Below are 60,948 nucleotides of genomic sequence, written 5' to 3' on the forward strand. Positions count from 1 at the left end.
AATTTCAGATATATGTATACCCAGTTTCCTTTTACACCCCAAATTTGTCATAAAACTTGTAGGTTTTCACTTAAAGAATAGAAGAATCATATTGTTAATTACTTCCCTCTTTAACAGTGGAGAACAGTACTCCCATCTCATGGAATATTTTAGCAGTTAAAACCAAAAACAGATTAATATCATGACCAACACAGGAAAATGAATAATCTTTTCATAAAGATCAACCAATTAACAGTCCTTCAGTGCAATCTGAATAGATGAAATCAAGGCAAAGTTTTCAAGAAATAAATCTCCATCTAAAGAAGAGAATAACTAATAGAAGAACATGGACAATAAGTGCATAGGAGAAATTACTGTAGCTGATATCACTACTTGCTGCAACAATAGTTAATGAGGGAGAGCTGCCAGTGGTAGCAGCAGGTGATTGAAGGTGGTTGTCTCTACGTAACACCGAAAATGTTGGTCATAACTTTTCTTCCCTCTTGGGAAATTTTATCCTATTTTCATGAAGAATAAAGAAACTGAGCCTTAACAGTTTCCAATTTCTCTGCACAGGTGGTGTACAAACCAATTTTCACCAAAACCAATACATGGCTCTCTCTAGTTCCCTTCTGCTCCAATACAGCACTGTGCCATGATGCAGCAGCTGTACTTGCCCAGCTTGGACATGTCCACCTAAAAATCCTATTCCAACCAATATGCAAACTTGCCTACTTTTCCAGATTTTGGAAGAGATGGAAATAAAAAAAATAAAAAAAAAACGCCAAGCCAAAATCAAGTCAGTAGCAAATAAGGAGTTGTTGCAACCTCCTGCAGTTTTTTTAGCTTCTTTCCATGGCTATTATTGGGAAATCAGAAGATGTGATGGTGGGGTAGGTTGGCATGTGAGAGTGGGTATGTCGATGTGAGCAAGAGAGACAAAAAGTATGATACAGACTAGGAGACGGTGAATGTTAGTAAAAGAAATGACATCAGAAGAAGATCCCTCATGTGGATATTTTACTTATACCCAGGCTGCTATTGAGTTTAATGTCATGTCAAAATAAACTTGAACAAAGTAAACCTAAATTTCAATTGCACAATGCAAGCCCAAAGATTTGTAGCCAATTTGATTCAATAAAAGAAGCCCCCATGATTTTAAAGAACTAAATTACGGTAAAAGTATTAAAAATGACTAAATTTCTGTAAATTATGCTACAAATAGCACTATCTCAAAACGGTGAATCAAAATGCGATGGTATGTAGGAAATACCATTCCCAGAAGAAACAAAAATGTTAGTTTGTATGATACTGACAACCTTGGTCAAATCATCAAGCAAGTAGGATTTCAAAACTTGAAGAAATTTATGTTTCACTTCCAATCATGCCACATTCTGCTAAAGAGTTATGTTTACGAATTTTCTTTTCATTTCATTGTTAATTCTTATTGTTTTTAGTATCCTATTACATTTCAATTTCACCTTTTTCTTAACACAACAACGAACGGCATTCTTTCAGGTGTTTCTATTCTTTTTGCATGGCAGAGCCTCTATTAATAAGGCCTTAAGAATATCAGTAAAGTTTGGTTACCTCAATGTACTTCATCAGAAACATACATTCTGTAATAATAGTTTAACTCTCTGCATATTGGGTGTAACATTTAAGACAACACAACAGAATGGACTAGCATAAACAACATGATCACTCACTGAATACTTGTTGGAACCAATCTGTCTCTCAAACACCCTGAAGTAGTATAGTAGATAAAGTCCAAACATCAGTTCTGGAGTGGATGAAAAGGCAAAAACTGATACAATTAACTTCCATATGCTAAGTTTTCTGAAAATATCCTGTCATAAAATTGAAATGATCCAATAAGAGTTATACACAATAAATTGAAAAGCACATGGCATCTTTGAATAAATAAATGCAAGATCATTAAACTGATTAGCCATTTACAACCTAGAAATACAAACAATATTTTATTATCACTTAATTTTTGTATCTTTTGCCGTTTGACAGTAGAGTTCAGGCCAAATCTCCTCACAATTCCTCCCCTCCCCCTCGCCACCTTATTCCCATTTCTGAGAAAATGACCATTGCTTTACCATCTGACTTTATTCTCTCACAACAATCCATAAAATTACTTTCCACGAGACAAACTAAGCTTTTGACAACAGGAAGCATACTTCCTGAATTTGTTTTATTCAGCATATAAACACTTAAACTGTGAAGAGGGACATAAAAGAAGGAATAGCCCCTTTGGTTTCACTTATCTAAAATACAATGTGCCAATGTCTGTACACTCAACAAATAACAAATTGACAGCAGTCACAATACTTGTTTAAATGTCTCAAAACAACAAAAGTTGCATCAACAACTTTGACATCAATTCTTATTCCTAAAGAGGGACACAAAGATGATTTACAGTAGCAAAATTACTTGATTTTGAGCCAACTTATGATGGCAACGTAGGAAGAGGAACAACTCATTCATAATTCAATATAATCCATACCCTTGTTTTCTTGTAAGGTGAATTTCATGTATCTTGGAATTTTGCATTACAACAATATCTCAACAACCTAATATCTTTACCGTAAGATTACTAGAAACTAATTATAAATCTATGAAACATCTAATAATGTGCAGCAACCAATCAATTTAGAAATCATTATGTTAACACGTCTCAGCAATGCCATCCCTCAAGCAAGGGATGATAAAAACAAAATGAAACAAAAAAAGGCAGGATCTGAGATTAATCAGTATGACTATTATAAAAAAAAAAAAATGAAACAGATTTGTAATTCAATATTTAGAAAAGCAATGGCCAGTCCTTGTAAATTAAAAGAAACAGAAACATAAGAGCTTATACTGAAATTTAAATGGTAAATAAAAAATACAAGATAGAAAACCCTACAATATCAATTCAGAAAATAAAACAATAATAAAAATGCTACAACATGAATTCACATTGAAAAGTAAACTTAAAGACGTAATACAAGTCATACCATCTGGGGATCCTATATAAAACATTTGAATTAAGAAACGAAGGAAAACATAGAAACAAACAATCGACCCAGATTCAAAGCTACAACTCTTAAACGTAAAAGGCAAAACAAGAATTACCTGATAGGACAAACCAAGCTTGAAAGAACGGCCTTGGATCCCAAAGAATACGGTGAAGAGAGCACAAGCAATTAAAAAGATTCTAGTCACTGGAGCATTATCTGCAACCACAAACCAAAAAAGAAATAATAATCATGATCATCATATTTTCAAGGAAAATGAGAAGGTCATGGTAAAAGCCTAAGAAAATAAGAAGAAGAAGGACTTGTACGCACTGAAACCGGAGGGGCCGCCGTTCATCTTTCAAAAGTTGGTAGGAAGGAGGAAGCAACGACCTCTGCTTTCGAATTTCACCTCCTTTATATAAAAATTTCAATAAGCTTATAATTTGGAATTTTTTCCCCTTTTGTCTTTGGCTTGGGACGGAATTACAGAGAGTAGAGTCAAGTCGTCTCCCCCCCTCGCTCTCACCAAAAACGAAAAAACAGTCCCCTCTCCGTCTATTCCTTTTCTAGCTTCCCCTTTCTCTCCTTTTAATTTTTAGGACGGCAATGATCATTTTTTCATTCAATATTTATTAAAAAATTTTAATTTAAGATTCAACACTTTCTTTATATCAAATTAAAATGTAAGTTTCATTTTTCATTGAAACAAAATTAATTAAAAATAATAATGATTATCCTTATTGAAACTTATTTATTAAGAGTTATCCTTGACCTACAATTTTAAAACTATTAATATAGTTACTAATTGTTTTTTCATCGATTTTCTGTATTGAGAAAATTACAGAAATAAAAGATCGGCTTTTAAAATTAAAAATTTGATTAATTTTAGATCCCAATATATGTCTTCTTTTATTCTTCGTGGTTCTCTTTGTTGATTAATTTTGCAACATTTCTTCCTTGTCTTGTTTCTCATTCGAACTTTTCATTAAGGGAGTCCAATTAAATTTTTTAAAGAAAATTATTTATATTTTGCTTTGGTAAAAGTCTTTTATTCATTAAACTAAAAAAAAAATCTCACCACAAGAGTTACTTTTTATTTTTATTTTATGCTAAACACTTACATAAGTCTTTGAATTATATCAAAAAAAAGTTAATTAAACCTCTATCTTTTTATTACATTTAATTAAGTCTCTAAATTTTTATTTTACATCAAATAAGTCCCTTTTCACTACGTTAATTTTTATTAATTAACGATACACATGACACTTTTATGTCACATAGTAAGTTAACAGATCTTTTTTATAATATCACTACCTTGTGGCATGTTGACTTGTTATTTTAATAATGTCACTGTCACGTGATAGGTTAACGTAAACATTAAATGTTGTTGATTAAGCTTTGTGTGCTTACTTTTTTGTCTAACACATATCAAAAAATGATTGACTTAAAGATTTAAAGCAAAAAATAGAAAAAAAAAACTTAATTACTTTTTTCCATAATGTAATAGAAGATAGACATTTTATGCTTAACAAAATGAATCATTTTAAAGCAAAACTTACTAAATCATGTTAAACCAAAAAAGAAAAAATCTTTGCTTGATTGTGTATTTTTATTGGCCTAAATATGAGTTAAAAGTTAGATTTTTTAGTGAAATTAGTGAGATTTCTATGATGGATAGCTTTCAATTTAATTAATTCAAGGGTTAAAGAGAATTTTTATGTTTTTAAACTGAGCTAATTAATAATTGATGGCTTCAGTTCTGCTATATTCATTTTGAGAGCTGAATATAGTAAATAGGAATGGTTGTGGAAATTTTGCAATTCTTTATATTGGAAGTACTGTAAACGAGTTCAAAGTATGCGAGCTTGAAATGCTAGAACAAACAAAGACCCTTAGGCTGATGTTCATGGATACAAGTAAATGATAATTAGTTACTGACTAACTCTTATATCTCATAATGAATGGCATTATATACCTATGTTTGCTGGAAACGCCTAGGATAAAAATAAAAATATGTATCATGTGTAGCTCTTCGATTCCAACCTGCAAGATTCTTTGTATTTGCTTCTCATATGTTGTCTTAAATATTGATTGGGTTAGTGGTTTAAAGTTATTTTTATTGTGGAAAAAAAGGTGTAACACACGTAAATAGTGCAATGATCAAATCTAGAATGTTATGCACTATGCAATTTGTAACAAGAAAGGGTGTCTTATGGACTTTCAATGTCTTTCTCTATTCAATATGCCGCTCTCTTGTTCCCTTGTTGCAATATTGTTGTAATAAAATCGATTGTGAATATGCTAAATATAAAATTTGAGTAAAACAAGGTCGACTAAAACCAAACTACTTTTTATTATTTTTTGGTTTGCAGGTTAAAGTACAAGCAATTTTATCAATTCTCCTTGCAACATTTTCTATTTTTGGTGTTGCGACGAGTGGGAGGTCTATCATTGTCAAGATCCTGTGACAATGATAAAATCAATGTTGACTTTGATTTATGGATGATTTACTTCCTATTTTTACTTTAGTGTGTTTCTGAGGGGTGTACTTAGCTATTTTAGTCTCTTAATTACTTATTCAAAGAATCACTAGCCCAATTTGTCTCTTTTGGATTTTGTGTTTTGAGTTACTTGTAGAACCCTGAGGTATAATATGTATTTCAGTTTGGACACTAAAGTTTTATTTCGTTAATTCTTGAAGTGAAACCTAAATTGCATTGCCAACTCTATTTATGTGAACAAACTTTGCCTCCAATACCATCTCATTCACCATTTTGCATTTAGACATCATTTCTGTAGCTCCTGAAATGCTATGCTCTTTGCAGAAGATGGACACATTCACTCATTTTATAAAATTTTGCATTCCAATCTTTTTCTTCTATTTTTCTTGAAATTTTGTAGCTATCTGGACAACACTTCTTGAAAGAAAGACTAAAGGAAAGAAAATATCCCTCTTTAATAGTTTATGAGTATATAGATTGATTTATAAAAGGAAGATTGAATGCTTTTTATTATTATTCAATTTTTCTCTCAGCACACGTTAAGGCAATCTTACTAAAAACCTAGTTCAGCCTCTTGACTGCCTTTGCATGGAGGCAGACATAGTTGGTGACCCTTCACCAAATTCTAGGGGAGGTTTTCCCTTATTTGTTAATCGTGTGGGTTCTAAAGGATCCGATTTGGATTGAAAACTGAAGATCCTAGAAGTCAACTTGTGGATACCCTACCTCAAAACCAGAATGTACTACCTGGTGCTTTTCCTCGTTTGTCTTACCGTCATACTCTATTTAATGAAAATCATGAACATGATACGAATGGGGAAGCCCTTGATGATGATGAAGTGGAGGTTGAAGTGCTTAAGTCTGATGAGGAAGATACTGATCGGAATATCGGTGGCCTATATATTCGATTAACAAAGGAAGAGAAGCTACGCATTTGGAAACCTTGGAAAAATACCCTAATAGTTTAACTATTGGGTAGGAACAGTAGTTACACCTATCTTTTTGTACTAAGGTAAAATAGATGTGGGCTTTACTTGGTGATTTCCAAGCGGTTGATCTTGATAACGGATTTTATTGTTTTCGTTTTGACAATAAATCTGATTATTTTCTTGTGCTAACGGATGGACCTTGGATCATAGCAGATCACTATCTCATTCTTCGAAGATGGTGTCTAAGATTTAGATCAGATGAAGCCTTAGTTGAATCGGTAGCAGCAAGGGTTTGTTTGCTTGGGATGCCACGTGAGTACTATGATAAGGAGATATTGGCTAGGATAAGCAATAAGATTGGAAAAACAATCAAGATTGACCGAACTACCTCTTCCCAATTGAGAGGGAATTTTGCTAGACTATGTATGGAAATTGATCTTAGGAAACCATTTATACCAAAAATCTTCATTGGAGGCAGGTGGCAAAAAATTGAATATGAAGGACTGAAAATGTTATGCTTTCATTGTGGGAAATTTGGGCGTAGTGAAGAGGGATGTGTCATGAAGCAGAAAGAAAAATAGGGATTATCTGAAAAGCAAGTGTTGAAATTGTCAGAGTCTCATAAAGTTGTTCAAAAGGATTATGAAACAACCATGTTTGGTCCCTAGATGGTTGTGCAGAAGAATAACAAAAGACCTATAATGCAAAAGGCCAAAGCAGCCATACAAGTGGAAAAATTGCAACCTATTTCCAACTTGGGTTCTCGATTTGTTGTGTTGGACAATGAAGATATGGAGTAGGATGGAGATGCGATGATACCTGAGTCTATAGAGAATGCTACTACAATGCCAGAAATGGGTAGAACAATAAGAGCATGACTACAACTTATACAAAAGAGCAACTCAAGGAAAACTTGTAATCTTCCGCAAGTGTGTCGAATAGAGATCTTACGTTTTCATCAAAGGTTAAAGGCAAAAAGCAAGTCCCTGAAGAGCCTAAAATAGCTTTCTCTAGTGGCGCTATTAAGTCTACTCGACAATCAAATCCCGAAATAGTTGAAAGTATGGTGTAAGGACCCCCATCATCACCACCATTACAAATTCAATACTAAAAAATAGCCATGTCCTTGGAAAATGGTGGACATAAAAATGAACAAGGTGTTGGAGTTAATGGTGCAGCTCGTGAAAAGTTAATAGAACCAATGGAAAATGATAACCCTTTTATGCAAGGAACAGATGATATCTCTAGCTCCATGGAGCTTGAAAGTAATGAAACCATTGTTATGCAGGTCTCCTTGACCTAATTCTTTATTTGATCTTTATTTGTTATTCTCTTATACATGTTAAATATTCTGAGCTGGAATGTTAGAGGCGCAGCCTCTCACAGGTGCTGTAGAAATATTAAAAGCCTAGTTAAATTGCATAAAATTCATATATTTATTCTCTTCGAGCCTTAAATATCAGGGATGGGAGTTGATAAAATGTGTTGCAAATATGGCTTCCAAAATTATTTCAAAGTAAAAGCAAATGGCTACTCAGGAGGCATTTGGGTGTTTTGGAATGCTGAGGTGATTGAAGTTGAGGTCCTAGCTTACTCATCTTAATTAACCCACTTGCTTGTAAACCCATCTAAAGAGCAATGGTTACTCACGGAAATCTATGGCAGTCCATTAGTGAAGGAGCGAAAACATTTATGGGATTCTCTAAAACTGGCAAGCAATGATCAGGATATGCCTTGGATGGTTATAGGAGATTTTAATCAAATAATCTCTCCAAACGAAAAACAGGGAAGAAATAGCGTAAATTTAACTTAGTGCAACCAATTACTCAATTGCATGAGTTACTGTAATTTATATGATTTTGAAGCTTCTGGGTTCAAGTTCACATGGTGGAATAAAAGAAAAGGTTTAGATTATACCCGAGTCCGTTTAGATAGAGTCTTTGTCAATGATAGATGGCATGTTATGTTTCCTAATGTTGTTGCTATTAATCTACCCCGGACACATTCCGACCACCACCCAGTTCTAGTACGGTGCTCTTCTCCATCAATGCTACCTGATTTGAATAAATGTAGATTTAAGGAGGCGCGGACGTCTCATCCAAGCTTTGGTATTTTTTGGGGTCGCATTGGACATTTGAAAATAATGATATAAGTACCTCATTGGAATGATTGGCTTATAACTTAAAAACATGGAGCAAAACCCATTTTGGAGACATTCTCAGAACAAAGAGGAGACTTATAGCAAGGCTTACAGGAATTCAAAAGTAGTTAGATAAGGGACCAAATGATTACCTCCAAAATCTTGAATTCTCTCTTATTGAAGAATACAATCCAGTTCTCTATCCAGAAGAAGTAATATAGCAACAACGAGGAAAGATAGACTGGATTAAATATAGTGATGGAAATACCAAGTTTTATCATGTCATGGTGAAGAGTAAACAGAAGAGGAAACATATCTCTACCCTCAAAGGGGAAGATAATACCTGGTGCACGAAACCATCGAAAATTGAAAATCTAGTAGTTAGCTTTTTCATGAATTTATACACAGATGATGGGATTCATGGAACTTTTTTGACAGATCCAAAATGGAGATTGGATATTTCCAAATCATCAACACTGGCCATGCCTCTTACGAGTGAAGAAATTAAACAAGCTTTTTTTGTAATGAATCTAAAAAAAAGTTCGGGATATGATGGGTTTCCTGTAAGCTTCTTTCAAAAAAATTAGAAGACTATTGGTAATGACCTTATTAAATTTGCACAAGATGCTTACCTGAAAGGTTCCTTCCCACCATCATTGAACCACACACTTATTACTCTTATCCCTAAAGTGGAAAGACTAGAGAATGTGAGCTAATTTTGCCCTATAAGCCTATGTTCAATTCGATTGAAATTGCTCAGCAAAATTCTTGTAGATCGCTTACGACCAATATTGACGGAGCTAATGAGAAATACCCAAAGCAGCTTTATACCGAGGCTACAAGCATCTGATAATATCATTGTAGTGCAAAAGGCCATTCATACAATGCGGATTATGAAAAGAAAGAAAGGAGCTTTGGTGATCAAAATCGACCTAGAAAAAGCTTATCATAGAGTCAAGTGGTCATTTCTTCAAGAAGTTCTTCTAGAGATAGGCCTTCCCTTGAACTGGATATCGTTAATTATGAATATTGTCCAGAACCCCACATTTTCTGTTTTATGGAATGGTAAGCAATCAGAAAGATTTGTGCCATCGAGAGGCATCAAACAAGGTGATCCACTATCTCCTTATCTTTTTGTACTATGTTTGGAGAAATTGTCACAGTTAATTAATGAAGAAGTTACACTAGGGAACTGATAGCCTCTCTTACTGACAAAAAGTGGACTGGCTCTTTCTCATGTATGTTTTGCAAGTGACATTATGTTGTTTGGAAGAACTACTCAGACCCAAGTACAAGTTATGATGCGGGTTATTCAAAAGTTTTGTTCAGCATTAGGACAAAAAGTAAGTCTTGAGAAATCTAGAATGCTTGTCTCCTCAAATGTTCACTCATTCAAAGCTAAAACATTAAGTCGTGTGGCTTGCATTAGCCTTACAAAAGATTTCAACAAATAGTTAGGAACCTCGATGCTTCATGGTGGGGTTACAAAAGCCACTTACTCTGATTTATGCAGCAAAGTGGGGAGGAAGCTTGAACAGTGGAGTAATAAATTCCTTTCAATGGCGGGGAGAGTCTCCTTAGTGCAAGTAGTTACTAGTACAATGGCTTCGTACATTATGCAAACCACATTACTCCCAAACAACGTGGCCATGGAAATCGACAAGTTAAACAGGAATTTCATCTGGGGTCAAGTAGGTGGAGAGAGGAAGATCCATGCGATAAATTGGCACACACTTTGTTTACCCAAAAAACTTAGAGGTTTACAGATTAAAGAGGCTAGAAAATTTAATTTGGCTTTACTTGCCAAGCTTGGTTGGTAATTGTGGCAAGGAAATAACTCTTTATGGGTTGAAATCTTACAGAAGAAATATCTAAGGCATCACGACTTTTTTTCAGTCCAAGCTAAATCATCTGATTCCCACACTTGGCGTAGTATATTAAAAAGCAGGGAAGTTCTTGCAAGGGGTTTGGGAAAGGTAGTAAATAATGGTCTCCATACAAAATTCTGGTTGGACTCTTGGTTGCCTTGTGGCCCGTTAATTAACTTTGTTGTCAGAGACTTGTCCTTAGCTAAAATAGAATTACCAATAGCATGTTTCTGTGATGAATATGGAAATTGGGACTTAGATTCTCTTACAAATATTTTACCAATGCAGGTTCTTCAAAAGCTTGCTTCGTATTCCATTGATCCCAATAATACCGAAAATGACAAATGTTTTTGGATTTTGACAAGTAGTGGAGAATTCTCTGTTAAATTTGCCTATGAAAGTCAATCTGTAACAAATTTTCCTGAGAAGAATAAATGGAGACAGGTGTGGCATTTAATGAGTTGCAAGAAGGTCAAAATGTTTATATGGCGTGTTTTGCATCAATCTCTTCCAACAGCAACATGGTTGATGTCAAGGAACCTATGCACTTCGAGTGTTTACAGTAGATGCAATAATGATATAAAAAATCTCATACATGCCCTGCGAGATTGCCCCACATCTAGAGACACATGGTTAGCAATTAAACCAAATTTGACTTTAGGGGTTTTTTTTGTGTTAAACTTGCAGACATGGATCCAATTCAATATGACTAGCAATGTCCTCCATGATGCTCTGCCTTTGAGTGGTATCTTTATTCATACACTTTGGATGTTCTGGCACTAGAGAAACTTAAGTATATTTGAAACAAACTTTCAGTGGTCGACTAATGCATCACAAAAAGTCTGGCTGAAAGCCAAGGAAGCTTGGGATATCCTGCATTACTATGAGCTAAACATGAGTTACGGAATCCTTGCAATATGGGTTAAACCAAATCTTTCTTATGTGAAGCTGAATGTGGATGGTAGTGCAAAAGGGCAACTAGGGAATGTTGTTGCTAGAGGTTTAGTCAATGATGAAAAGGGAAACTAGCTATTAGGTTTTTCTTTCAATATAGGTACTTCCTTCTCCCTTGGAGCAGAACTTTGGGCAATTTTAAAGGGCCTTGAACTATGTTGGAACAAAGGCTTTAGGAAGGTCTTGGTAGAAACAGATTCTAAACTTGCTATTAAGAGGATAAACCAATTAGGCTCTCATCTGGACCCATATTCAAACATTGTGGAGACAATACAGGATCTTCTCTAGTGTGATTGGTCTTGTTCACTCACTCACGTATTCCGTGAAGCCAATAGTTGCGCAGACTAGATGGCAACCAACCATAATAATCTTCCAATAGGACTATATATATTTGAGACTCCTCATTCTGATATGTCTTCTCTTTTGTTAGTTGATAAATTAAGTCTTGAGAATGGATGGCCTAGACTCTTGTAATTTTTTTTATATAAATTAGATTTCTCCTTTTAAAAAAATATTTTTTATTGAAGAATATACCTCTTTGAAGCCGTAGTATGACCTCATGAAATAGGTTCAAGCCGAAACTAGTTATTAAGGATATAAGTGAAGTCTTAGTAATGCAAGTTGTTTTTTTCTATTGAGCCAGACCATACTCCATATTTCACTGAAATAGATTAAAGCAAAATCTAGCAACAACATATATTGCTTGATGAAAATGATTGGTCTCACTAACATATATATTCACTCTTGAAGGGGTTTGCTAATGTTTGAATGAACCTTGATTTACTTATATTTTCTTCAAATTTATTAATGGTTCTAAAATGCTCAAATCTTTAATAGGACATAATGTCATCTTGTGAAAATTCTATTTTTTGTCCTAAATATTGGGTATTCTCATCGAGATCATCCTCCTACTACCATTTAAATTTTGTGGCAGCTTATAATTAAGTTATTATTGTCCTACAGGAATGTGTTAACAATGACTTGTGAAAGAAAGCATAGCCATTAAACATTAAAATGTAAAGTTTGGTGAAATTAGAATTCTATCAACAAAATAATAAGAAAACGTAAAACAAGAATGAAATTGAAACAAAAGGTCACCCACATGCTCTGACTTTTTGCAAAAACCATTAATACTATTTTGAGCATTTAATTATTGTGTTAAGAATTAATATCATTAGCCGTGGCATATTGTTCATCGAGGTAACAACTCTTGAGGAATATCTCAAGATTAATCTATGATGACTGCCACTTTTAATCTTTAATCTTATATTTTATAAAATTATTGTTGGAGCAATGATCATGTTTCCATTTCACGTGATCTTTCTTAACCTTTTGGCTACTAGTAGGTCATGTCTTCTTCAATTTTAGATAATTTTATAGTAATTTGTAGAACAAGGAGTTGTGGTTTAGCACCAAAATTGCACTAAATCGTAAGTCTATAAGCAAACCTATTTTCAAGAGTTCAAATCATTAGTCGATAAACTTGATTAATTTTTTATTGTTGTAGGGTGAATTTCATCCATATTCATCCATATCATTTCAAAAAGGAAACCATCCATAAGAAAGCACAATTTTGTATTAAAAAAAAAACAACAACAACATATTCTTGTTCTGCATTTGGAAAGTGTGTTTTGACTGCCTTGAGTTCCAATGCATGAAGTTTCACGTCTTTTCCCCATCTTGGTCACCATGACATCCCTTTGCTCTTGAAGTTTTTTAGATGTCCATGGCTTTATTTCCTTTCCACCTCAATCTATGACTTCTGTGAACATGATCATATGTGGATGCATAAGTTACTCCAATTTTCTACTTTGTTGAGAGTGTTTGTTGATGATGTCTTCTATGTATACAATAACATATACATATATATATATATATATACATATATATTAATGATACTTACATTCCACACTTGTTCACCAATGCATGGATTGGTATAATTACCAATCCCCTTAAACGTTTTCCTCTTTTCCCTAGTATATGGTTTCTGTGTAATAATATCCTCAATTGACACATTTTCTTTCCCTTTTCTTGATGGGCTAGTGTCATGACCCAAACCCAAAGGCCATGACCGGTGCAAGGGTATCAACAAGAGTGACCTTTTTAACGCATGCAAGCCTTAAAGCAAATAAACCAATTACCCCAATTTACATCATTGGACTCATCACCATGGAATCGTGTACAAAACATGCATAATTATATTTATCAAATATCTAAATATATCAGTTTGCACAACCCCTTGCTCAAAGTGTAGAAGCAAATCATTTCAAAGTTCAAAGTATAAGCTATCTTGGGGCAAATTTAAAGTATAAGCCATCCAATGGTGAATTCAAATATAACATTTATTACAAGATATAAACATTGTCATAACCCATGATAGTTAAAACACAAAAGACTAGACTAGCGGAGTACAACATAAAGCAAAGGGGATGACACCTAATAGATGTCATAACGATTACCTACCAAAACTGATTGTAAAAGTAGCTCATTCCAAAAGACAGCAAGCCAAACAATCTACTAATATGAAATAACAAATGCATCTTACCTGTGTGATTTATAAATAAATCCGTGAGCAGATACGAGGAAAGGAACAAGCTAAATAGAAAAATGTTTATGAAATACACTTTCAAATAAATGCAAGTAGCTATTCCCAAATAAGTCAACGTCCGTTTTATCAAGCATACTCAAATATCCGAAGAGTTTCAAAAGTTCGTTTTCCAAGTGTAATCAAATATTCAAAGATTCCAAAGGTTACTTCCCAAGTGAAATCAAATATCCAAAGATTTTCAAATAAAAACAAGAGTCTGAAAATAACTTGTAAACTTTAGCGACAAAATTAATTATTTATAAATCGATCCAGATAATTCAAATAAAAATGAGTGTTAATCAATTTAGAAATATTTGAAGTGGAAAAACTAAATATTCAAAGTTTAGTTTTGAAGCATATTTATTTGTATTTTTAAAAGTCCTTTAAAAACTGTTTAGGTTTCAAAATAGGTTGGACATATCGATACATTGCTCAACTATATCAATAAAGTATCTAATCTATCGATATTGTTAGTCTTGAGTTACATCATGTTTTGATTTGACAAAAATTGCATGATATCTTAAGTTTAATGTTAAGCATTTGAAATTGTCTCAATTATATTTTTCATCCCCTGAAGTCACAAAATTGTTTGAAAAGCCATGCATATTAGAAATATCACAAAATCTTTCAAACAATAAATATTTAGCTAAGTAAACAAAGAACATATATGCCTTGAATTATTATTTGATTATAGGAACAAGACAAGGAAGAAATAGCTAAAAAGAAGCACCAAAAAATCAAGGAATCCTTAATACACAAGTCAAGAGTTGACCCTAGAAAAGCTTAAGTTAATTCAAAGGCAGAAATAGTGGAAAACTTGAAGAATACAAAGTCATAGTCGACGGTGAAGCAGAAAGCTCGAAATATTAAAGACTCACACAAACATAGTTGACCTTGGCTCTTCTATAGTTGACCTTGGCAAGCCTAATGTGTGAAAAAGATGGAAATTAAAGACATAGTTGACCCTGGCTTCACCATAGTCGACTACCTCAGCCTAGATTTGCAAAAAAACATGTTTGTTGATTAGATTATACACACAAGTTCACATGGCTGTACAATTAATATAAAGTAAGTCGAGTATCGTTTCTCACAGAGATTTGTACCTATTTTTACTAAGTACTAAACTTCTACCAAAATAATTTCATCCAAGCTCTCGATTTCAAATGATCAATTAAATTAAAAATAGTTGATTAATTAAATAATTAACAAAGCATAAAATGTCACTAAAAGAAATATTTACTCAAAACCTAGGATTATGGTGTTTTTCAAAACTTCATTTGAATTAAATCATTTTCCTTAACTTAGCTTAATGGAGTACATGGCTAATCTAGAATCCAAATTAAATACACGTCATCTATTGAGATCATGCACACATACCTTTTTTAAATTAATCCCATATGTCTAGGCAAATTAATTAGAAAAAGTTCATTAAGTTTGTGTCCTAATATAGCTGCCTAAGGTATTTAGGTATATGTCTATCCTAAACATGAAACTATTACCTAACACCGAAGTGAATCGAATAAAGGCTATTCAAAACTATGATATATTTTAAACTCTCTTTGTCGAGTTCCATTTAGAAACCTACTATATTTCAATTGGTGCTCAAGTAGAGAAAAGTAGTAAGTGCAAAATTGAATAAACCATGTGATTTCCATTAACACTAAGCAAGGAAAAATTAAATAATCAAGCTACCTAATGAAATATTCCATAATCCTAAAAAATGAATTTAGTTCATCATTGTATTTACAACAGACATAATTAAATTAAGAGAAAAGATCATTGCTATAGGAAAATAACAAGAAAGAAATGAAGGGTAAAGAAATATCAAATCCCCTATCGATTCTTGATTCTTAATTCCTTCGATTTCTTCTTGTTTCTCTTGTTGAAAACCTTTTTCTTTTCTCTCAAAAACTAGCATTCATTGCCTTTTTAAACCTCCCTCTCAACTATTGAAAAAAACCTATTTATAGCCACCAACAAACCCTAAAAACTCATTTCTTGATTGGCTGCATTATATTAATCCACGTCAAAGCACCGCGACTTTGCTTTAGGGGTGCCACGACGCTTCTAACTTTTATATTTTTATTACTTGCTTTCCATCTAGCGTCGCGACACTCCTCCTTGGGCATTGTGGTGCCAAGCTCTCGAGTTTTTGTATGGGAGCATTACTGCTCCCTTGGGCATTACGGGCTTGAGCTCTTTAAGGCTATAGCGCTGCTTACTCTTGTGTTGCCTTGGTGTAGTCTACTATGGTGCCTTATCTTGAAACATGATTGTCTCCTACTTCTAGGCTGATATGGGTAAAATGATAAACACAAAAGTTGTAGGTCTTCCTCTCCAATTCGCAATGGTCCAAGAATCATGTTGATTGGAAATTTGTAGCTCAAGTTATGACTGAAATATCACGACATGTTTAGTAAAAGTCTACACTTGGTCTCCATTGCCATGTTCACCAACATTCAACTTTAAGCACATGTGAACCTACAATATCAAAGACCAAACCAGCATTGACTTAAATAGAAACTTGCAACAAGAATTTGAGTTAAAATTAATAAAATTGAAGTACATCAATATGCTTTGAACTAATTAACTAAAAACCTAAAAACCATTTAAAGTTAACTCAAAACGTGAGGACTTAGCTATTTTATTATCCCAAAATGTAGCTAATAACTCTATATAATAGAATTATCACATCCCCAAACTTAACTTTTTACTAGTCCTTGAGCAAAACTAAAATAAAGAAAATGAAGTAGCACGGTTGAAAACATCAATTGAGAGATCACACCAATTCATTGATCACCTTTAATATCCTCATCAATTGCTTGTTTTCTCAACTCAAGTAAAGCATAAATATCGTTTAAGTTTACATTTCATTCAAATGTAAGCTCATTTTCAAGTGAATTTCTATGTGTGTGTGTGTGTGTGTGTAATCTCTTATAATGAACATCATGCACTTTAGATAAGTTTATGCTCAATGAAACCTTAAACCAACTTAGAATTTCATGATTTTGCTTTTCACCTCTCTCTCCACTAATGCAAGCTCACACTCAACTTAGATCCTTGGACTTTATTCAGCTTGTAATGTATGACTAAGGTCAAGGTAAGATATAGGATATTCTGTAGCTCAAGTCACCCTAAGCACATAATTGTTCTAAGACCTATATAGCCTTATTTTTTTTTCTCCACCAAGTACACCTTTGTCTTTCATTTCACTCTTCATTCATCAACCATATTTTTTTATTCTCAATTCATCACCTCCAAACTTGTTTCTTTTACTGAGAGTGGGATGAATGCTTCATATCAAATTTAGAAATTGTACATACATACATATATATATTGTCCACCTTTTCATAAAAAATGTAATATATTTCCTAAAACAATGTAAATGCTTAGGAATGAAGGGTGTAGAATTGGAAACATTATTTAAAAGCCTAGCTCACTTGTTTATGGTTGACAAAGAAAAGAAAAAATTTCTTGGCTCAAGGGGGTATACTAGGGATAATATATAATTAGTTTAGCTCGAATGGCTCAATTGATCCAACAATGGCCTAAGTCATTTCCTAGTTAGGTGTCTCCTAATATTTCACCTCAAGAGAGGATAAAACAAATTCTAAAACTCCAAACCTAATATAAGAGTTCACATTCACATAATCATTTTCTAAATACATAATAACTCAATATAAGAGATGAAGTGTTCAATTGTGGAAATTTTATCCTACAATGTTGCTATACATAAGAATTCAACATAATACGTCAACTTTATTCATGCTTACTAAAAGTATAAGAATAGCAAGACAACTAGATTTCATCATTGGATGGGTAAGTCAATTTCATGGTGCATTTACTCTAGTTTCATTTTTCACACATTCATAACTTAATAGGCGAATAAAATAAAAGAAAATACATAAACAAATAAAGCATAAAAATGTAAAAAGTTTAAATTTCCCCTCAAACTTAAAATTAATATTGTCTTCAATGTTATTGAAAATAAAGAAAGAGAAACTCCCCTAAACTTGTGGACGAAGTCAATCATCATCCTTCTTTGCAGCAACATCGTCATCCTCATCTTGGGTAGGATCGACGGGCAGTGTGGGAAAAATAGTCATGTCCATGCTAGCATGATTGACATATGCCCTCATCATCTTTTTAATTGCTTTAAAGCACTTTGCTTGATGGTTTAAACGGTGCTCAAGCCTTTCTATTCGTTAAAGCATGGAGAGATTCTGGGCATGCTGTGGTGGTTGAGGTACAGTTGATGAACTACCTCTAGTAGCAGTGTGCTCACTCATATGAAACTTGTGGATGATTCCACTATCCAATGAAATCTTTGGATGTCACAACTTTTCATTGGGTGACCAAACTACTCTAGCTTGACAGCATAAGGTAGTTATCAAGGATGGATACCATAATCTGTCATATGGTGAATGGGTTAACATGATAATGTTGTTGAAGATCAACTGCTCAATGTCAATAGACTTCTCGATCACAATGGCGTACAAGAGGATTGCTCGATCCTTGGTCACATCTCTCAAATGTTTCACAAGTAATAGCTTTGTGGCCAAGAAATGATGCCATACCTTATAGTCGTTGTCCATGACATAAGCTATGAACGAAATTAGGACATCCTTGTGTAATTTCTATTTAGTACCCAAAATGCTAATGTGCCTTAGAACTTCATCCAAATTGATGTCGTTGTTCACGAATTGGCCATACTCATCATTCTCAAAGTCATGAGTATTGTAAAATAGATTAAAAGTATGAGTATCAAAAAGTACCTAACAACCTCGAACAAAGGCACGCTTATTGTCATGCTCAACAGCATTAGCATAAAATTCTCGAACCACAAGCATTACTGTTGCTTCTGGTTGGGCACAAAATTTCTTCTATTGGTGTGTGTTAATTATGTTGTAGATGTCAAGATAAAGACCTCTTCAGACATCGATACCACGTTCTAGAATTGGCATTTTTTGCACTAGGGATTAGCTGTGGTGTATCTCAACCTTGGTCAAAATAAATTTGCTACGATCAAAATTCTGCCCGTTTCCACTAACACACATCCTTTTTTTTGGTGCCATGATAATTATCTAAGTACTCATGAAACAAACAACACACTTTTGATCACATCTAGTTACTATACATTGCAGTAATTTTAATCAACATAGACAAAATAATTGATACTAATTATTCTACTCCTCAATAATATGAATAACACTAATTTTACTATCCATCAAATTCAAATTCAAAGTTTTAAAAAAATAAAGTTATGTCGTGTACCCACCATTCAAAAATTCTAATTTATGTACAAAACTCATAAATTAATGAACCCATTTACTATATTGTTATATCTAGCCTATACCCATTAATTCTAAGCAATACCCATTTTCAAAACACAACACCAATCATCATAATCTTTAGAGAAAGGAAGTAGAGCACTTACCATAATTTCTTACACTCAAATGCTTGAAAGGAAGTGAAAATGCTCTAAAATCTTCAAAATTTAAATTTAATGCAAAATAATTAGTGTTTGGAAGAGATTTGGTAGTGGGTAAGTGAAAAGGAGTGAGATTTTCCATGTGGGGTAGAGAGAGAATGAGAATTTGAGCCTAAAGTTGAAAAAATAGGGTCAAAGGGGTTTATATAGGTCATAGGCTAAACACAACGTTGCAGCACTAAGCTTGAAACACCGCATTGCTCCATAAGCCCATGTCTTATGCATTTTCTTTCTTGTGGGGTGCTGCAATGCCCTTAGGGTGGCGTCGTAGTGCCCTAGACTTGGGTTTTACTATGGACCCTGAGGGATGCCCCTTAGTGCCACGACGTTAGCATTATTTTTTTTGAATAAACAAAAATAATTATTATTATAAATAGTACTTACCTGAAAAAAATAAGTAATTAGTGATATAAAAATAAAATTAAAATTAAAAATGATATTGTTATTTACTAACAAAAATAATTAAAGCATCATAAAAAATTACTTAAGGAAATAAAACTTGGGTTGTCTCCCAAAAAGCGCTTTCTTTAATATCTTTAACTAGACTCCTAGTTAAACTCAGCTGGGGTCGGAAAAACGAATGGAGGTGTGTTGATGATCTATGTCACTCTTTTAGTATTTCTTCAACTAATGCCCATTCACCTTAAATTTTGCATTTTTTGTGTCGTCCACTAATTCCACGACACCATATGGAAACACTTTTGATATGAGAAACGGTCCTGACCACCTTGACTTCAACTTTCCTAAAAACAACTTTAAATGAGAATTGAACAACAGCACATGTTGACCTAGTTCAAATTGTTGCTCAACAATCTTCTTGTCATGCCATCATTTTGTCTTTTCTTTGTAAATCCTAGCATTCTCATATGCATCTAACAATACTTCATCCATCTCGTTTAATTGGAGCAATCATTTTTTAGCCACAACTACATTTATTATAAAGCACTCATCAGAAACATTAGTTTTTTCAAAAATTTAAAAGTATTGTAGGTTACCTCGTATTTCTAGACTCTAAAGGTAAACTCTCATTTCTCTACATTTATGAGTGCTCTGGTAGTGCGTGAGAAAGGTCTTCTAAAAATGATTAGAACCTCTCTATCCTCCTCCATATCAAGTACCACAAAATCAACTGAAAATAGAAACTTGTCCATTTTTACTAATACATCTTCTATAATGCCACGAGGATAGGTGATGGTAAGATCTGCGAGTTGTAAATCCACTGTGGTGGGCTTGATTTTTTCCAAACACGATTTTCTGTAAATAGACAGTGGCATCAGGTTGATACTAGCTCCTAGATCACTTAATGCTTTGGCAAAATAGTATGCTCCAATGGTGCACGATATTTTGAAACTTCTAAGATCCTTGAGTTTTAGTGGAAGCTTGTTTTGTGTGATTGCATTGCACTTCTCAGCGAGTGCCACAGTCTCAAACTCACTCGATCGTCTTTTCTTGGACAATATCTTTTTCAAAAACTTGACATATGAAGGCATCTGCTCGAAAGCCTTTACGAATGGTGTTTTTATGTGTAGTTTCTTGAATACCCTGAATACCTCCATAAATTTCCAAACTTGATTTTCTTGTTGTTATTTTCTGAATCTTTGAGGAAATAGTGGTGTAATTGTAGTCTCTTATTTTGCAATGCACTTGTTCTGACTAACTACCTATGTCTTATTCTGAGCTTCCTTCTCCATTTGATCAACCTGTTTAGTGTTGGCCTCAATCTTTTTTCCACTTTTTAGGGTGATGGCCTTCATATGTTCTTTGCCCTCCCTTTTCGAGTTTGCCTTAATGTCACTTGGCAATGTTCCTTAAGCCTTGCTGTTAATTATGCTTGTCAATTGCCTAACTTACGCCTCAAGATTTCTCAGTGATGCTGCCTAACTATTGATAAGGGAGTCTATCTTAGCCATATATTATATCATTAACTCCTCCATGGATGGCCTCTTCTCAGGAATGGGGGTTTTTGCTTGTTGTGGAAAACTATAAGGTATATTTGGTTTTGAAGCTAATGTTTCCCAATTGTTTTCCCATGAGAAGTTTGGATGGTTTCTCCATATGGAATTATTTGTATTGGAGAAAGAGTTGTTTTGCTATTTATTGCCAACGAATTGAATCGTTTCCATGTTGTTACTTGGACACTGGTCACTAAAGTGTCCATCTCCACAATTGTCACAAACTATAAAAATACTTTGTACAGGATTAGTACTAAAAAAATCAACCTTTTTAGTTAGAGCAACTACTTGTGCAGTTAATGCTGTGATAGAATCAATCTCGTGAACTTCGGCTACTCTCCTATGTGTGGATCATTCTGATGGCCATTAATAATTATTTGATGCTATCTTTTCCAATAGGTCATATGCTTTATTGATGGTCTTTCCCATGAGAGCTCCTTTTGTAGCTACGTTAATTGTATCTCGAACTTGGCTGTGCAATCCATTGTAAAATGCCTGAACTTGAAGCCACTTCGATAAACCATGATGTGGGCAATGCCTAAGTTAGTCCTTGTATCTATCCCAAGCTTCATATAATGTCTCACTATCAAATTGTATGAACGAAGTGATATCGTTCCTTATCTTGGCTATTTTGCAAGAAACTTCTAGGCAAGGTCATCCCATGTTGTGACTGAGCTTGTGGGTAAAGAATTCAACCATACCTTTGCTCTGTCCCTTAATGAAAATGGAAATAATCTTAGTCGAATGGGATCATCTATGACTTCGTTGTGCTTGAATGTGTCGCATATCTTCAGGAAATTAGATATGTGAGCATTTGGATCGTCATTTGGAACTTTCTCAAACTGCACTAATGTCTGGATCATAGTGATGATGGCCAACTGGATCTCAAAATTATTTGCGTCAATGGTTGGCCTTTTGATGCTTGATGGAATACCTTGTACTAAAGGGACAACATAGTCCCTTAATGAATGATTCTCTTCAACTACCTTTTCTTGGACTTGCCGTTCTCTTGGTTGTTAATCCATTTGTAACACCTCGTACTTTGATATGGCGACTAATAAAGCTTGTCAGATACCAATTGAGGTTAATTAGAATGTTTAAAAGTTATGAAGGGTGAAAAGACTAGTTTGAAATAAAATATTCTACACGCGAAGAAATAGCAATTAAATAATAATATCTTTCTTGAGGATGAATTAGTGAGTTAAAAGGTGATTAGGAAGTGAACCGGGGCATAATAAGACATTTTGGAACCCGATGAGACAAATGGAGAATTTTAGAATAAAATAATATTAAAATATTAATATTTTAACTGTTGTCGAAATTAGTCATGAAGGAGGATTATATGACTCATCTAAGTGGGGGAGAAGAAATAAGAAAGAATTTTAAAGAAAAACGACGTTAATGAGGCTCACGCTCCTTTATTAAATAAAGTAAGTTTAGGTAAGTATATATTTAAATATTATGGTAACACCTTGGTTAAGTGCAACTTGGATATTTTGCTTTTACATGTGTAAAGGAAGAAAAATAGAAGGAAATTGAAATTTAAAACATGTTGAAAGGACCAAGTTGTAAAAGATGAAAGTTTGGAGGGTTACATGGGAAATAAAGGAAAGTTTGAGGACTTATGTGCAAATTTTAACATTTGAAGTTAAATGGGAATTTACTAACCAAGCAAGGTTAGATTATGTGGAATGTGAGATATGTATGTGAAATTCACTATTTCATGCAAATCATTGCATGCAAGAAAAGAGGAAGTTAGTGAGAAACATGTGGAAGCCCACCATGTGAAAGTTGACAAGAGAAAAAGAATAAAAAGATATTTAATTGGAGAAAACCATGGTTTGGCAAAGATAGCCCATGGTAAACAAGTAAGAAAGGTGATGTGATTTGAAAAGAAACAAGGTATAACTATAATATTTAATAGAAAGAAAACAAAGAAAGGTAATTGAATGGCATGGCATGTAAATAAGAGATGAAAAAAAAATGAAGAAAGATTGGACAATGAAAAATGAAGGACGGGTGGAATGGTTCAAAGGCCTTTTTGACATGCCATTTTACCACATAAAAGGAAAAAGGAAAAAGGTTAAAATGAGCAAGCTTTGGGCAATCCACCCATGAAGGAAAAATAAAGAGAAAAGAAAAGGAAATAAAAGAAAAAGGTGAGTGACCGTGAGCAATCCACCCATGGGAGAAAAAAATGAGAAATGAAATCCATTTTCAAGGCTTGGCTTTAATAAGTCCACCCATAACCAAGAAGAAAAGAGAAAGGACAGGAAAGGAAAGAAAGAAAGAAAGAAAAAGAGAAAAAGGAAGGAAAGGCTTAGTTTTGCACAAAACTAAGAGGAACCGTGAGATTTCCTCTCTCATCTTGTAGATTTATGTTGTTGTTTCACTCAAGGAACCTTCAATACTCAAGAGAGAAGCCCGTGGAGAGTTAATGGAGGTATAAAGCTCGGTTTTGTGATTCATGCAAGGAAAGGCAAGGATTTTTGTTTTTAGCTTGAGTAATCCTTGAAAATGAGTTGATGACTAAGAGAAATGCCTTGTGGCAGCAAAGATCGGCTTGATTGGAGGAAAATTGGTGACATGCAAGCCACCAAACTTGTGGGTGCATAATGGGTTCAAGGTGAAAGAAAAGTAGTAAGCTTAACACTATGTTTTGAAGCCTACGGTTAGTTGAATATTGTGAGGAATGATTGTGCAATTGTTAGCAGCTTGGTTAGTGGAATATTGGAAGAGCATTGAGGTTGCATGCAAGGTCAAATTCACAACAAAGGTAAGGCATGAATTGTGTAGTGTTATTGTGATGTCAAAGGTATGGTTAGAAGCAATTATGATAGTTGAAAGCTTGGAAAAATGTGATGTGTGGATATGTGTTGTTGTGAAAGATTTAAAAGGTTATGAATGTTGGTGCGTATGAATGAATATTGATGTTATGCTTGGTGGCAACATGTAAATGTGAATTGTGGTGCATGTAAACTTAGAATATGCTTGATGAAATTAGATTTATAATTGCTGCCATATGCAAGGTTATTGGTGTGAAAATGATAGTTGAACTTGATAAAATCATTGGAAAAGATTAATATGTGAGCTAAAGTTATAAATAAGTTGCCAATTACTTATAATCTAAAGAATTACACAAACAAAGGATATGAATAACCTTAACAAAAAACATGTTAAGATGCAAGTTAGTAGAATGAGAATTCATGATTAAATGAGAAAGAGAAGTGGAAATGATATACACTAAATACATTAAGTTTAATTTGTTGCTAGGAAAGTTTGCCGTGGTGGCGTGCCAGACGAGGTAACAAGTGACCGACAAGTAGAAATAGCTAGATACGCACCTGAATCAATAGCGACGAAGCATCCTGCTATTGTAAGGTGAGTAATGGGTGTCGATTTCCAAATTTCCATAATATATATATATATATATATATATATATATGTGNNTTTACTAATATATATATATATATATATATATATATATGTGTGATGATTTATTTTAAATGCAAATTTATGGAAAGCATGAGCTCGTAGAATCCTAGGTATTTTGTGGATGCAAGTTGTTTTAAAAGTTAGTTTGGATATGGCTATAGATAATCTGTATATGTAAAGTGTTTTAGAAATTAGGAAACAAGCCTTTTTACGATGTTTGCATCAAAATTCGTGCCTTGTATTTTTGTGTGTAATCTGCATAGCTAAATGCATTTTTTAAAATGATTTAAATACAAGTTTTGAGCACCGATTTTATTCTGACCTTTATACACGTGTTTACACCATGCCAATTAATGAGAAATGCAATTTGACGGGTTATCAAACCTTGATTTCAAACGATTTAAAAGAAACAGTCTTCAAAAACTTGATTTGGTTTTGAAAACAGTTTTCACAAACTGAGAGTGTCGAGAGTAGATCGGATGTCACTTTGGTTAAGTGTGAACCTTGTACACAAGTGAGCTCTAGTTAGAGAACCTTTGGGTCATCGACGGGCTGTAGACATGGCTGGGACCATGGTCTGTTATATAAGTGGCAAGGCCACGGGTTGTTATATGTGGCTAGGCCACAAGTGATATTCGAGGTTGCGATCTCTTGATTCTCCTATGTCAGCCAACATTGTCGAGACTACCACGGCATGTGGGAATCCGGTGGAAACGGTGCTCTCAGATTGTTATTACGTGAAAGTGGGTCCACGTGTTGATATTATAATTTCTTACTTGAGAGCCTTATGAGTTTCTCAACATGTACTCTTTTGCATGGTGGAGAGTTAAGATTTTCTCTGCAGCTCCCCTTATTTGAATAAAAGCTTTCAGTGCTTATTTGATGATCATAAGTTGGTTTATGTCGCTTTATAAATTGATCTCTTTTCATGCCACACAACTTGGAAGCGTGCATAGTTTTATATTGTTTCTCGCATTTTGATAGTAAGTGATGTTTTCTATGATTGAACTTGGTTTTGCTACACTTGTTTTCGGCATCGTTTTGCCAAGTGAAATATTGCACGATGATTTAACGACATCATTGTAACAAGGCACAAACACTCTATTTGGGATTTGATTTTTCTAAGATTATTACTTTTATTCCAGTTTTATCATTCAAATGATTTGCCTTAAGCTTGTTTCCCATCTATTCCCTGATCACAAAGCCGATGATCACTGAGTTTGTGAGACTCACCCCCTTATTTCCCTTTTACAGATAGTGTTCAGCCTAGCGTGCGTTCATCGGCACATGTTGTCTACCGTGGATAGGTAAAGGCATCTCGTAGCACTTTATTCCGAGTCACTCTGCTGCTAGTGGTCAAGTCGTTCATAGTATAATGTATTTGTAAGTAGTGTCAATGTAAGTATACAATTGAATAATTATAGACTATAATGTAATCTTTACGGGTATGGTGAATAAAGGTTAAGATGGGTTATTACGATTATGTTTAATCCTTATTACAAAGAGATATATGGTTCAAATAGTTTCACAAATTGATGGCATAATAACCAAAGATTCAACTAAGGCTTGTTCAGAATTTGGTGGGTTCTCCCGCAAGTCTCGAACGTCGGTAACGATAGAGGAACGGTTGTTACACCATTGTACTAGAAGAATTAGAATCTTATTGACTTTTTTGTCTTAGTCATCGAAATGTCTGCTCGATCTCTAGTTCATACGAGATAGTCTCTATGTTTCGTGCCCTACGCATACAATGTCAAACACACCTAAAAAGCACAAAAGAAAAGAAAAACTTGGTTTAAGACAATTTGTTTAATTTAATATTAGTAAATATAAATAGGAAAATAAATCCCTGGCAATGGCACCAAAAACTTGTTACTCGGGTTATACACGCAAGTGCACATGGTCGTACAAGTAATATAAAGTAAGTCGAGTGCTATTTCCCACAGAGATTTGTACTTATTTTTTTTGAGTACTAAACTTGTAACAAAATAATCTCATCCAAGGTCTCGATTTCAAAGGATCAATTAAATTAAAAATAATTTATTAATTAAATAATTAACGAAGCACAAATTGTCACTAAAAGAAATATTTACTCAAAACCTAAGATTATGGTGTTTTTCAAAACTTTATCTGAATTAAATCATTTTCCTTAACTTAAATTAATGGAGTACAAGGCTAACCTAGAATTCAAATTATGTACACGTCAGTTGTCGAGATCATGCACACATACCTTTTCTAAATTAATCCCATATGTCTATGCAAATTAATTAGAAAAAAGTTCATTAAGTTCATGTTATAATATGGCTGCCCAAGGTATTTAAGTATATGTCTATTCTAAACACGAAACTATCACTTAAATTTGAAGTGAATCTAAAAAAGGCTATTTAAAACTATGGTTTATATTAAACTTCCTCTGTTGAGCTCCATTTAAAGACCTACTACATTTCAACTGGTGATTAGGTAGTGAAAAGTATTAAGTGTAGAATTAAATAAACCATGTGATTTCCATTAACACTAAGCAGGGAAAAATCAAATAATCAAACTACATAATAAAATAACCCATAATCCTTGAAAACGAAATTAGTTCATCATTGGATTTACAGCAGACATAATTAAATTAAGAGAAAATATCATTGCTATAGCAAAATAACAAGAAAGAAATGAAGGGTAAAGAAATATCAAATCCTTTGTCGATTCCGAATCCTCGATTCCTTCGATTTCTTTTCTCTTTTCTCAAAAACTATCGTTCATTGCCTCTTTGAACCTCCCTCTCAACTGCTAAAAATGACCTATTTATATCCACCAACTAACCCTAAAAACTCATTTCTCGATTGGTTGCACTTCATATAAGTTAGGACAGAAATCATAAGATTATAATAGATTAGTACTCAAGTAGATATCCAGTATGCTCATCAAATACTCAAATATTCATAAAATTACATAAGTATGAGCATTCAAGTAGATATTCAACACATGCATCTAACACTCATATTTTCAAGAAATGTTTGCAAAGTAGTTCTCAAGCATGTCCAATGTATCATTAGTTATCAAGAAACATTCTTAATCATTGTCAAGCATCATTAAGCATTCTTCATTTTTCATCAAGCATTATTAATCATTAAGCATCATCAAACATTCATTATGTATTCTAAATCATAATCATCATCAAGCCAGCAATAACAAGAAATATATCAAGCCTGGCTCTACAATATATTTATTATGCCATTCCTACATAAGAATGCATGTTTGCTTACTTGGGTACCTCGAAAATCGTTAAAGGACGGCAATATACCAAATGGTACAACTAAGTTGATTTAAGCCTCGAACTAGTCCAAATAAAGATTTTAAGATTAAATTGAGAATTTCAAAACCCTAGAATGACTTAAAATGGTGATTCGGAGTTCGAGGACCGATTTGAAGTCAAATTGGAATTTTCATTATCTAAGGGTAAAATGGTCATTTTGCCACTCGAGGTTAAAATTGGAATGTTGGAAGAAGTTTTTGATCAAGATTGACTATTTAGAACATAATTTGAGTTTGAGAAGTGAAAAATTTTAATTTTGACATTTTTTCAAACATAAGGGTAAAATAGTCATTTTGCAACCCAAGGGCAAAATTGTAATTTTACATCACCCAACACTTGTCCAGCACATGAATTTTACCTAATATTATCATGGATAATTGAGAAAATTTAAATGGTAGAAAGAGATTGCTTAATGGGTAAGTATGACACATGGACCAATGGAATGGTGACATGTGTCAAATTTTCATCCATTTATATTTGACTTTAAAAATCAGCACATAAACTCTCCCAACTCATTTTTCATGGCCGGCCATAGCAAGAAAAAAGGAAGAAAAGAAGAACAAAAACCCTAGAGTGAAAATTCAAGAGAAAATTGGTGGATTTCAAGTAATCAAGCAATCAAAGGTAAAATTTCTTGATTTTGACTTGTGATCTACCTTTCCCATGTATTATTTTGCATTTTTCATGGTTGAATCACAAGATATCATGAAGGATTCATGGTGACCCAATTTAGAGAGAGAAGATTGGATGATCTATTTAGTTAGATTTTGAGATATTTTAGTGTTTATAGTTGATTTATCATATTTGGAAGGAAAACAAGTAAGAAAAATCACATATTCTTCATGGATTCTTCATTGGCCGAATTTCATAAAGACAATATTGAAGATGAATCTGGTGATGTCTTATGTTATTTAGTTAGAATTTAATGAATTGTGGTGGTGGAAACCGAAAATGGTAATGTTTAGCATGAAAAATTGTATACCCTTCAAGAACCTCCATTGGCCGAATCTTTCCTTGTAGAGTGTTGATGGTGGATTTGATTTTATTTCAAGTGAATTGGTTAGGAAATGATGAATTATGGTGAGAAAATCAAGTAGGAAAAATCATAGTGTTGATGCACCCACCATGGCCGAATTTTCCAAGAGAAAATGTGAGGATGATTTTTGCCATATTTCTAGTTATTTAACTTGGGTTTAATGGTTTGGAGAATAGGAAGAAAAATGGAGTTAATTGAAGTCAAATTGGACATATTGGCCAATTAATCGAGTGATAGATCGAATTAGGCCAATACAGTTTTATTTAGGTACACAATTGAATTTGTGTAGAACACCGTGTTTAGACGATAATCTGAACAATTTACATCCCATTTCATGCATTAGTATAGAGCCTGAATTGGTTTTATAACAATTTAGCACAAATGTAGTAAATGGCTTATTGTACATTATGTCTAAGTGGTGAGCATTCTGGCAAAAGTAAAAAAATAGTACCCAAGAATCAAGAATCGGAGTACTCGAAATTTGACTCCCGAAATAGTGAGTAACCTTACTATTATCTTAATTATCTAAAGTGGTTTTTATCCGATTTTGTGATTTTATGGAAAATGAGTTAAATGGTAAATCTTTGTGTTTTATAATTAAAATGTGATTTAATGAAATGATTTTATAACATTATCTTGAAATGAAATGATGGTTTGAAAATAGGGTAATTGGAGACTGTTTTCATGCGTTGTAAATTCATAGTTTAAATCGAATGACTTATGACAATATTTGCATGAATGCCTAAATTGGTATTTGTGTTGAAATATATGAACTGTGTATTTAGCCTTGAGATGCTGGATTGTGATATAATTGCCATGTCATGCTGTTGAAGTTTATTGAATTGGTGGGTTATAATTGGTCGCTGCAGTGGACGGGTTCTGTGGACCAGCCTATTAAAGGGGCACGGTAACCCTATTATATTCATACCTTAGTATGAGAGGCGCGGATGGATAACTCCTGAGATTAACACTTTAGAGTTCACTTCACGCAAAACCACCACGTGAGGGTGAACTCAGCCAATGCCAAGGAACGGCTATGTTTTCAAAATTAAAACATGATTTATGCGTACATAACTTTTTAACAACCTTGGGGGACTCAGTTGGGATAGCCCTCGGCCAAGGTATCCCTGATAACTAAGTATGAGAATGATTTTGGCACGAGCCAAAGTTTTAAGAAATTCATAAGCCATGTTGATTACTCGATTTATATGAATTGATTTTATTTGGTTGAAATGAGTTGAAAGGTGATGAATTACAGTATGTTAAACTATTTTATCTGTCTCCATTTACTCAACTTTAGATATTTTAGATGGTATTTGTTTACTTACTGGGATTATATAATCTCACCACTCTCATTTCCATCCATTTCAGGCTCAGGATAGTTGGTAAATAACTCATTTCGTTGAGGGTTACAATTAGACTTGCATCCTAAAAAACTGTAGGTTTACCGCTTTTGATACTTTTGATCGTTGTGGGCCCACGTGTCACTGTAAATTAAATTTTATACTTTGGTTATCTGTATTACAATATGTATGAATTTATTTAACTTTTACGCTACAAAAATTATTTACCGATAACTCTATAAATATTGTTTTATAAGAAAATAGAATATTTTATTGAATATTTTTATTATATTCAAATAGTCATAATTTCATTTTAAATGAAGGTTTTTGATGTTTAAACTTATTTTTGAATATGAATTATGTGTTTATACTCGCATACTACATTTTTAGCTGGTTTTGAAATTTTTGAAAAAAATAACCAAAATGCCCCTGTGAGATAGAAATAATTTTTTTTAATATTAATTTAAGTTGGAAATAGCTTAAAATCTTTTAGAACATGATATTTGGCAACGGTTACTTATAGGGAAAATGAGAAACTGATATTAAAGCCTTGCGGGGTTCCGATTGACGTTCCGGGTAATGAGTGTCGATCGGGATACCGCGGCGGTTGTCACTGGCTCGAGGAGAATACCGGGTCGTGACACAATATCAATCATTTCCAATGAATTTTCAATTCATATGAAAATGGCAACTCAAAGAGAAATTCCATATCAAAAGAATATCATCATTTAGCACTTTTAATTTATTATCAACTATTCATTCAGCAAACATTCTTCCAAATCACTATCAAGCAAGTATTTCAAGAGATATTCTTCAAATTATGTATGAAACTATCAATTCAAGGAGAATTTTCACAGCAAGAACATATCATTATCAATGAAGCATTACCAAAGCATTATGCACTTTGTTGCAATCATGTAAGAGAATATTATGATCAAATAAGCACAAGCATGATTACAAAAAAATGGCTATCTTCATTAATGATGATTCCAATTTTGTTTTAGGAAATACAAGCATGATTTCAATTTTCAAAAATATATAGACTATACCCATTAAAAAAAATGCAAGCATTGAACTTTAATGTGGTACATGTCATTTCTCAATAAACTTTATAATTCATGAGTGATACCAATTGTTATGGAATATTGGAAAGTAAAGCACTCAACTCATGGATATATTCCAAATGAACATCCAAGAATCAATGAATACCAATTGTTAAGATTCAAGATATCAGCATTCAATCAAAGCAAATTAGGAATTCATGCTAACTTAAGCTATAGGTCATATTTCATTTGACAAATCAAGTTATTTATGGTAACCTATAAGCTAAATTTGAATGCACAAAAAATATTTAGATCATGTAAGCATTTAAGCTCAAAGAAGACATTGTTAATGTTTAAATGCATATTCAAGAGATATTTCAACTATGTCAATACAATGTGTTATGATCAAACTTGACTTGAGTTATGCAATTAAGTACCATAAGTAATTTTATTACTTAAGTCAAGTTTTAGACTTCAATCACTAAGGTCAAGTAAGATTAAATGTCATATAAGCATGTGATTTGACCAAAATAATATATGAGCCAAGAATACTTTTCATGAAGTTCAAAGAGTTCATCCTAATTAAATTCATTAGCTTAGGCAATAATTCAATCTTGAAACAATCATTTAAGTACAAACAAGAAGCATGTTTTAAGAATTGATCCTAGACTAACATTTAGAACATTTTAATTTTCAAGAAATGATTTGTCCATATAAACATATTAGAAATGATAAATTCAAGAAAGTAAATCATTTAAGAACAATTTCTCATATTTCTATTTTATCATTGTAAATACGTGAGAATTTATAAGATCAATATGAGTGCCATACTTGGGCATAGATATATTCAAGCATTCGTGAAAATTTTCCTTTTTTCAACAATTGTTGCAACTTCAGGAACATGTATTTGCACCAAATGATCATGAGAATGTTTATAATGCATGTTTTTAAGAGCCAAGAATCAAAATTAAAATGTAATCCATGGAAGAATTTGGTACAATGGACTAGGAGTCAAGTAATAAGGCATTTCCAGGTATAAAAATTGTTGGTTTTGGCTCCAGACCATCCGGAGATTGATCCTTCATGAAGGGAGGTCTATCCTTGTACCATGAAAACTAGAAAAAGTGTAGAAAAATGCATTTTGCCAAGGTGCAAAGGTTCCAAAACATGAATTTATTTAATAACAAGTTGAATTTTCGATTCTATAATGTTTATAATATCATTTTGGACATGAATAGCCTAAGATTCTTCAATGAAAACATGTGAACTAAAAATTTAGCTCTTATTTTTCAATCTATGCTCATTGTGCTCAAACACTAAGTAGTTGAAAAGCTCATTTAAAAATTTGTGCCCCTAATATGTTCAAGCAAGCTTAATTTTCATCGTTATGCATGAATATGACTTATGAAATGTTGAACAAGCATATTAGGCAATGTTTAAGCATAATAAGCATCAAATTTAACATTTTCAATATTTTTTCAATATATGGACAAAAATATCCTTGAGATCATTCAAGCTTTAATCATGCATTCATTTGCAATAGGAACAAATTATAATAGCATTTTCAACACAAGGTACACTTGTTCAAGTTTTACATAATTGAAATCTTTGTAACCTCAAGGATGTCAAGCATTGCAAATAGATTTGTTCCTTTGCTTGAAAATGCCATCAATGTCAAATTTTCACACTCAAGATCATGCTTAAGAAAACCTTTTCAATCAATTTCACAAATCAAGAGAGAAATACCAAACAAAATGGAATTTGTGCAATTTATATACATTTATCAAATCAATTTTGCTTAACCAAGCTATATCCATCAAAGTTAATAAATCAATTTCAATTAAAAGAAACAAAAAAGTTTTGCAAGAAAATCCTTTTACAAAGATTTAATTTCTCTTTTCAAAAATTTGTCTTTGAAACATACAAGATTTGAGTTAGACATGCTTTATGTAAATCATGAGCTTAATGTTACTCAATTTTGTCAATTATACTCTAAATGATTTATAAAATGTGTGATAAGCATAACGAATCATATTTATACATGTCAAGGGTCATTTTCAAATATCCAACAATTATATTTTAAAAATGCCCTTATGACCATTCAAGCTTGCAAGCAAACATGCACATCCAATAAGAACAAGTCAGTAAGTATTTTCATTATGAAACAAACTTGTTTAATTCATAAATCATTATAAGCTCAAGAATGGCAAGCATTTTTCTCATGTAAGCTCATTTTGCTTTAAAAGTACCAATTCAAGTAGTCAAAGCTTATCATGCTCAGATTTAACCAACTTGAAACACTCAAAAAAGTCTTCAATGACAATGCAAGGTTGTTCAAATGGTTAAATTACCTTAGATACAAAGAAATCAAAAAGTTAACTCTTCAAACTCAATTTTCTTTGGCTATGCTACTAGAATAGGCAATTATGCAAATCAATCTATTAATCACATTAGCTACTTCACATGCCATCAAAATCAAACATTTTATGCTTAAAAAAATGCTCAAAATAATTTTTCCTCAAAGAAATAATATGAAATCAATTTCACAAGATATGAGGAAATTTTATCAAAACAATTTTTCACAATCATGCAAAATCAATATAGAAAAATGAGCATTATGATATATTCAAGATCAAATATAAGTGCATACTCAATCTTTAGACTTATACTTCTTTCAAGATTATGCAATTTATGACATGTATCACATTAGATCAATTTTGCATAATCAAGATTTATCAATAAAATTTAAAGAATTATGCACTTAATATTCAAGCAAGAATAGACAAACAAGTGTTTAATCAAAAAAGGCAAACAACTTAAGAAACCAACTTAAACCAATCAATCTCAAGAATCAAGCAAAATTATCAAATTTAAAAGATCAAAAAGACTTTTGTTATAAAAGTCACCCATTTTTCATTATGTATCTAGAAAGCATCCAATCTTCAATTTGTGCCTTCTTACTCCAGCACGCCTACAAGAGACTTTATCATTCGATTTATGGTATCTAAATTTCTGTAGATCTTTGAAGGTTAGTCTTATCATACAAAGTTCCTTTGGAGCTCATACTTATTTAAACCTATAAAAATGAATGAAAATAAAGCACAAGTTTAAACTTTCCTTTTTCAATCATTCAACTTTCTTTTTGTAAGTTTCAACAATATATTTTAATTTTTCATTTTCTTTTCCTAGGATGTCAAATTTCCTTTGAGATATTTCAAAGTCCATTCTCAACTTTTTATTTTCCTTTTCCAAATTAAGTTTTGCTTTCATCAAGAACTCTTTTTGAATATTAAGTTTTGAAATCTTTTCTTTATGTTTTAAATTCATGTTTTTGAAATCGCAAGCTAATTCCTCAAACGCTTCTTCCATTGAAAAAGAGAAAGGTTCATGAGATGAAGAATCTACCTTAAATTCTTGGATTGAGAGTTGGACTTCATTTGATTCCTCATTGGTTACCTCATCATGTATTCAAACTTAGCTTTCATAATCTTTTTCTTCTAATTTTTCCTCCATCGTTTTTCCATACAATCCTTTTAAAGTTTCCCAAATTTCTTTGGCACTATTACTTTGGGCGACTATTGTACTCTCTATTTTTGAGTGCTCTAAAGAGAGTATGCATGGCATTTACATTGAGTTGCAATAAGTCTAAATCACTTGTATCCCAATTATCCATTTCTTTGTTTACCTTGTGTGGACCATTTTCCATCAATTTCTATACTTCATAATCATTTGCTTGAATGAATAACTTCATTGTGTTCTTCCAATAGGAGTAGTTTTCACCATTAAGAAAAAGAAGATTCACAATTAATTACCCTTCACTTAAGATTGCTGCAAGGGAGTGTGGCCATGTCTTAGAGCTAACAAGGATCACACAAAGGCTATTAGACCTATAATATTTAGTCCAAGCTTTAATACCAATTGTTAGATATTGTTAGCTCTATAAATATGGGAAATAGATCCGAGAAAAGGGTGATATAAATTCTTTAATACAATCGAAAACTTTTGAGGAATCCAAGCTTAAAAATAAGGTTTTAAATGTGTTTTTCACTTTAAGACATGCCAAAGGAAATTTAACAAGCAACTTAAAGAATGTGCAAGTTAAAAACAAGTTTTTAACTCTTCAAAGTAAAGTCTCCAAGTGAAAGTGGTGAAGGGTAAGCCTTTCAAGTATGCCAAAAATATTTTGATGTGCAAGTCGAGAGGTGAATGAGTTATAAACAATTTTTCTAAAAAATTTATAAAGGTTTGGCCCTCTCTATAAGTGCCTACATCCTCTCCATTAGCAAGCTAAGGAGTTTCAAATCCACTATGGAAAGTACTTTTTCAAGGCTTAAGCATAACCTTTACAATGCCTTTTCAAATGATTAAGCACAACCTTTACAATACCTTTTCATAAGATCAAGCACAACCTACACAATACCTTTTCAAAGGATTAAGCACAATCACTTAACTTTTCAAGGCTAAGTTAGAACCTTTATGCCTTTTATGGATCAAGTACAACCTTACAATGATACCTTTTTAAAGGCTAAGGCACAACCTCTTCTATCTTACAATTTTGAGTAGCAAGAATTCATCTAGAAGATGGGTTTTTCTAAGTAAATATAGGTTGGAAGAGTGTGATGAGTATAAAGATATTTTAAAGATTTAAATGAAAGCATAAAGAACTTTAAGCTTAAAAATGGGTGCTTGCTCTTGCTTAGTTTTCTCTTTTTCTTTTTTCTTTACACAATTTGATCTTTGAGTATTTGGCCTTTCTCACCTTTTTCCCCTTTACAAAATGATTTCAAAAGGTTTTTTATAGTTGAAAGAGTCTTGGAGCCATTAAGGCTAATTCAATAAAGAAACAAGACGTTTCCATTTGAACTCTATGTCTAAGGGTTTTTAAGGACCGAACTTAGATAATGAGGATGTTGATCCTAGTTTGTATTTCTTCTTCGCATTGTACTTGTAGGATCAAGCTTTTAAAGAGCTACGCTAATCCAAGACCCGAGACTTGATTAGTTTTACTCTTTCATCTTCAAGGACTGAGCTTGGAAATGAATATGTCGATTCTCTAAGCTTCTAGTGACTCTTTGTCATCTTTCCTTCCTTTTAGGATCGACCTTGGCTTGGCCAATGTTGATCCTCTATGCTTTCTTGCATTTTCTTGGTTTTTGACTTAGGATCAAGCTTCAAGGCATGGATGTCGATCTTGAACCAATAGCTTCTTTTCTTCTTTTCTTTTTTTTTTCTCTTTTTAAGCATTTAGAATCGAGCTTTAAAAGTCAAATGTCTATTCTCTTCTAGAAGTTATGTCACATAAACTTCCAGTTGCTCTGTTGCATGTTTTTCAAATTTTGAATTAAGCTCGGTATTATAGGGCTTGACCTTTTTTAATAGTTTAAGGTAAATTCTTCACTTTGTGAACCTATTTTTGGAATTCAAAACACTTCAACATCTCAAAAATGAATATTCGAAAGGTCATGAAACTTATGCAAGTAAAACTCATACATATATTTAATCAAGAACAAGCATATGAAATTTTAATAACTTCAAGAATCATTCAATTAAGTTCTCAATTAAGTTCAAGGATTACTTAATAAGTTCAAGGATTACTTAATAAGTTCAAGGATTACTAAAGCAATTTTGATCACTTTGTCATATCTAAAACCATAATCATTTGCTACTCGACGGGTCAAATATCAAAAGTCAACTTCAAAAGTATCGAAACCCAAAAGAAAAGTATTGATGTATTTCAAACAGAAAGTATTCTGCGAAAAGTCTCGATACTTAAGAAGCCATGAGACAAAGTATCAATACCTCAAAACTGAAAGGCGTGAAAAAGGCACAAATAACGATTATTTTTTGTACAAATTGACTTAAATGGCTCCCAACTTTCAGACTATAAATACAAGTTTTCAACTTGATTTGATAGATGAGAAGGCACTGAAAAACATTCCTTTAAGCAGAGAACAAGAATCATCTTCAAAATCATCAAATTCTCTCTCACTTTTATATCTTCTTATTGTATCAATCATTGAACTTTGAATTTCTTCATTCTTTAGTGACATACTTTGTAAACCGCTTGTACTTACACAAACTATCAACCTTATAAAGGCATTAGAGCTTTCATATCTTCACCCTTGTATTGGATTAAAAGGTTCTACCTTAGCCTTCAAAAAGTATTGTTGTTTAGTTAATGCTTAAACCATAGAAAAGATAGAGAAGCTGAGTCTTAGACTTGAAATGACTAATGTAAAAGCTGTGCTTGATCCTTAACAGGCATTTTATATAGTGGATTACAAATTTCTTAATGAACTAAGATAGATGACGTAGGCAAAGAGGCCGAACTTCTATAAAATAATCGTGTCTAGCTTTTCTTCGTTCTAACTATAGTTGTTGTTTTCAAAAACCAATTTCTTTAAAAGTGTTTCTTTAATTGTGAAAGTCTCAAAGAAATGAATTTTTCAAAAAGCAAAGCGTCTAGGGTTTTAAACTTAGGAAATTTTTAAATATTCAATTCACCCCTCTTGACTTTCTATTTTTCTGAGCTTATAAATCTAACACTCATAAATAAAAAAAATATTTTTGTTATTACAATGTATAAAATCAATATTAATGTTTCCTATAAAACATGTCCATCGGCTTGTAAGGTACACAACAACTCTATCAAAGTTAATGTGTGCTGAAATCATTTTGATCATTTATACCAAGTGACAATTTTGTTCCAAATTCCTAACTGGTGAAAAATTGAAGATATATTATTGATTAAGGATTTAATTGAATTCAATAATCCAAAAAATGCTTAATTGTTTAATTTGAAATATTTCAAAGCCATTTTCTTCAATTTAATCTCTTTGTAACCATATAGTGCTTGGTTTAATAGTTGATGCATGATCTCTTTACTCAAAAAACAAGGTTCGAATTTCACTTTTTCTCTAATTTTTTTTCTCTAAAAAAAGAAGTAGTGAAATATAATTGATTAAATTTAAAACGAACGTGATTAAACATTCTCATAAAAATCAACGAGAAGTGATCTTTATATAAAGTATAAAGTATAAAGTATAATTGATTTAAAATATAATGGATTTTGATTTAAAAAATTTGTTTCTGATTAATCAAATTAACTAATTTTTTTATATAAAGTATTTATAAGTTATAAATATAGCATATATGTTTATATAACAATAACATTTATGTTACAAGTATTTATCTACAAATTACGATAGGATTAAATTTCCTTTCTTTATTGTTGAGCTTGAAGTTTACTAAAATTCTAAATATTAGTTTTTACTTTACAATGTACTGTTACTCAATTACTGTACAGATACATTACTATTTTACCTTTGGTTGTTCTGTTTGTTAATAGCCTTGAGTATCAATAGTACTTCTTTTTTCCATTTTTTGTTAATAAAGAAAACTTGCAGAATACGATTCTTGCATTTTCTCAAGATAATTGTAATTACGTGCCCAAGATGTAAGGAATGCTGGGAATGGCCGAGAGTTTACCTAAACTACTGTATTTGCAGCGCACGAGATGAACGGTCATTTACTTTGGGTTTGATCAATATCATAAGTTGGAGCGTCGCTAAAATCCCTCAGATTATCACCAATTATAAAGAGAAATCCGTTGAGGGCCTCTCCCTCAGTTTCTTGATCACTTGGATTGTTGGGTGGGTATTTCTTCTATTCTACCATCGCCTTTTCTTACTTCAATATTATTTACCAAAAGGATTTTATCACCATTCTATTTGCAAGTATCTTTTCAATGTTTTTGGTTGTATTCTTGAACCAGCTACTGTAAGTGTTATGCTCGTTTCCTGTATATATATGGTGATTTTTACTTTATTTTTGTTCCTTACCCTAGTCTGATAACTGAATCTACTTTGTTATCCTTTTCATTGCACTACTCATACAAATTGCATTGTTACTTTCTATATACATATATATAAATTATGAATAAAGAAATACTTGAACCTCTAGACTATATATAAAGAAATACTAGAACCCCTAGACTTTTCTACTAGAATCTCTGTATAAAGAATTACTAGAACCTCTAGACTCTTTTATAGTCTAGAGGTTAAAGAGTCTAAAGAAATACTAGAACCTCTTGCTCTTTTTAAAAAAGGTTAGAAAAAATAAGCATTTCTTATTTAAATCTTTATTAATTCTCAATTTGAATGTGTCTAACAATTAACCTAACAGGGCTTTATATAACTATTCCTAAAGCAAAGACCCATGTGAGATTATTTTAATTCCTAAATAAAATAAAGACATAATACTCAAATAAGCTCTTATATTATTCAAGAATATGCATATAAACTCTTATTCTTTTATATTAAGTCAAAATCTAGTGAAAAAATAAATAAAAAAAAACTCTTATTTTTTTATTGCAGTTAATTAAATCCCTATACTTTTATTTTGCATCAAATAAGCCCTTATGACTAATGATTGACTAATTGCTATTAGTAAAAATGTCACTTTCTTTTTATATACACATGACATTGATGTAGAGAGTGAAAAATGTCACATGATCATGTTATCATGTCAAATTAGTATATCGTATCATTATTAATTATGATACGTTAGTATGTCACATCATAATCAATTATGATATTTTAGCATACCACATCAACGTCATGCGACATACAATAACAAATGATATTTTGATTAAATTAATAATTAGTAATAAGAGTTTATTTGATTCAGAATAAAAGTATAAGGGCTTATTTGGTTCAAAATAAAAATAAAAAAGCTTGATTTGACGTAATAAAAATATAACAACTTATTTGAATTTTCTTAAATAATTTAACGATTTTTTTATATATTATGCCTAAAATAAATAAGAGTAAAATAAAAGATAATTAAAAAGGATAACTATAAAAATAATTTTCCTTAATTTAATGTGTAAGTAAGCTAATGACATACTTCTGTATCTGTCTTTACAAAGAGAAACGTGAGATATGGCTTCCACATCAGAGATATATATTAGGGTTCGTCCTGTTTCATGACATAGGAAGTGACATATCATGTTATTTTTAGCTAGTTCAGTTGTTGTCTTGCAAAGAATTGAACTTTTCCTGTACATGTGACCTTATTAACATAAAACAAGGAAACATTGCATAAAACTCAGAAACATTGTCATATGCAATCTTAAAACCATCATCATCCTTGTTTTTGTATGGTTCTTATGGATATAAACATAGGCATCTGGAATGGAAAATTAACAAAAGAGAATAAAAGAAACTTAGGGAGGTCACACTGGTGAGGTTGCCATCTCCAGAACTCAGAGTTCGGGACCTTTCTCCCGAACTTTTCACAAGCTAGCTAACTGATTAGACATAAACGTGCATTCTCTCTCTTCGTATAGTCCTGAAAACCAATTGCATCTTGAGGTCAAGCTGCCACCAGAACTTTCATATATAGTCCCCGTACTCGAAGAGTTGTTCATTTCTTTTGTCTCAGATAGATGGCGGCAATGACTACAATGGCAATGAGAAGGGCAACAAGCGATTGGAAGCTGGTCCTGACACCCCATTCTGCAAAAACCATAACCTGCTGCTTCTTCGCCATATTCTCCGCTCTCTTTCCTTGTTCATCTATGAGTCGGCTCCCCATCTCTCTGTTTCCTCTTTTCGAAGTCAATTTCCAGGGATTGGTGGGAATCAATTTTCACAATTTATTGTTTTGCCTTGGATTAGGACAAGTGGAAGTACAAATATCCGATAGTTTGCTGAAAGCAACAGAGGACTTGTAGCGGTTGGTGTTTCTTGCTTTGTTTTACCAGAACACTCGTACTTCCAATTCCAAACAAGCTTACTAGGTTTCCGTTAATGCTACTGTCAGAAGACAATGTCCATTGACGTGTTGGTAATTTGAGAAAAGAGCAACTCGGGATGCTAATGACTGAATCATACAGATTTTTCCATTGTTGTGGTTAAAGCTGAGTTGTTAGTCGAATAAATTTATGCAATTTAGGTTAGTGTTGTTGGTACATCTCCCTCTTCTCCCATCCGTTGCCCTGAAGTTATATCAATTACCAAGCATTTGTAAAGAGAGGTCACGTTATAAATTTTTGGAAGGGACTAAAATGAAAATTCTCCACGTTATGCTAGACAAATCAAGCATGACGTCCAAAAATTGGAAAGCAGAGGGAAGGCCAAGTCCCCTGCCTGCAACCGAGTGTGTTTTTGGGATTGATAAGAATTAATTTGGAAAAATAGACAAAAATTTTCAAATTATAAATACTAAAGAGATTATAAAAGTTATCAACCTAAAATCTTAAATATCTTCTAACAAAAATATGAAAAGATATTGAGTTATATATTATTGAAATTAATTAGACCAAGAAGCTGTTTATTATCATAAACTCAAAAACTTTTAAGTCTATTATATGCAATTGTAAGATAAATGGTGAATTAAACTTGTAGATATACTTGGATTTCATTGACTATATCAAAATTTCCAAGCTGACAAAACAATTTAAGATCAACAGTTAAATTTAAAACTAAATTAAGTTTTGAAAATATTTTTCAAAAGTGAAATTTTAATATTGAGCTTAAATTAAAAAAAAAGTCAATAATACTTAACCGAGTCATAATTTCTATTCATAAATAATAAAATTAAAATTCACTTTTTTATCTAAATAATAAAAAGAACAAAGTCAAGGATAGAAGTCTGAAATTTTCTGGTGCAACCATATATGCAAGTCGTAACACATCCAATCCATTATGCTCTCCACCACAACAACCCAGAATTTTCCTTCCTTCATATGAGACTGAGCAAGTTCGTCTTACTCTGTTGCTTCCCCTTCGACATCTTTTGGTCTCCCGTTACCGTATACACGATAGCATACTCCTGTAGCGCAGCAATCTATAACTGTCCAGCTGGGCTCACAAAATGAGGATTTCACTTGTTTCATGGCTCTTCTTCGATTCATTTATAGCAATTTTCTGTATCATTAACGCAGTTTCGGTTTCTGGCCAATGTCAAAGCGATCAGCAAGAGTTGCTGCTCAGATTGAAAAATGGCCTCGATTCTACTTTATCTGTGAAGCTGGTGAAGTGGAATCAAAGCAAGGATTGTTGTTCTTGGGATGATGTAAGCTGCGATGCAGGGGGTCGTGTTATCGAACTAGACTTGAGCAACCAATCAATCAGCGGTGTGATTGACAATTCAAGCAGCCTCTTCGGCCTTCTGTATCTCCAGAGTCTAAATTCGGCATATAACAGATTCAACTCCACAATTGCTTCTAGGCTTGATGAGCTCGCGGATTTGAGTTACCTCAATTTTGTTGAGATAAAAACTAGCTTGAATGTCATTTTGTCTAATTATGTACAGGACATGTGTCCACTTTGTTTTGTTGTGCTGGTTTGGTAATTCACAGTGCATGCTGCTGCACATTTGTCCTAGGACGTGTAAGCACTGCATGTTTGCTCTAATGCTATGTCAAACACTTGGATTTTTTTTGTACAAGTGTTAGTTAAATAGATCTTGTATATATTTATGCATTTCTCCTCAGTTAATGCAAGGGATCGATATCAACCAAGTTCTGCTCTCTGTTTTGTCTATTGCTTTTACTTTCTCCTTTACATGCCTGCTGCCTCTTTTCTGTATTAACAAGAACATGGTATCAGAGTTGTGAATTGATCCTTTGAGTCCTTTAAACACTTACAAATTACCTTGAAAGTCTCATCTACAATAACCAAACTTCTTTATCAAACATGTCAACTTCAACTTCAACCATTACACAATAGTCACCTCCTTTTTTTTATGGTTCCAATTATACAGTTTGGGCCATAAAAATGAAGGCATTTCTAAGAGGTGTTAACCTCTGGAATGTTGTTGAGTTTGAAACTGAATTGCTAGTGCTAAAGGAGAATGCTACGCAGGCTCAAGTGAAGCAATATGTAGAAGATATTGCAAAGAGATATAGAGCCTTGTCATTCATACATTCAACAGTGTCTGAATCGATTTTCAACAGGATTATGGGATGTGAGACTGCAAACGAGGCTTGGAGTAAACTTGAGAAGGAGTTTTTGGGGTCTGCAAGGAGCAAACAAGTGCGTTTGCAAAACCTCAGAAAGAAATATGAGCTTCTGAGAATGAAAGAGAATCAGACAATAGGCGAGTTTGTTGAAGATCTGATGAAACTTGTAAATCAGATCAGACTCATGGGAGACTCCCTCATTGATTTGAAAGTGGTAGAAAAGATTATGTTGAGCCTACCAGAAAGGTTCGATCCCACAATCACCTCTCTGGAGCAAGTTAAGGATATTACAGAGCTCTCAATATCAGACTTGGTTAGTGCTTTGGAAGCTGATGAACAGAGGAAGGCAGCAAGAAGAGATGAAAGGGTAGATCAAGCACTGGCAGCTCGTGCAAAAGGTAAAGCTCCTGCTGATTCTTCATTTAAAAAGAATTCAAATGAGAATAAAGAAAAAGACAAAACTGGTACAACTGCTGGAAGATTTCGAAACAAAAAAGGCAAGTTTCCAATCTGCCCTCATTGTAAAAAGAGAAGCCATTATGAAGCTTATTGTTGGTTCAGACCTAGAGTTAAATGCAATGCATGTAAGCAGTTGGCACATGTAGAGAAAGTTTGCAAGAATAAAGCTGAGGTTGCAGACAAAAAGCAACAGATTGCAAAGCAAGTCGAGAAAGCTGAAGTTGCAGAAGAAGTGTTGTTCATGACTATTGAAGACTCTAACTCATCAAACTATAATCACTGGCTTCTCGATAGTGCATGCTCTAATCATATGACTTCAAAGGCTGAGCTATTCTCAAAGCTGGATACTGATCATTGCTTTTCAGTTAAAATTGGAAATGGCTTTATACTGAATGCTGTGGGGAAAGGAACAGTTGCAATTCAAACTACTTCAGGCACCAGGTATGTTTTGAATGTGCTTCTGGTTCCTAAAATAACTCAAAATTTATTAAGTGTTGGTCGGTTAGTTGATGAAGATTACATGTTGGTATTCAAAAACAATGCATGCACAGTTTATGAACCCTCTGCTGTCTATATGATGTCTGTTCCTATGGTTAGAAATTGCTTCCCTGTTAAATGGGGAAATTTGTGCTTATCTGCAACAGAATCTTCATCAAAACAAATTTATCTGTGGCACAAGAGGCTAGGCCATTACAATTATTAGTCCTTGTTGCAAGTAAGTGCCTCTGGTTTGTTGTTGAATCTTCCTAAACTGCATGAAGATGGTCCTATATGCAGCTCCTGTCAATATGGTAAGCTGACTAGAAGGTCTTTTCCTAAAGCAAGTTTGAATAGAGTCGAACATAGATTAGAGTTAGTTCATTCAGATGTTGCTGGACTTATGAGTGAGCCTTCTTTAAATGGAAGCAAATATTTTGTTATCTTTATTGATGATATGTCTAGAATGACTTGGATTTACTTCATACAGCATAAGTCAGAAGTGTTCTCAGTATTTCAGAAATTCAAAGCAAAAGTTGAGAATGAATCTGGCTGCAGAATTAAGATACTAAGGACAAACAATGGAGGTGAGTACACTTCTTCAGAATTCACAAGCTATCTGGAGAAGGAGGGCATTCATCACCAACTAACAGCTCCATATTGTCCTGAGCAGAATGGTGTTAGTGAGAGGAAGAACAGAACAATTATTGAGATGTCCAGGTGTCTCCTGTTTGAGAAGAAGCTTCCTAAAAGCTTTTGGGCTGAGGCAACTAACACTGCAGTTTATCTGCAAAATATCCTGATCACTCAAGCTGTGAATAATGAAACTCCTTATGAAGTTTGGTACAGCATCAGACCATTTGTGGATCACTTGAGGATCTTTGGATCCATTTGCTATCTCCATGTTCCTGACGAACTTAGAGACAAGCTGCAACCCAAGGCAAAGTTGGGAGTTTTTATAGGTTACAGTCAGTAGTCAAAAGCTTACAGGATTTATCAAATTGAATCTGGCATAGTCTCTGTTAGCATACATGTAACATTTGATGAAGGTGCATATTGGAACTGGGAAAAGAATCAAATGCAGCATACTAAATTTCTAGATGAAGATGTTAATCTTCAACTTGCAAACAGTGAAGAGATACTTGATGCAGAACAGATTGTAGATGAACCTCCTGTGAGAGATACTCGATCATTACAAGAAATTTATGGAAGCTGCAATGTAGCTGTATTTGAACCTGCTACACCTGAAGAAGCTATTGTATTACCAGGATGGAAAGAAGCAATGGAAGAAGAAATGAAGATGATAAATCTCAACAAGACATGGAGCTTGGTAGACGACCTAAGCATCATCATGTTGTTGGAGTGAAATGGGTGTTTAGAATGAAGCTGAACTTAGATGGCTCTTTGAGCAAGCATAAAGCAAGGCTTGTTGTTAAAGGCTTTGCTCAATTGCCTGGAGTAGACTATCTTGAAACATTTGCACCAGTTGCAAGAATGGATACCATTCGACTGCTGCTAGCATTGGCAGCTAAGTTTAAATGGAAAATATTCCATTTGGATATCAAATCTGCTTTCTTAAATGGTGATTTGCAGGAAGAAATTTTCATTGAGCAGCCTTATGGTTTTGAAAGTGAGCCTAACCGAGACAAAGTGTATAAACTTCATAAGGCACTCTATGGCTTGAAGCAGGCACCACGTGCCTAGTACTGCAAATTTGATGACTATTTGAAGGGTCAAGGTTTTCAAAAGATCAGTAATGAAGCTGCTTTATATATACAGAAAACTGATTATCAAAATCCTTTGATTATTTCATTGTATGTTGATGACATGTTAGTTACAGGAGGAGATGATCAAAGAATTGCAAAACTCAAGCTTGGAATGCAAAGCAGATTTAGAATGACAGATCTTGGACAGATGAGTTATTTTCTGGGGTTACAAATCCTTCAAAGTAATACTGGAATTTTCATATGCCAATTAAATTACATTGGTGAGATTCTGGACAAGTTTAAAATGACAGATTGCAAGACAGTAGCCACTCCACTTATTCCTCATGAGAATCTGTCAGTTGACAAAGGGTCTGCACTCGAAAATCCTTCAGCCTTTAGAAGCTTGATAGGATCATTGCTTTATATTTGTGCATCAAGACCTGACCTGATGTTTGCTGCAAGTTATCTGTCTAGGTTCATGCAGGTTCCAACAACTCAGCATTTCTCAGCAGCAAAAAGAGTGCTTAGATATTTATAAGGCACTGCAAATTTTGGTCTTCAATTCACTTATACAGATGAAAGTTTAGTTGAGTTGGTTGGATTCTCGGATAGTGACTGGGCAGGCTGTGTGGATGATTGTAAAAGCACTTCTGGATATGTGTTTACATTAGGAAATGGTGTTTTTTGTTGGAATTCAAAGAAGCAAGAAACCAGTGCTCAATCATCTACAGAAGCAGAGTATATAGCAGCAGCTACAGCTGCAAATCAAGCCATTTGGGTGAAAAAGATCTTAACTGATCTTGGCTTTCTTCATGTGCCTCTAGTCAAGCTGTATGTGGACAACAAATCTGCTATTGCCATGGTGAAAAATCCTGTTTTTCATAGCAGAACAAAACATATCAAGGTCAAATACCATGCCTTGAGAGAAGCTGAGAAGAATCAAGAGATATCCATTCGGCATTGTAGCTCCAGTGATCAGCTTGCAAACATTTTAACCAAACCTCTTCACTTGTCCACGTTTGAAGAACTGAGAAGCAAATCAAATATTCAGCAAGCTAGTATTTAGGAGGAGTGTTGAGATACAAACTAGCTTGAATGTCATTTTGTCTAATTATGTACAGGACAAGTGTCCACTTTGTTTTGTTGTGCTGGTTTGGTAATTCACAATGCATGCTGCTGCACATTTGTCCTAGGACGTGTAAGCACTGCATGTTTGCTCTAATGCTGTGTCAAACACTTGGATTTTTTTTGTACAAGTGTTAGTTAAATAGCTCTTGTATATATTTATGCATTTCTCCTCAGTTAATGCAGGGGATCGATATTAACCAAGTTCTGCTCTCTGTTTTGTCTATTGCTTTTACTTTCTCCTTTGCATGCCTGCTGCCTCTTTTCTGTATTAACAAGAACATATTTGTCAAATGCTGGCTTCAGTTGTCAAATACCTGTAGCAATGTCAGGAATGACAAGGTTGGTTACTCTTGATTTATCTACGCTAAACTTCCCTGGAGACGTTCCATTGAAGCTTGAAAACCCAAATCTACGAATGCTTGCTCAAAATCTGAGTAAGCTACAAGAGCTTTACCTTGATGGCGTGAACGTATCAGCGTAGGGAAAAGAGTTGTGCCAGGCCATATCTGCTTCATTAAGTGAATTGCAAGTGTTAAGCATGTCCAGCTGTTTTCTTCTGGACCAATTGAACCTCACCTTTAAAACTTGAAGGATCTCTCTGTTATACATTTGGATAAGAACAATTTGTCTTCTACGATGCCAAAATTCCTTGCTAAACTTTCAAATTTGACTTCCTTGCGGCTCAGTTCGTGTGGCTTGCATGGACTATTTCCAAAAGAGATACTCCAGGTAAACAAGCTACAGTCTCTTGAAATAAAATGAAAAAGTTCAAGGTTCCTTGCCAGAATTCTCTCATAATGGTTCTCTTCGTATCCTAGTGATTAGCAAAACAAAGTTTTCTGAGTCATTAACATTCCACAAGCAACCTTCTGAACTTGACAAGATTAGACCTTTCCTATTGCAATTTCAGTGGAGCAATTCTGAATTCAATCCCATATCTCCAACAGCTTGTTTATTTGGACTGGTCAAAATCCATCATTTGATATGTCCAAAAATCTTGCCTATATAGACCTCTCTCATAATAAACTGACTGGTGAGGTCCAATCATATGACTGGAAAGGCCTTCAAAATCTTACTCATATTGATTTAAGTCATAATTCACTTTATGGGAATATTCCCTCCTCTCTTTTGGCACTCCAGTTACTGAAGAAGGTTAAGCTTTCCAACAATCAATTTAACGGAAAAGTTATTGACGTTCCAAATGCACCACAATCTTTATTGGATACTCTTGATCTCAGTAGCAACCAACTGCAAGGTCCTATACCCAAGTTTGTTTTTGAGCTCAGTAGAATTTTCATCCTTTCGCTTTCTTCCAACAAGTTCAACGGTACTATACGGCTAGGAGACATTCAGAAGCTTCTCAACCTCACATGTCTTGACCTTGGCATAACAATCTGTCTGTCAATGCAACTGGCAGCTATTCTACCTTGGCATCCTTCCCCAAGATTACTAGACTGGAACTGGCTTCTTGCGGACTGAAAGTCTTTCCTGATCTAAAGAACCAAGCAAGACTTACCTATCTGGATCTTTCAGACAACCAAATTTCAGGTGAAGTACCCAACTGGATTTGGAATGTCGGTAATGGCCTTCTCCAGCATTTGAACCTTTCATTTGATCAGCTAGTTAGTCTGCAAAAACCTTATCAAATACCTGGTCTCTCAGTCCTTGACCTGCATTCTAACAAACTTAGTGGTAATATCCCAACTCTTCCTCCATCTGCGAGCTATCTGGATTATTCCAGAAATAACTTTACTTCTTCTTTACCGCCTAACATTAGTAGCTGCCTCTCGTGTACTATTTTCTTTTCTCTCTCAAGCAATGGCCTTAAGGGTTTCATTCCTAATTCAATATGTGATGCTGGTTATCTGCAAGTTCTTGACTTGTCCAACAGCAGTCTGACTGGTGCAGTACCAAAATGTTTAATTGAAAGGATAGTATCTCTAGGGGTACCGAATCTTAGGGGCAACAGTCTCAGTGGCAATATTCCTGATGCATTTTTAAGTCATTGTTCCATACAAACACTAAATGTCAATGGCTATGAGCTTGAAGGGAAGATTCCAAGATCCCTCGCTAGGTGCAAAATGCTGGAGGTGTTAGACCTTGGTAACAATCGGATCAGTGATTCCTTCCCTTGCCATTTGAAGAACATATCCACCTTGCGGATTCTGGTTTTGAGAGCAAATGAATTTCATGGGAAAATTGGTTGTCCAGCAATTATGGCCCCCCGGCCAAAACATCAAATTGTCGACATTGCTCACCATAGTTTTAAAGGAAGACTACCAGAGAAATGGTTAACAACATGGGAGGCAATGATGGTTGATGACGATGAAGCCCAATTAAGTGTTAAACACCTCCAATTTGAGGTTCTGAAATTAACTCAGTGGAATTTATTATCTGCACGGCATAACAGTTACCATGAAAGGTCTAACAATGGAGCTGGTAAAGATCCTAACTGTTTTCTCCTCCATTGACTTTTTATGCAACAAATTTGAAGGGCTAATACCAAATGTGATCGGTGAATTCAAAGCACTCTATGCTCTGAACTTGTCACACAATGCTTTCACAGGCGCAATCCCACCATCTTTAAGAAAGTTGCAACAGCTGGAATCCGTGGACCTCTCAAGTAATAACCTGTGTGGCAGTATTCCTCAACAGCTGGCAAAACTAAATTTCCTTGCATTCCTTGACCTCTGACACAACCAACTGGGGGGAAGGATCCCAAAAGGTAATCAGTTCCGGTGGCTTTCAGATGATTCATTTGATAACAATGGGGGATTATGTGGACCTCCTTTAGAGGCAAAATGTCAATCCCCAGACAGCCCTTCCCTTGAGATTCTGAAACTGGGAAGCAGATCGACCAGAGCTGAGGCAGGGAGCGATATTCATTGGAATTTTATAAGTGCTGATATAGGTTTTTTCTTTGGGTTAGGAATTGTCATTGCACCCCTTATCTTTTGGAAGAGATGGAGGATATGGTATTATAAGCACATTGATCGTGCTCTTTTCAGTCTTTTCCCTCGGCTGGAGAGCTCACCGGAGTCAGAGGAAGAGGCTCAAGCAACGATGGAAAGGAGCAGGGAATCAATGAAAAGATTTTTAGCTAGTTCCTTTGTTGTCTTTTCCTGTTTTTGGTTTTTTTTTTTTTCATAAATTCTTTTGAAGAAAAACAAATTAAATTATCCTAAAAATAGAAAATGAAAACGAACATTCTCTTCTCAAGTTAGCATTCTTTCAGTTTTATGCAAATAGAAAACGTTTTCACTTCTCTAGCTGATCATCCTTGCTTGATAACACATTAATATCAAAAGGCTCATCAGGACAACTTATCCAGAATGATACCTGTGATAGAAACAAAACATTAATCTAACACATACCTGATCATAATTCAATTCAATTTCACTTGTTCCTATCTTGGTTGGAGGTTTACCAAATAATAAAAATGATTGCTGACTCCAACCACTTAGATTGGACCCTGCACCAGAATCTCAGCTCCCTCTTATGAAAATTGAGATCGTTTTGCCTTATGTCAAATCCAACATAAATTGTATTCGTAGCGCCTAGAATTTGAAGATGAAACTTTTGCTTAAAACATTTTATCAGTAATTCAGAATAAAGATTTTTCCTCAACTTGATATGGGAAGAAGGGCTAATGGAGTTCACAAGGGAAACTAGAGTAATTCTTCTGAAGTGATTATATTACTTGGTTCTACTTGCATCAATGAGAAGAAAAGCAAATGCAGGAAAGCATTTCTACTGATGAAAAAGTTGAGTCATGGCATAATATAAATTGGTACTAGCATTTAGAGTTGAGTCCAAGATATAGGATTCATCTGCACATGATGCAGTGCAAGAGTAAAGCATCCTGACTAATTTTGTTTAAGGCAGCTTTGCTTGTTTCAATGTAAGGAATGCACGAATGCATCTTTCCTGATATGATAAAAAGCAATGTCATGCCCTAATATCAATGTGCTTCTATGGAATCTATTCTATAGATAGCCTAGCAATTTTCTTCTGCAGTCATTCAAGTCTTGCAGATTGCAGCAATTGGTGCCATAATCATGGGGCATATACATTTATATTTCAACAAGTGTAAAATTCCATTCATGCCACAGCTTCAACCACTGATTAAAAACCTTTTCCAAATTCTTAACTGGTAAAAATTTGCAGATATATTGTTGATTAAGGATTTAATTGAATTCAATAATCCAAAAAATGCTTAATTGTTTTAATTTGAAATATTTCAGAGCCTTTTTCTTGAATTTAATCTCTTTGCAACCATATAGTGTTTGGTTTAATAGTTGATACATGATTTCTTTACTCAAATAACAAAGTTCGAATTTCTCTTTTTCTCTAATTTTCTTTTAAAAAAATAATGAAATATAATTGATTAAATTTTGAAACATACGTGAATTAAACATTCTCATGAAAATCAACTAGAAGTGATCTTTATATAAAGTATGATTGATTTAAAATATAATTGATTTTGATTTTAAAATTTTAATTCTGACCAATCAAAGTAACTGATTTTTTTTTATATAAAATATTTATGAGTTATAAATATAGCATATATGTTCATATAACAATAACATTTATGTTATAAGTATTTATCTACAAACTACAATAAGATTAAATTTCGTTCCTTTATTGCTGAGCTTGAAGTTTACTAAAATTCTAAATCTTACTCAATTAGTGTACACATACATTACTATTTTAGCTTTGGCTAGTAATTCTTTATTCATTCTCTGTTAATAAAGAAAACTTGCAGAATACGAATCTTACATTTCCTCGAGATAATGGCAATTACATGTCCAAGACGTGGGGAATGCTGGGAGTGGGCGAGGGTGTACATAAACTACTGTATTTGCAGCGCAAGAGATGAAGGCTCGTTTGCTTTGGGTTTGATCAGTATCATAAGTTGGAGCGTCGCTGAAATCCCTCAGATTATCACCAACTATAAGGAGAAGTCGGTTGAGGGCTTCTCCCTCGGTTTCTTGATCACTTGGATTGTTGGGTGACTATTTTTTCTTTTCCTACTTCCATATTATTTACCGGACCATTCTGTTTCACTTTTGTTTCTTGCTTATGCACTTGCAGGGATCTTTTTAATCTTTTCGGTTGTATTCTTGAACCGGCTACGGTCAGTGATTTGCTCGATTCCTGTATATACATGGTGATTGTTACCTGTTTTGGGTGTTTGGTACTGTTTCCATATCAGACAGCAGGGCCGGCCCTCGGGTGAAGCCACCCAAGGGCTTTAGGCCCCCAATTGGAAGAGATCTCAATTTTAGAGAAAATTTATAATTTTATAATAATTATAATATAATTAATTATATTAAAAATATATAAAAATTTAAAAAATAATTAATAAAATTATTTGTTCTTTCACTTTTTTAATTATGTGTTTAATAAATCTCAATTTTCTATTACTTATTTATTTTTAAAATGTTATTAATTCTCAACTATATTCTCTCATTTTCAATAAACTAACAGCCATATGTATTTAATCATCTTCGACAACTATTTTTTTCTCACTTATTTCTCTTATTTTCAATCAACGCTTTTAATGATTTTCAACAACTATTTTTTTTTCTATATATAAAACCAATTATATTTTTAAACGTATAATATCTACTTTTGAAATCTTCTTTTCTCATTTGTTCTTTCTTCCTTTAATTTTAATTTTTTTCCAAAAAATACACAACAAGTCTGTTCTTTTATTATCTTCATAAAACTGTGAACCTCATTTGAAAGATTATTGCCTTAATCTTGAATGTTCCTAAAAATATAGCAACTATTCTAACATTGATGGTTTCGGTTTATTTTCAGAGTTAAAAATTTTTAAAAAAATTATGCACAAAGAAAACAGTCCAATTGACATACTTAATCACATAAAAAGACTAGATTCTTTTCCGAATGTATATATTGTTTTTAGAAAAATATTAACAATTCTAGTAAGTGTTGCTTCAGAAAAAAAAAGGTTTTTTCAAAATTAAAATTAAAAAAATCTTATTTAAGATCAACAATGTTTCAAGAAAGATTAAATGGATTGGTTATATTATCAATTGAAAAAAAATATTAAAAAAACTTAATTATAAAAGTTTAATTAAAAATTTTACATCTCAAAAAGGTAAAAAAATAAAATTTTAATAATTTTTTTCATTTCAATTAAAAAAAAACTTCATTTGAATATTTCGTTTTAAACTTTTAAATTTATTGGGCTACCACTGTCAAACAGGTGCAACTTTTTTGCTGTCCAGTGTAAAAACATGCATCTATTCATTGCTAAAAGACATTTCACATTAGCACAGAATGACTTTTTTTACTAGCGACACTTTATCCTCTTGCTTTCTGAAATATTAAGAATAAATCTTCATGGAGCTCTAGTCTAGTTTTTTTTTTTTTTTTTTTTTTTTTTTTTAAAAAAAAACTTGCTTTACAGCATGTTGAGCTCTAGTCTAGTTTGAAAGAAATAATTATTTTGATTTTCTATGGGGATTATTACTGCAGCCAGTATACTGAAACTTTATTGCTTCTCTTTGCAGCTTCCGACGCAATACCATATGGCAGTTGTAAGAATGTACTAACCCAAAATGTTGTTAGTGTAGTCAATTCTTAATAAGTATATTGTTCTAATTCTCAGTTATTGATTTACATGACCTTCGTCAAAGCACAGTTGTATACAATGACTAGCTCAATTCTTGCGGCCCAGACTGTGTACTATGGTCACATTTATCCTCGATTAAAGTTCAAAGGAGTGTGCCACAAGGTAAGAAGTTAAACTACATTTCTCTTAGAAAAGTTTAGGCAACAAGTTAAAGCTCTGCACTCCCGAAACTAGTGAACCTAGTAGAGAAAGGAAATAGACTATTTTGTTAAATGGTGAGCAGGAGAGAAAAATGTTTAGTTTTTCATTAAACCAAGACTAGCTTGTATGGTATTTTATGTTGTATATTTAAATGATATCAATCTTTTGATTGCATTTAACTAAAAGGTCAAAAAAAAAAAAAGAATTGGGAACGAATACACAAATCAATTGTGTTTTTCATGTTACTTCAGAAGAGTATATGGTATCTTATGGAATTAGTGTATTGTTATGATCATGCAAATACATGAAACAGATTCTTGGTCATCTTGATATGGATTTTGTAAACTTGATTTCTCGAAAATTCGATTTCAGCTGACTTGTAGTTTAAACAATTATGTATAATTGGTTCTGTCAGGTCTTAATAAAATAGATTTGATTGCTTTACCAAGGGATGAATCACTAGGGTGCTAATTGTTCTCAATTTTATGTTTAATAATCAATATGGATGGAAATTAATTGTTGGAAGCCCATACACAAGGAAGTGAAAAGGGAATAAATGTAAATAATCTACTTAACCATTTGTATCAGAATAACAATGAATCAATAAACCATCTTTTACCTAATTGTCCAACAGCTTAAAAGTTATGGTCTCCAGTTTTTGCTTTGTTCATAGTGGCTTGGCCACTTGGGTGATTCCAGATATAGTGGTTGATTTATTACATGCTTGGAAAATGAGTTTCAGAAAACACACATATTGGGAGGGCTGTAGATTTTAGTGTCCTTAGCTCTAATGCGAAGAAATAAAAGCTTGATATGCAGAAGTTGGAATTGCATTTGTAGGATATTAACTTATTTTCACCGACATTCTATTTGGACATTCAAGATGTATTTAATATTTCTTTCTAATTTCTTGTTTGATTATGTGCTGCTTTTTCACTTAGTATGTTCCATTTTGCTGTTAATAAATTTTAAGCATACGAGGAAAAAAACTTTCAAATTATTGTGGTAGGAGGTCTTAAGTTGAGAGATCAAGTCTATGTAACTTTTTATGTTCCTGATATGTGGCCATGGAACAATCTCAAAGTATCTAACCATGATATGCTATGGAATCTTCATGATATTCGCTCAGTTGTTTTCTCCATACTTGTATTTAGTTTCCCCGCAGTGGAGATCAACATAAATATAACCTTCTGAAAGCATTGCAGGAGTATTAAACATCTTCATTGGTTTTTGATGGTCGCATTGTTTTCTATGAAGGTTTTTATTTTGTTTTCATAGATGTATCACGCAACAAAATTCCACAATTCACTGTGTTTCATATGTAGGGCTCCAAAGAGCACCAACCTGAGGCGGTGGAAAAAGTTGGGGAACAGATTAACAATCTTGATGTGAAACAAGTTATTGATGCTGACAGATTAAGTTCTCCTATTCCTCTACCAGCAATTAATGTAAAGAGTTCTCCGGGCAGAGAATTTTACTACATGTAATTCAATATTCACCTTTAAGTTCTCACACTTTCACTATTTTGCTTTACTTTTTGGACCTAACACCTCAACAACCTTTGTACATGAGAAACACAAACAATATGATTCATTTTCTTTTCTTTTCTTTTTTTGAAGTTTGCATCTGGATTCTGTTATTTTTTGGAATATTTGGTTTCACTGAACTTAGAATTGGTTCTGCCATCCAAGTTAAAAGATCAAATTTCCTTATATACCTCCTGGATTGTCATTTAGTTAAGCATATGTCATAGACTTAGAATTGGTTTACCCACTTCCCTGCCTACATGTGCACTTGCAAATACATATATTTTACTGTATGTCACTTTCTGTTTGTTCAACAAAATTTTGGGACATTTAGGAAGAAAAAGTAACTGATAGATGCTGATGCAGACACTAAGAAGATAGACTTAGAGCGAGTTTTCTCATACTTTTTGGGATCCTGAAAGAAGGTTAGAAACCAAGTTTTCAGTGACCAGTAGGACATCTAATGAGTCAAACTACTTCAAGACATATGTCATACCGAAAGATGGAGATCACAGAAAACCATATGCATATTTTGATATGCCCTTCTGAATGATGCATATAGTGATGATCTAATAGTTTCAGTTTGTTTTTTTTATATTATGTTAGGTCAGCAAGATCTCTATCAACAAGTCATACTCCCACAGAAGGATCCTTCCTTGCACGAAGAATGACGACTCCTTTTCATACAAGAAATTCAGTTGAAGAGCCATTGCTCAGTGCACATGTTTCTACCCAGACTGCCTCCCCTCCAAGCACCAAATCATTGTTATGCTTGGTGACTATTAATTAACTTGAAGAACTACATTCTATTCTATTCTAAAAAGAATGTAATATATGAATTAACTTTTCTCTGTTTCAGGTATCTGCATTAATGTTCATTGCCACATTTAATTTCCAGCTCTCAGCATTTAATAAACTTCACTTAAAGCCTGAGATAATAAATCAAGGATTCGCGATACAAATAGGAAGAAAGCTTCTCCAGGTAGTTCAACCTGCTATTAGTTTCCTCCATATGTGCATAATCAGTTGCTGGAACAGCACACTTATATGTATAGCCTGATATTAAAGCATTCTAGAGTTTCTCCTAGGCCTCCTCTATCCAACATGTTTGTTAACCCTAATTTATTTACTTTTTTATGGGCATTACCTATTTTATTTGACTTCCAGTTGTAGTGTGTCAAAAATTGGGAATTCATCTTTGTTGTAGACAAGCATGTAAATTGGATGCCACCATGTTTTAGGGAATTGGAAAGCTCTTGAATGCCTATTGGCTTCATAGCTCTTATTTTTTATGCCCTTTTGCTTCAACTAGATTGAATTCATTGTGATATTTTAAATTAAACTTTGCTGAAGAGGAATAGGCATCACCAACCATTTACTGGGATTTCAGGTAAATGCTGCGTCATTAGGAGAAAGTGGCATTGGAGGAGGCAGCAGGGTTGGAACTTTTCTTGGTTGGGCAATGGCAGCTATTTACATGGGTGGACGCCTTCCCCAAATTTGCTTAAATGTAAGTTTTGCAGGAACCAAATGAGTAGTGTGTTTTAACTGTTTCTCATAAAAAGATGAAAGTGTTTAAATGCTATATGTTCTTCTATTTTGACTTGATTGCTCACGTCCCCTTGAACTTTCAATTTTAAATTTCTAATCCTTCAACTTCTTAGTAACTATAGTGTTAGACTGAACTTCTATCAGATGTGTATAAGTATGGTTCTTATACATTGGTAACTTGGGGCAAGCTAGCATTATATGTAAGACTTCCCCTCCTTGCCAGGCCAAGTAGAATAAGAACAGTGCCTCCTCTTACTGCCTGCTGATCCTTAAATGAAATATAGCAAAGGATATCAGGATTAGAATTCTAGGGCTTTAGATAAAACAGGATCTAATACCATGATACTAAACCATTAGACCTAAATACTTAAGCTAGTAGATTGGGGCCAAATTAATATTATGTCTGTTATAGTATTAAATTCTCTTTCTAGTTGTCACAAGTTTTGTGATACAATGTTATTTTTTCACAAAGCATGTGTTTAATAAAAGAATTATTACACTTTTGACTAGTGGAGGAAGGATTGCCTTGGTATCTATGCTTTGTATGTCCAAAATCATGAAATTTTTTGGCAACATTTTGTTTTAAGCTGACAACTTGAATATCATGTATTTGAGTTGAACTTAATGTAGTTTTCCCGTTCAACTTTGCAGATTAGAAGAGGCAATGTAGAGGTAAGCATATTCATTAATATTTTAGTTCTCAATACCCACATGAAAGCAAGAACACACAAAAAATTTTGGTGGCATGTGCTGCTCCTTTTTGTTTATAAAACGTTTTGAATCACTGGAATAAGCATGCAGCATATTTAGAGCTTGTTTTTTCTACTTGGGATTAGAGGAAAAAGTATTCTGTGAATTGGAGCTTTTTGGGAAGTGCTTTGGAATTAAAATTATATGAAAGAATTAATAATATCTTTTTCAGCTCAAAATCTTCATTCAATACCTCTGTCAATTGTCAAATGCTGCTTAGCTATATGAAATAAAAGAACAATGCTTTTGAAGCCAGTCATATAAGCATGGCACTTAATATATAGTTCTTTATCATTGTCACCGAAATGAGAGAACTGAGAAAAAGAGGGAGGAAGGCTGGGAGGGGACATGTTGTATTTATATCAATTTGTATGCAGGGTCTGAATCTTGTATGGCTTGTCCACGTGTGCAGGGTCTGAACCCTTTTATGTTTGTCTTCGCTTTGGTTGGAAACTCCACATATGTTGCAAGGTAAATTTGGTCAACTCATCATTGATGTTTGGCTTCACTTCGAGTCCTGTTCATCATTGTATTGAGTGTGGTTTGTACTTGAACCATTTCTCAGCTACCTAATGGTGCATATTTGTTCCACTGTTGTTGTTACCTTTCCTTTTTTTTTGTTTCCCTGTAGCATACTTGTCAAGAGCACGGATTGGTCAAGAATCAGACCAAATTTACCATGGCTGGTGGATGCAGGAGGATGCGTGCTGCTTGATATTTTTGTATCCTTATTAACGATGGTTCTGATATAATGCTTTTTAAATTTTGTAATGGATGTGTTATTTAGAGTCACAAACCCTGGGAATTTTTTATTTTGTTGAGTAATACTTTTTGATTTTTATGGTGTCGCTTATGTTGCCCACTGTTTCTCCTTATTATCATTAATTGAGTTGCTACAGTCACCCTGAAAAAATTTCATATTCTTTGTAGAACCTTATTGCATTTTGCAGATACTGATTCAGTTCTTATACTTCTGCTATTGGGCACCTCAAGATGCAGAGTATAAGCATGAAAACTTGAATGCATCTTAAATGATGGCAAAATAGCCCTTTGTTGAAGGGTCTCTCTCTCATGTGAGTTTTTGTGCATACATGTGCATGCATCTGTTTAAGGGTCTAGGCAGTATTTATAATTAATATAAATTTGAACAATGGTTTTAATTTTTTTTAATTTTTCTAATTAGGAATAAGAGGTGATTTTAACTGAAAATCTAGTTTGGGAGATAAAATGTGGTTATTATGGGGCTATTGCCTCAGCCTCAAAGGTGGTTTTATGCAATATTGATGGTAATTGTGCTAGGTGAGCATTCATAATTTCAAGGTTATCTGCTTGAGTTTACTTTTATTGATCCTTGCTTGCCAGGGATTCTTTTCCAATTGGAATGAAGTTGGCGGAGCTGGGGGACATGTCGATGCCATGTGCTTTGGATGCGTGATGATAACTCTTCTTTCGGATTTGTTCAGTCAGTGCAGAAGATGACAGCTGCTTTTGATCTTGGCAAAATTTGTGTAGCCTCTGTTACTGCATTTTTGCCTACCTCTACCCACTCTTTATTCTGCTTTGAATTCTCTCCTCCTTATATTTATTATTTTTATTAAATTAATATTTTAAAAATAAAACATACAGGGATTTTATATTTTTATTATCTTTTAAAGTTACTAATACAGTAATCATTTATGCTACATTTATAGTTTAATCAACTTCCTTCATATTTAAAAGAGTAACTAAATTTAGGTTTGAGTCATTCTGAATTTACTTGCTTTGTTTATTTATCAGTTATAATTTGTTTCCTATGATTTATCTGGTTATTGGTTTTAGGTTTTAATTATTATATTATATAGTTTCTCTGTCCAATTCTTTCCCTATTTCTTAAAAGAACAAAAAAATCTATAACTTTAGTGTATTTTTCATTAGAATTTTTTAAAAGAAATTGATGTTCCATGACTTGTGCCACCAAAAATTAAAAAGAATTATAAAAAAAATAAATTTTGCTTATAAAAATAAGAAAATACAAAAAAAAAAGAAAGGAAAAGAAAAGAATAGGAGAGATGGAGGCATTATTCCTAGGATTCCGAAAGTTGCTTTATAACAATTTTTTAGTATACTAAAACATCTTAAATTAAAATAATGTTCAATGCACTGGAACTACCATTCCATCTACTAATGTGTTTCAGCTGCTAACAACATTAACAAAATCTAGTGTCATGTCAATTGACTAATAAGATCATACCATATGATTAAATAAACACCCCCTCACTTTTCAAATCAGTGTCCAGGATAGACACGTGGCATGACTCCATTTGTTAAAAAACTATTTAATTTTTTTATTTTGAAAACAAACAAAATAATAGTTCTATTTTTGAAATAAAGAATTGAAAATTTTATTAAAAAATAAATTCCTAATTTTCGAAAAAAAATGAAAATTTTAAAATTCTCCTTTTTATTTTGTTCTTCAAAATTTTAAGATCTACCCTTCCCAAATTAAAAAACCAAAATTTATATAATATTTTTTTTACAGTTTTTGTAATATAAAAAATGAACATTTAATTAACATTTTTTAATATATATTTTTTGCTCTTTCTTTCTCTAACTCGCAGCTGCTCTTTCCTCTCTCTCCAGAAGCTCTCAGCCAATAACGAAAGCCTAAACACCCCTTTCTACCACAGTGAGCCGCCTCGGACCTGCTCTCACGGCCAACCTCTATCACCGCATATGGAGACTACTTCCTTCCCTTCTCACTTGAATGCCAATCCCGAATCCTAACTCACCCTTAAAACCCCAAATCAGCCAAACTAAAAGCCTAATATTTTCAAGACTCAATCTGGGGTTTTCTTTCTCTAGTTTTTTTTATGGCTCAATTCTCTTTTTGGGTCGTCATCTTTGGAGAGGTCACCATCTGTTCTTTAGGTAGTCTCGGTCAATAGATATATGTAGTGATATATATGGATACTTTGAGCACACGGTTGTGCATTAGATTGTCATGCGAGACATGGATTCCGTTTAAT

The 60,948-nt window shown here is 33.3% G+C and overlaps 3 protein-coding genes across 5 annotated transcripts in view; 2 read left to right on the top strand and 1 right to left on the bottom strand.

Annotated features, from left to right (window-relative positions):
* Positions 1-3,592, bottom strand: part of LOC18598663 (rhomboid-like protein 20) — a 15,640-nt gene extending 12,048 nt beyond the window's left edge. For all 3 annotated transcript variants that reach the window (XR_001928253.1, XR_001928252.1, XM_007028267.2), the window contains exons 1-3: positions 3,321-3,592; positions 3,106-3,206; positions 1,689-1,829 (exon numbers count right to left, since the gene is read on the bottom strand). Coding sequence is in view for 1 of the 3 variants with exons in the window: in XM_007028267.2 (XP_007028329.2) it covers positions 1,689-1,829; positions 3,106-3,206; positions 3,321-3,345 (267 nt within the window). In the remaining 2 variants the exon portion in view is untranslated. The remainder of the gene's footprint in view (positions 1-1,688; positions 1,830-3,105; positions 3,207-3,320) is intronic.
* LOC108661961 (leucine-rich repeat receptor protein kinase EMS1-like) lies at positions 48,296-50,005 on the top strand. The gene is made up of 3 exons (XM_018120955.1): positions 48,296-48,579; positions 48,729-49,750; positions 49,878-50,005. Exons 1-3 carry the CDS (start codon positions 48,296-48,298, stop codon positions 50,003-50,005), a joined length of 1,434 nt encoding a protein of 477 aa, XP_017976444.1.
* On the top strand, positions 52,105-58,974 carry LOC18598669 (probable vacuolar amino acid transporter YPQ2). The gene is made up of 12 exons (XM_018120956.1): positions 52,105-52,322; positions 52,406-52,448; positions 53,854-53,880; positions 53,985-54,077; positions 55,442-55,599; positions 56,249-56,417; positions 56,502-56,624; positions 57,033-57,152; positions 57,845-57,865; positions 58,356-58,414; positions 58,575-58,665; positions 58,894-58,974. The coding sequence occupies exons 1-12, from the start codon at positions 52,105-52,107 to the stop codon at positions 58,972-58,974; spliced, it is 1,203 nt and encodes a 400-aa protein (XP_017976445.1).

This window comes from Theobroma cacao, chromosome 5 (genome assembly GCF_000208745.1).
Source record: "Theobroma cacao cultivar B97-61/B2 chromosome 5, Criollo_cocoa_genome_V2, whole genome shotgun sequence".
Lineage (NCBI taxonomy): Eukaryota > Viridiplantae > Streptophyta > Magnoliopsida > Malvales > Malvaceae > Theobroma > Theobroma cacao.

Bases quoted from the DNA above. Each gene is read 5' to 3' on its own strand.
- LOC108661961 (XM_018120955.1), top strand. From the start codon at position 48,296: ATGTCCAAAAATCTTGCCTATATAGACCTCTCTCATAATAAACTGACT. The intron at 48,580-48,728 runs GTTTGTTTTTGA...TGCAACTGGCAG, and splicing joins CTGCAAGGTCCTATACCCAA to CTATTCTACCTTGGCATCCT. The intron at 49,751-49,877 runs GTAAAGATCCTA...ATGCTTTCACAG, and splicing joins AAGGTCTAACAATGGAGCTG to GCGCAATCCCACCATCTTTA.
- LOC18598669 (XM_018120956.1), top strand. From the start codon at position 52,105: ATGGCAATTACATGTCCAAGACGTGGGGAATGCTGGGAGTGGGCGAGG. The intron at 56,625-57,032 runs GTAGTTCAACCT...CTGGGATTTCAG, and splicing joins TAGGAAGAAAGCTTCTCCAG to GTAAATGCTGCGTCATTAGG. The intron at 57,153-57,844 runs GTAAGTTTTGCA...TCAACTTTGCAG, and splicing joins TTCCCCAAATTTGCTTAAAT to ATTAGAAGAGGCAATGTAGA.